This window comes from Adiantum capillus-veneris, chromosome 26 (assembly GCF_014529385.1).
Source record: "Adiantum capillus-veneris isolate H3 chromosome 26, ASM1452938v2, whole genome shotgun sequence".
NCBI lineage: Eukaryota > Viridiplantae > Streptophyta > Polypodiopsida > Polypodiales > Pteridaceae > Adiantum > Adiantum capillus-veneris.
This window is the reverse complement of record NC_140956.1, coordinates 105,351,435-105,423,523: the sequence shown is the minus strand read 5'-3', so window position 1 is coordinate 105,423,523 and position 72,089 is coordinate 105,351,435. Positions and strand designations below refer to the sequence as shown.

Below are 72,089 nucleotides of genomic sequence, written 5' to 3'. Positions count from 1 at the left end.
TCGTGAATGTGCATGCCGCTCCAAATTAGTCTTTTCTAAACACTAGGGCCCATTACATTGAACATGATGCATTTTAGCAAAAACATATCCAAACCTGCATATCCATAACCATACTTGCCAATGCTTATGATATGCTCACGGCTCACGCGAGAAGAAACTTTTTCCACATGAAAACCATGCCAACCTATTTGGACCATAATAGTATGTGAAAATCCATCACATCTAGGTACCAAATGAGCTATTTTAGTAGCGGAACATAACTTTTCTACATGTATAAACAACCATCCTAAAGTTTCTTAACAATACTTGTAACCTTAACAAGTATTACTAAGTATCCAAAAAAGAAATTGGCCACTGAAATTGTTCCTAATACAATGTGCTCAAAATGATCTCGCAAACGGATTTGACCAGCACCTAGGGACTTTGTCATGACACATAATTCAAATAACGAGTGCCAATGATAGTCATAGAGACTCATATGCTCCACATTTGGAATGTGTCTCATATAAGAATGTGCAAAAAGATGACATCCATCAAGTACAAGAGGTACTTGTGTGTGCAGGTAATTGTAAACACTCAACGACATGAGTGAGAGGGACCCTCATTAACCTTGCTCCACATTGGCTAAACTGAACTCCAGCAGTACCTAGACCATGTTGCTCCCCTTGTGAAAACATGTACCAAACCAAACCCCTACATGTAGGTCCATAACTGTATAATGTAGAAATGTAATTTGGACACTACGGTCTATTATACTTTGCTCCTACATGACCTTTTCATGTCTCTGAAGAGCAAAATGGATGAAAACATAGAACCTTATACATCCTACTTGGGAAACTAAACAAAAACATATTCAAAAATGAAATAAAACCAAATCAGATGGAGGTTGAACATAGTGTTCTCTTACTCATAGCCCTATGAACTTGCCCAAATTTCCTACCTACAAAGGCCTAGGAACACTAATTGAAAGATTAGTGAAAATCAAGCAGTAGCGCACTTGTAACCCTAGGTGTTGCCTTCTTTGAAATCCAGACCCCTTGGTTAAAATTGAGAATGTCAAACCCCTTGGTTAGACTCTATAGGAAAAATGCTCAACCTATCAGCCAATGGTGACCAACGCAGTCTATCGTGTCTAATAATGATTGAAATCAACTTTGAAAGATAAATTTTTCCACTACTGCTTGGCAAATTGCAGCAGACATCTTTCCTTGAAAGAACAACTATGATGATATGAAACTGTGACTTTCAACAATGATGAAGTGATTGTATGTTAGTTGGGTCATACGCTAAAAATACCACTCCTAGAGATATAATAAGGTTAGAACTAAGAAACATCTCTTCTCAAGTTGGATTCTTATTCACAACTGAACTTAAAAAATAATCATATCTCTCCATCGGCAGAAGAAAGTGATTCCTAACATCCCAGACAAAGTAGTTAGACTATATTTTCTTGGTTTTTCAACAAGAGATTACCTATTGAGAGACTCCCTTAATCTATTCATGTCATCCCATGAATTATGTGCTTGATAACAAGGCCATGCCTACTTGCTACCCACAAAAAACATCATATGTATTGCTAGCACCTTGTATCTTGGATACATATTCCTGCTACGACAAATAAAAGAAACCTTTTGACTTGTCTCTAAATATACACATTCCAAGAATGTGATTGGCCTCATTGAGATCCTTCATATCAAAGCTATTGTGTAGGCTTTGTCTCAACATGTCCAATGCATGAACATTTCAGCCTGTAATCAATATATCATCCACATATAAAGCCAAGATAATCATATTGTCGTTTGATGCCCTCTCGGTGTATAAGCAATGATCAATCTGCCTCCGGTTGAACCCTTAAGATTGCATGAATGTATCAAATCTCTGATACCATTCTCAAGGTGCCCGTTTCAGCCCATATAAGCTACTTTTGAGTTTACATACCATCTTTCTCTTCCCTTTTGCAACAAAAGCTTTAGGCTGCTACATATAGATCTACTCATGCCAATCACCATGTAAAATTACGGGTTTTACATCCATCTATATGAGTTTCCAATCCCCTGATGCAGCCAAGCCCAAAACGATTCGCAAAGTAGTCATCTTCATTATGAGAGAAAAGATCTCATCAAAATCAATTCCCTGTTCTTGCTTGTACCCTTTGACAACCAACCGTGCCTTGTACTTTATCGAGGAACCACAAGTGACTTTCTTTCTGTAAACCCGTTTGCATGGAAAAACTTTCTGTGCTTTTGGCAAACACACCAAATCCCAAGTATCATTCTTCTTCAAAGATTCCATTTCAGAAAGCATGGCCCTATACCAGTTCTCAATCTCCAGACTAGTCGATGCTTCTCTCATGAATCCAGATAGTTCACCACAATTTGTCAATATGACATAATCAATACCAAGAAAACCTATCAGTTTCCTTGATGGTCTGGTTCACCTCCGAACCAAAGGCCCCATATTTCTAGCTTGTTGTCCATCTTGCAAATCTGTAGCTTGATGTCCTGTCATTTCAGACTAACCAAATTAAGACTGACCAACTGATTCAAATTGTCTGAAATCCGATTATCCTACATGCTATCCTGCATGTGAGTCTACTAATTTTGATTGTTCTGATTTGTGTTGGTCTGACTATGGACTACAATGGATAATTTCTAGTTGAGCATTTTCAACACCATTCCCTACACTTTTGGGAACATCATCAGCAATTTGTTGTTGATCAATGGGCATACACTGTTGTCCAAAAGGTACACTTCTTGGAAAATAACTCTCCCAACTTCTTCAGTATTTTGAGGTTGTTTGTGCATGCAATCCTCCCAGAAGATTACATCATAGTTGCAAAAAATTCTCCTCATTTTGGGATCCCATAATCTATACCCCATTTCACCATCGTCATCATACCCTAAGAATGCACACTTACAGGACTTTGACTCCAACTTGATGTGGTCTTCTTTATGGATGTGCACAAAATATTTTCAACTAAACACTCTTAAATGAGATTATGAAGTGTCTTGCATGACCATGATTCTTGGGAAACTCCCCACCCAAAACCTGTGTTGTGATCGACTAATCAAATGTATGACTATCATAGCAGCCTCTACCCAAAAACCATGGGCTAATGCAACATGAGATATCTTACAAAGTTTTTCTTGAATAGTCCGATTCATCCACACTGTAACACCATTCTGGGGTGGATTATGAGGTGCAATTAGCTCCCTCTTTATCCTTTTACTATCACAAAAGTCTTGAAAAGACTTTGACACATACTTACTCCCATTGTTAGAGTGCAAGCACTTTACCTTACTGCTGCTGACCTGATTTTTAGCAAGTGTCACAAATTTTTTGAACTTATCCATGGCATCATCCTTATGCTAGATCAAATATACCCACACCTTGCGGGTAGCATCATCCGCAAATGTAGCAAAATAATGCGTCCCTCTGGAGATATCCTTGACATCTGACATACAAAGAAATGTACCAATTCCAAGGGAGAATCTTTCAATGAAAGAGATTTATTGTGAGGAGTTTGAGCATGCTTGCCATAGATACAGTGACCACAAAGGTCAAAATTAGCATATCTCAAAGATGATAAACACCCCAAACAAGAAATCACCTTCATTCCAATTTGACTCATGCCACAAGGAAACACTTGGCTGCTCCATTATGGTGACTACATCTTCCCACACACTAGATACATAAAGTGGATACAAAGTGTCACTTTTAGGAACTCTAGCAATGATCCTAGATCCGTTGTTTATTTTCCACCTGCTATCCCCAAAGATAGTGTGATAGCCATCAACATCTAGCTACCCTGTGCTTATCAGGCTCTTCTTGAGCTCGAGTACATGCCTCACTTGGTGCAATGTAAAATTTGATCCATGTTGAAATTTCAGCTGCCCACTACCGATTCCTTCAATATCACATGCATGGTGTCCCCCAAATGAATAACACCCTGTCCGCTAGCATTGTAGCTAGAGAACCATTCCAAGGTGGTGTCACATTGTATAAAGCACCTGAATCCAAAATCTAGGTGTGCATGTCATCATCAAAATCAACAACCAAAGATTGTGCACTAAAAAAGAAGCAAAGAAAATATAATTTCCACTACCCACATGAGTGACTACATTGATATTCTCTATCTTAACTATGCTCTTCTTTTCAAGTTGACCATCCTTTTTGTCATGCTTGCTATCATATCATACTTTTTATCCTTTCCTTTATCTTTCTTCCACTTAAAGAAATCACACTTGAAGTGTCCTTTCTTGCAATAATGATGCCACTCAACATCTTTCCCACAAGATTTTTCTACTGCCTTTGTTTTCCAATTTCCCCTTTTTGTTGAGATCTACCTCTAGTATGCAATGCACTGGAGGACTTATTAGTATCTGCAATATTCTGTCTATTCAGCTCTTCCATTAGCAAAGATCTCTCCACATCAGAATACATCAACATAGCATTGGAGTTTCTCATGGATGTCTTGAATATCTCCCAAATTTTAGGTAAAGTGCAGAGTAGGAAAGTAGCTTTGAACTCATCATCAATGTTAAATTCAAATTCTTCAACGAGTAAACCATGCTAGCAACATTTTGATGAGCATACAACTCCTCAAGTCTAGTCCACATAGCATAGGCATAATTCAACTTATCTATGTTGAATAGAAAAGAGTCAGAAACTAAAAGCTCTATCATAGATTGTGCAAGCTCATCCACATCTTCCCAACCGATTGCTTTATGTCTACTGGTCATCGTACCCGCTTTGTCTTGATAGGCTTCATCTGTTTCTTCTGCATGAAAACATTGTAGCAATGTTTGTGTCATATAGAAAGATTGTGTGCACCCTCAAGCTTCTTGATGTGCAAAAGATGAATTTTGTCAATGTTGCTTGCCATGACTTCAGCCCAAAAAAGGAGATTGAAGCCTTAGTTGACAAAAATCTTAAACTTGGTCTACAACACTAATAGCCACTCACAAAGAAGCACAAGATTAGCTACACAGAGTGTTTCTGAGACAATCTCAAAAAATCTACAAAATTTAGATTATCCAACAATCTAATTCAGCTGCAGCAATCTAATTCGGCTTTAGTAATTCAGATTCAACTTTAGCAATTTGGATTTTGATCTTTTGCACTTTTGGAATAAGACTTATGAGCAATTCTAAATATTTCAAACATCAGGTTCAGCCAACATTGGAGAAGAGGTTATGGCACACTTTGGGAAACCCTTGTTGGAAATCTTTACTACTTACCTAACTCAAAAACTAAGTTACCAATCTTATAGATCTGAGAGCTCAAACTCATAAGCACCTTAGGCTTCTGCACTCTTTGCAGGTTTGCTGCTCCACCTGGAAGACCAAGATGACCTTGCTCTGAATCTCGCACACTGCTGCAGTGACAAAGACTACCTGCACACTTTGATGCTCGTGGGCTTCACCTCTTAGACATGTAAGTTACCACATGAGTTCAAATGAATGGGTTTTTTAAAGGGGGTTTTTAATTGATTATAGAGAAAGAAACTATAAGTTTTGGAAGAAAAAGGGTTCATTGTATTACCTTAAGCATGTAAGAAAAGGGTAGTTTTTAATACCCTTTAAATGCACATTATATGAATAGTTTCTTAAAGGTGCACCCCCAAGCTCTCATGTTGAACCAAACTCTACTGTCGAAACACAGCTTTGATGTTGATCCATACTCATCGCACCAGCTTCTTAAACCACAGCTTTGATACCATTTTGAAAGGATCGAGTGAAGCTCAAACTGCAGATTCAGACTTAGTAGTATGTTCAATCTGTAGATTCAGACTCAAAATTGTGTAGAATTCAAACACATCAATCTGATTTGTACTTCAAAATCAGACGTGGCAGGAAAGTGATGGAGATGCATGCACAGAAGATGAGCAGAAGTTAGAGGTGGAGAGGATAGCTTTGATACAACATTTGTGGATACAAAAGATTTTTACCTCTTTAGTTTTTTTTTTCTCATAGATATAGTGTAGGATTACACAACCACCCAATAAGGGTGCAAATATACAAAGACACATTAAGGGTATGGATGGGCACATGGCTCTTTATCCCAACAGACATAGCCCTAGGAATTCATCAATAGAGGGTCAATATTTTTGCTCCCTCTGAGATCTACAATGCCCCTCATTGCCTGTATTTTTACTATAGAAGGAAAGTGATTGATTGTATGATATTTCGTAATATAAGAAGAAATGCATGAGTGGTTCAGGGGACCAGTCATCAATCACCACTTATGGCACCAGATTTCAGAAGCGAACATGGGATGCTTGGTTCGGAAACACAAATTTTGAGATTGGGAAGATATGCGGGGGATGATATCCTTGAAGTTGGAGTGATCACACGGTCGCCACCAATTATTGAGTGGACAAAGTCACAAGAGTCCAGCCATACAAGGGCAAACCAAGAACTAGGGGAGAGTTTTCCACCCAAGACAAAAGTGCAGGGAAGGATCCCAAAGGCTCCTGAAAGGGTCATCCACCAATTGGTTGGAGTTCAAGAAGTCCACCAATATTTGAGGGCAAGGAGACAGTTGAGGTTTCAACCACCCCAATTTCACTTACCCCCATTACCACAAGTCACATTTAACCCATTGGGAGGTCAATCACTAGTAATGGCTCAACTCCCACCACACAACCCTAAAGTAGGGGCATCAAAATTCAGTGGAAAAGAATCCCAGGATGCTGACATCCATGTGGGCAGTTTGAGACTAGGTGGTCTGCATGTGGGTATGATGTGTTATATAATGATGCAATCAAGAAGGAACATTTTGCAACCCTAGTGCAAGGGAAAGCCATGACGTGGTTCATGCAGCATGGAGTTGCAACTTTTCCATATTATGAAGACCAGATTTTTGGCAACATTCAGGGTAGAAAAGACCCCTGAAGATGTTATGAAGAAGATCAAGAATATCAAACAAAAATATTTATCGGTGGAAGATTATGCATAACAGTTCAAAAACCTGATGAACAAATTGTAGGCAAATCAAAGACCATCCTAGGAGTAGTTGGTGATTATTTTTGTAGGATTTGAGGAAGAAACTTAAAAGTGATGTTACAAACCATGCACCTCTTACCTAATCACAAGACTTTGATAATTTGGTGGATGCAACAAAAATGAGAGATGAAAGAAGATATGGAGCAAGTGAGCAAAAGAAGAGTAAGAAGAAGAAATCCAAGAAAAATTCAGATTCAAAAGATGAAGATTCAAAATTTTGATTCAAATCAAGAGTCAGACATTGATGAGGATGAAGAAGATACATGGAGTGCAAAGAAAAAAAAAAGATCAAAGAAAAAGAAGGATGATAAGCCAAAGAAATAGAAGAATAAAGGGAAGAAGAGCAATGGTAAAGCAAATTTTGAAGAGACCTCCAACATCAACATACTGACTTTGGAAAGGCTAAAGGAGATCCAACCTTCACCATTTGCATGTCCCTCCAAACCACCATTTTACGACGTATGCTAGAGAGCCCGGCATGATTATGAAATTGTTATGTAATCCCAATTTTAGGGGAAGGAGACCAGAGCATATTCTTGCATTAATGGACTTAGGGAAAATTGTGGTGGCACCACAATCCTTCAGGGCCAGATTTTAAATATAGGTCCACCAAGGACATTTCAACAAGGGAATTGGCACAATGTGTAGAGATATCAACAACAAAATAATCTAATGCAACCATGTACTAACTGTGGGACTCTGGAACATAGGCAATGACTTCCATGTGAATTGTGGTGTAAACATAGGAATGATAGGGAAATTCCAATTTTTAATTATGCATTTGAAAACACATGAGGTAATGCTTACAATGATGGGAGGATGAAGGCACATGCTCAGGTATCCCTTGTAGTTGAGCAGCAGACAAATCAGTCACTAGAGGAAACTTGGACACAATCTGTCCATGCAGGAATGATAAAAGTAGGAAATGACACCCTACATTGGATGCAAACAGGATTCCCTTGCAACCAATTCTTGAGCCTTTTCAAAAGTGGGGTCTTGATTTTGTGGATCATGTCAAAACAATTGCAAAGTTTATAGGTAACAAGTATATTTTTGTGGAAACTAATTGTTGCATCAAATGGGTGGAAGCACAAGCAATGAGGGACAATAAAGTAGAAAGAGTGGAAAAGTGTTTGTACAAGAATATAGTGACAAGTTTTGGGTGTCATGTGGAGTTGGTCTCTAATCAGAGAGTCCAGTTTTCAGGCGAAGGGCCAAAGGGGTCTGAACAGCTTGATACGACTAGGAGCCAAGGCCCCGCGGGGAGGGGGTCACTGTGTATAAATTGTGTATATCACATGCGTCCAAGGACTATTTATAAAACTCCTTACTGTGGCCTCGTGATTTTGGGAGAAGAGGGCGTTGTCCTTTTATGTCTTGCATGTTTTTGCATGTTCATGCAATTGGGGAAAAAGGTGGAGTAGAGGACGGTCATGTGCAGGATCACTTAGGCAGGGAGAGAGCCAAAATTTGACGTGGTCAAAACCCTATGAGGGTGGGCTCCTTGGGTTTGTGGTGCCAAGGGGAGGCAATCAAACCTCCAACATGGCCAGAGGAGCAAGATCGCACGTTGGTATACTTGAAAATGTTCTTACAATCCCATGTCATTTACATATGGTATACTTTTTCTTTTCACACGGCCCTTTAAATCGTGTACAATTTCTCCTACCAATTGCATGATATGTGAACATTGTGAGCACAACACATAGCTATGAGCACAATAATTTCTTGAAATACTTATGTAAGACTAGGGAAAGCTAGACTTGGGATCCTCCTCCCAACCCACCATAATATAGGCCCTTGCCCTAGACAGATCCCTTGTCCACACCGTCTAGCCTGGCCCTCGAATTCCATGACCACTCTAGTCCTTAGGTTACAGGACCCTTGTCCTGACATTACTTCCCCCTTAAGGAAGAGTTTTCTTCCTCGAAAACAAAAGTAGTAATATCTTCTTAAGAATACTGATGTTTTCATTATTGACGTCCCATACGTGGGCCAGTTGTCTGTATGTCCGATAATTGATGCAGTGAGGAGGTTCAAATGAAACCAAGAGCAACATCTTGATTTTCAACATTGTTGTCCTTTTGCAACCACTTGTATTGAATTGGTAACTCAATTTGTAACTTACTTGAGTACTTGAAAGGAATAACCACAACTAAGAGGTACTGGAATAATGCAAGAAAACCTTGGCGTAACTTTCCATGCAGTTGTGAGCCAGATTTCCTACTCGCGTGAGTATCTTGAAAATTTCATAGCTACTGAGGGATAGAATAGGGAGTGTTCTCGTGTCAGAACTTTGAATAATTTGGAACACAAAGAACTACATATTCATCCCTAATGAAGGTTACTTGCCAACATACTTTGGTAGCACACCTGGTAAGTCCTTGACTTATGAAACTATTGAAACAATATCCAACCCCACCACAAGAGGTGTTCAAAGTTGAAAAAACCTTACCTAAGCAAATTCTAGAGTAGGGAGAATATCATTTATTCAAAAATGCGTTGTGCTAACGTATGCTCGTAGCAGCTCCTTTAGCAAAAGAAATACCTGTAAGGTGCCCATCTAACCCGAGATGAATAGCAACAGTAAGAGTGAGGTGCTTTCCCCAACCACTTACAGACAGTCTTCCAGGACTGTCGATAAACAAGGACTCAATTGTCGAGTGTCCAACCATATATTTGATATGGAGTGGAGAGAACCAACTTGGTTGAAAGTGGTTTGGAGTGGAGTAAGCATATAGAGTTTAAACTAGACAACTATAGACACCCATACGTAGCCGTTACCTTGTATGGTAGGGTGCAAACTCATAAATCTGCTTGAAAAGTTGCACTTGAAGTGTAAAAAATTGCACAAAAAAAAAAATCCATGAATTAGCATGCCGCTCCAAATAAATCAGTGTTAAACACTAGGGCCCATAACACTTAGTGTGCATGCATTTAACACAAATATATCCGAACCGCAATTTCATGATGAGACTTTCCACGATACGTACGTGAAAATCTTACAACAAAAGTTGGACCATAATAGAATGTGACAACCCGGTCACACTTAGGTACCAACCATGAGACATTCTCATGAACATAGCATACTTTGCTACATGTAGAAACAACCCTCCGTTAAGGTGGTTTCACAGCACTTGTAATCTGTACCTAGTACGCGACAATTTCTAGCCACTGAAATTGTTCCTGATACGGTGTGCTCCAAATGGTCTAATAAACGGATCGGCGACCAACATGTAGGGACTTTGTCGTGACACATCTTTAAAAATCGGGCGCCAGTGTCAGCCCCAAAGAGTCATATTCTCCACATGTGGAATATGTTCTCAAATAAGGATGTCAGGAGAAGTGACATCCTTCAAGTAATAGCTGTACTTGTGTGTGGAGGTAACTGCAAACACTCCACGACAAGAGCGAGAGGGACCCTCATTATCTTGCTCCACACTGGCTAAACCGAACTCCTTGAGTTCCTAGACCATGTTGTATCCCCTGTGACAACATGTGCCAAATTGCACCCTACAAGTAGGTTCGTATAATAACATAAGGCAGAAAGATAGATTGGACACTTGGCCCAAAATACTGTGTGCTGACATGCCCTTGGCATGGCGCTGTAACATTCAAGCATACTTATACGTCTTGAAAAACCAAGCAAAGCATACTAAAAATGGAATAACACCAAATCAATAGCTACGTACCTGGAGATTTGAACGTAATGTTCACTTACTCGTATTCAAGTGGAGAGGAGTATGTCCCCTACCTAAAAAAAACAAACAACATTGCACTGGGAACCCTGGGTGTTGCCTTTGTAATCCAAGTCCGGGGATTATAATCTATGTAGTCAAACCCCTTGGTAAGACTCTTTGTAGAAACTGCTCAACTAGAAGGTAACAGTCACCAACGTACTCAACCATGTAACGAATGATTGGAATAAACTAGAGAAGTTGAATTCGTCCGCTACTACATGCTATATTGCGGGCTTCTTTCCTTGAAAGTATAACGAGAATATATCAAAATGTGATCCTCAATGCCTATGGGGAGATGTAGCAATCACTGGCCGGTTTATACCAAAACAGTATGTCCATAGGCAATTTGTAGTGCTATAGAGGAAGCCGGATATCCACACAAGTGAAATGGCTAGCTCTTATGGACATCCATGCTATCTCAACCTATTGCTGCGTCTATACTCCGTGGTAGAGATCAGCTGATGGGATTTTAAGGTTTTCTAAAACTCAACTCGAGCACCGCACCGAAAACATGTAGTGCAAAATGATACTCTAAACATCCATAATGACAGGACTCTTCCTTGTCAATTTACGTCGATGTGTACTCCACTGGGTAGAGCTGTTCGATCTTGAGAACAATCATCCAAGGAATACCAACAATTGGGTCTTAACCCTAGATTTAACAATGTCTCTTAGCCAGCGTGTGTGGCTCATAGCCCTCATGGCAATTAGTGCTCAATTGTCGAACCGATGAAGACTAATGTGGATGGCATCTTGCCCAATTTCTAGCTAAGAGTCAGAGCAGCTTGGCTCAGGAGCAATCACTAGTGAAACATGTAGCAAAAGCTTCTTAGAAATTATGCAGTATTCTTCAAGAGAAATAAGAGGGAGAGAGAAGGAGAGCATGCTGGGATAAGGAACTTTCCATAAGTTACTACCGTATATGTTTTGTGCCCATGCTTGTGTGCATGTTATGAGTAGCGTGCAACTTATCCTATAAGCATGCAGTGATCTAGCTTCGAGAGATGTAACAAAAGTCACACCTTGCTGCCCTTATCGTGTAGGTAATCGTAACTGTACAAAAATGACTTAAATATGGCTTATCATTGGCCCTTGGTCCTGGCCCTTTTACTGACTTATCTGATATGTGGTTGTGACTATACCATTTTGACGTAATGATAGCACGTTGCCTTTGAATTAAGTCCAAGTTTTAGGTTCCTTTTAGTGGTGTTGTGTTTGGAGAGAAACCGAAACAATCCAAAATGATTCATAACTAATATTTTCCTTGACAGAGTGACTGTGTGAGAGCGTATTGTATACCACCTGGGTAACATGCCTGGCATACACAAGGGGAAGCCCGTGGCTACGATAAAAGTTAATACCAGAAATGCCTTGCACTGATTGGACTAGTAGTGATTCGATGAAATAAATTTAGAAACCGTGTTGTACATGAAATTGGTTAAGCATTTGGTGGTTCACAACAAATTATATTGTGACATGTATACCCTATTGCATAGATATTGTATGCATCTTATAATGTTGTCGGCGGATCGTATACGCCGAGATGATGAAACGGGTCGTACCAAAAATGATTATTTCAGAAAAGAAATTGGTGCATAACACTACCCAATGCCAAAAAAATGGACAATACTCTGAAAAGCCACATGCACGTATAAAGACATATAACTATTGTGCCCTGCACCAAAACTAGAGTTTATGTTTATAACTATTGTGCCTTGCACCAAAACTGGAGTTTATGTTTATAACTACTGTGCCTTGCACCAAAACAGGAGTTTATGTCGAATCGCCAACTAATACATCATGCTGATGTTGTCAGACATGTGGAGACTGCTTTTTTTGATGTGTTCCTAAGCAAATAAAGCATAATTTTTGACTTTTTGCACGTTGAAAGTCGGATTGTAATAGTCGCTTCCTGACCACGTTGGTCGTGACTAGATTTGTTCCTTCAACCAAATTATTTTGGACATGTTGGACCTCTTTGGTCATAACTGGTGGATTGACAACCCTTTGGGTTGCTGGCAAGGGGGAGGCTGATTCTGGTAGCATTTTGTAAATTAGTTGTGTGAGATTTTCCACTTGCGTAACCAATATTTGGACCCGTATCGCTAACTTGTGAAATCGGGCATCAAAAGTCTGCCAGTCCTGTTGAGTGACAAACTCTCGGGCATCAGGCAAGTTACTGTCATCTTCTAGAATATCAAACACGCTCTGAGGGGGAGGGGATAGAGATAGATCGCCTGGGTTTGCATCATCCATCCCTATTGCCACGAACGTACCCTCTGTGAGAGTAACCGGCCCCATGACATCCACAAGTGGAGCCGATTCCAAGTATTCAAAATCAAATATATGTTGATCATCAACTTCCGCATTCATGGCAAAAACTTGTTGTGCGAACAAAAGAGAAAACAATACCTCGGATTGCAGAAAGGCTCGCAGCCGTAGTATGCACCACACTAAGTAGATTCGTAATAAAAGATATAAAATTTCTGTCAAATCAAGTCATGCTTGAAGTGGGAAAAAATTGAACCCGAATCCCAAGACGTTCTTGGATCCGTGGTTGTCCAGTGAACCGGGTTTACACCAAAGTGGACTCTGACAAGCTGTCTGTCGTACCCTTTCCAAGTAGTAATGCTTGAAGATTTCGAAAGGGCACCAAAACTTGGCCACTTAAAAAAATCATCTTGTTGACGATGTGCTACAGGATTTACAAGAGGCGGCTTGCGATCCCTGGCCAAAACCTCCCGAGCCCAAGCCGTAGAGGATGTAGTCGAGAAGTCTGTGGGCACGTTCCCTTGTAGTAAAAGAAAAAATCCTTGCCCTAAGCTTGTGGGCGGCCCAATCTGGGAAGGCCAAAAAAACAAGAAGGCTGGCTATGGCGGCAGAGGCCGTGATGACGAGCAAGAGGGAGAGAGAGAAGTCGAACACTCTGCTGCTCCACAACTTCGGCATGTGTGACGTGTTTTTCTCAGCACCCCCGTGTGCACCTGTCGAGCCCAAGCACGCTCGTTTTTGCCTTCCTCACCTCTGCTCACTCCCCTCGATAGGGGCAGATCCCGCGGTGCAAGAGGGTTCGATGTTGCGTGCTAAGCGGCCATGCGCGCACAGCCAAGCTTCGTATTTTCCCTTGCTTGCATGAACACGCAAAAAAGGAGAAGTGGAGAGGACCACGCCCTGCCTGAAAAAACCTGAGGCTCTGATACCAATGTAAGACTAGGGAAAGCTAGACCTGGGATCCTCCTCCCAAACCCCCATAATATAGGCCCTTTCCCTAGACGGATCCCCTGTCCACACCGTCTAGCCTGGCCCTTGGCCGAAGTCCATGACCACCCTAGTCCTTAGGTTACAGGACCCTTGTCCTGATAACTTATGGTGAAGCAATTCTTCTAGGAGCACGTCTCCATATATATGTATATCCATTCAATACATAATCAGTTCACAATAATCACAGCTTGCGGAGTGTCAAAGTCCACAAAGTACATTGAAACACAAGCATGCCATAGGCTGCTCTAGCTTCTGATCGATGCTAGGGATGATCGTCACAAAAAATTGCTAAGAAGTACTTTAAATTTAAGTTTCAATTTTGAACTTATTCCATTTTGTTAGATTTTCAACAATGTCTATTTGACAAGCAAACATTGCTCCGATCAAGTAGAGTTTGGTAATTTGATATATTTAATTGTTAAGATTTAGGAGCTATCTCTTTCAATATTGGGTAATCTAAAGAATCTTAAATAACATGCACGATTGCTCAAGGCCAAATTCCTCTGGGAAAACTTGACAAGGTTGATTTTCTTCTGCATTGACATCTATTTGTTAGTAGGATCAGAAGCTGTTAGATATGAATATCCGCTTCATCCTATCTTTTTCATGTATTTATGCAAAGCAAGGCTTCAATTTAGGACATATTGCATAGAAGTTTCCAAAGTTTAGAATATGATATTAGCATAGCAACATGTCTACCTGAAGGTCGGTATGAACCAAGCCCCGAGAGCATTCAAGGTATATCCGCGACAACTCTAAATTTCTCGACATGCATTGCTAGGAGCCACATTCAAGAGCAGGAAATTGCTCTTAGAGGGGTGACAAGGTTAGACAATGTTAAGTTCTACTTGTATTTATATCTTTCAATTTTCATTTGAATAAGATTTCTTTGTTGTGCAAAGAAGGGTGCTTTGATAGACTTATTGTGAAGCAGGGCTTCTGTTCCATGGCACAATACTAACCACCACTGATTTAGGATCAAGGATAATTGGCACAAAATTTTGGTAATAAGAGGATGTAAGCTCTTAGTTATGGTTTGTAATGACCAGCTATGATGTATCCATGCCAGTACACATCATGCAAGGCACATATGGTATGCAGTCTCACATTGGGGAAACTGTCATTGAAACGAAGGGCTTATCACACTATTTTTCTGTTATTCATTCATGGCATGTCAGTATTATGGACTCAATATTCCAGTAAATCATAGTTTACGTTTCCACTATAACATCAGATACTCTATTTTAGAAAGAGTTGAGGCTGGTATCATTGCTTGTGATTTTTGTATATATGATTACAACGACGACCAATAACCCCTATCTAGCCAAGAGACATCAGCTCTCTCCATGGTCCTAAGAATTATGAAATTAAAACCCCTTCTGTAAGCATAAGCCCAAAAACTGTTGAACCTCTTTCGTTTAAAAAAAAATGTAACTAAACTTTAAATAAAATACCCTTATGTCATTTGTCCTTGCTATCTTACATATTTCTTATTGGATGCCCTAGGGCCAAAACCTTTCTTCTCCACAAAGCCTTGATCGTATGAGCTTGCTGCTTTTTGATCACACCAAGCTACTGATTTTCCCTCGCGCTATAGCCCAATAGTTGGCAACAACAACAGCCCCTTGCAGGCAACAGCCAATCACGATGGCTTCTTCAATAGCCTCTGATTAGAATTTGTCCCTTGAATACTCTCACCGGCGTGTCGTTCCACATGTCGTCAAGGTGAAGGCATAGGCAATTGCTTCTAGAGAAAGGCGTTCCCTTCTACGTGTCCATGAGATAGACGAAAGTGGAAAGATCGCACTCATGCAAAGTGGAAGACGACCTCCACATTAGAATGCTTAATAAAATTCGACCTCACAGCGGGCTACCATCTTCATGTTAATAAACAAATTTATTTTATTTTTGTAAACACTCTAAGAGGAAAAGTCTAAAACCTCCAGCATGCATTGCCGTGGTTTAACATAAGAAGGTAGAAAGAGAAAAGTTTGTGTGAGTGGTAATAGTAGCAACAATGCATGCGGTAGTGATTTATCACCAATAGGCACGATAATAGTCGTGGATATATATCTCCACGACTACTAGCACGACTATTACTATGTATGTTGCCACTATACAGCTTTTCAAAACTAAAGATGCTCATTTGGGCCACTCCCACATGAGCATATTTATTTTTGACCTACATAAAACATATCAAATATCAATTGTATTTTGGAAAGTGTACAAAAAAAAAATAAAAAATTTGAAATAACAAGTCATACATTACCTTTCTAAATTATTGAAGCACAAAAGAAAAATACTTGAAAAAGATTACAAATTGAGCCCAATTTTCAAATGAGTTTTATCTACAAATCATGAGGGATTTTTGTGTCACATTTGCACTTGTAAAAAAAGACTACAAAAAATTAACTATCTATCCTAGTACTCTTCCTCGTCCTCCTTGCCCACATCCACACGTACATAAATTTGATCGCTCTAACTCTACACCAACCAAAAATAAATTAGGTAGATCAATAACCCAAATTATCGATGAATACAATACTCATTGTCTACACTTATCGCTTGTAGAGATCCAACTGCTAGGTCGAATTTCTTGCAAGAGATATGATGGTTTTCCAACAACCATTGCCAGGTATCGGACTCCTTGTGGCCCTCTTGACACTTGACCATGTCGGTAGTACGACGATTCAAAGTGATATTTTCCTAGGTTGACAATAGCCAAAAAAGATTCATAAGCTAAAACATCTTCTAAATTGAACTTGCACAATTAAAAATTACTTACATATTTATCTTCCCAAACCGCTTACATATATTTATCTTCCCAAGCCGCTTTGCCTCCCAAACCATAGTACATAGGAGTTTGTATGGCATGAGATTCTCGTTGTTGACTGTGGAATGAACTCGTTGCACCTTTCTCAATGATTCCTTGCATTGCCCACTCCCACTCTGCATCCTCCATGTTGCCACCACAATAGCTCCTGTTTGGATTTGCGACGTGGTTGGCCGATGTGCACCGTACACTTGATTGCTTGTTCTTTAGAAATGTTTTGATATAGTCCTCCAACCACTGTGTTGAGAAACGCTCATTGGGGGAATTCAAAAATTGAGCATGCAATGCTTCCTTGACGTAGCGTGCATGATCGGGCAATTGGTTTTTAAATTTCATAAAACAATTCTTATATGTCAAGTGTATAAGAATCTATTGATGACACTAAAGTGACCTCCCTAAGCAATACCAAAGTTGATCTCGCCACCATACTTAACTCTATATATAGTAGTCTCATGCATGTCTTGCATGGGCACGTCAATGTCCTTGTCCTTTGATAAAACAATTCTTATATGTCAAGTGTATAAGAATCTATTGATGACACTAAAGTGACCTGCCTAAGCAATACCAAAGTTGATCTCGCCACCATACTTAACTCTATATATAGTAGTCTCATGCATGTCTTGCATGGGCACATCAATGTCCTCGTCCTTTGCACGGCATGCTCCAAAACAGGTGTTTACGTCCCCCCTCCACCACCAAAACAAGCGTCCCAATAGGAGACCCCGTCGCTCCGCCTCTCATGGCGCTTACTACCCTTCGGCACACTCATGCTTGCAAAAAACTAGCTACATATAAACCTAAATCCATTTCTTGAACTTACCGCCTCAAGACTCGGGTCCACTGGAGGTGAGGTCCATCTTGGATAGGGACTGTCACCCACCTACAACATGAACCAACCAAAGGAAAAATGAGAGGGATGCTCCTCACCAAATGGTCTCTCGTCTGACTTCTACAAGAGATTAGTTGGTAAGTATTAGGACCTAGTCTCTCTCTAATCTCCCTATACCTAATCTACACACCCTCTACATGTCTACACCCACTCTTTATCACCACTCAATCCTTACCTAATCTACACACCTCTACATGTCTACATCCAATCTTTCTCACCACATAATCCTTACCTAATTTATATGTCCCTATCGACACCTTAATGTTACTAATCTACACACCTCTACTTTTCACCTAATATGAGTATATGGAGAGGATGTAGATAGAGAGTGCCTATTCTACACCTAGCCTACACACCTCTATTTCTCTACCTAATCAAGGTAGAAAGTGAGGATGTTCAAAGTGAGGTAGACTAGGTGTAGATTAGGTATAGAGAGAGAGGTAGATAGATTTTTATCCACTACATACACACACTCACATAGATCATATGTATCTACATGCATACACATATACTATTAGACCAAAGTAGGGGCTAGTAGTGCCAATAGTCTAGTGGCACCTCTTCAGATATCATCACAATCTCAATCATGGTAAAACCAAAGGTACATTTTGGTAATCTATACATGAGTGGACCAAGGACCGCAACACCACAATTAAAAAGGACCTATAACCAAGAGGAATCATTCAACCATTGGGTGCTATGCTTCCTTGCTTAGTGCCTACATACATGTATATAAACACACGTATATACATATATACATATATACATACATATATATCTACACATATATACATGCATATACACACACATAAATACATGCATACATATCTTCTCTATAATTTTCTCATCCATCCTATATTTCTATCCCTATCTTTCCATCTCTCTCCCTCTCTCTCTCTCCCCCTCCTCTCTTTCCTCTATTCTCTCTCTCTCTCTCTCTCTCTCTCTCTCTCTCTCTCTCTCTCTCTCTATCTCTCTCCCTCTATCTCTCTCTATACATACTCTATATCTATCTCTCTTTCTCTATCTCCCCCTCTATCCTTCTCTCTCTCTCTCTACATACTTTGTATCTAAATCTCTCCCTATCCCTCTCTCTGTCTCTATCTCTCCCTCTCTTTCCCTCTACTCTCTATATCTCTTTATTGATTTAGGAGCCATGGGTTTAGATTTAAATGAAGCCACTTGTAGTGATCTTTTGGAAGATGATTCATAAAAAAAATTTATATTTTATTCTATGAAAATTTTTTGTTGCGCTCATTCATCGCTCTCTCTCTCTCTCTCTCTCTCTCTCTCTCTCTCTCTAATTTTTTCAAGCATGCTAATTTATGTTAATCAAATGGGATTCATTAATTTAGTGATAAAATATCTCTCATTTTTTGGTACAATTATTTATGAAAAATAACAAATGCTTTGTAACGTTTTAAGAAAATAGAAAGAAATACTCAAATTTTCTTTTTTTGGCTCCAATATATTGAGTGATAATGCTAGAGGAAATAATGGCATAACCTCTCTCCCTTTCTCACTTTTTTTTTGTTGTTCTAAAGATCAGTTATGGGTGCAAGTGGAGCTAGCGTTTTTTGTTTTGTGTTCTCACCTTCACATATTTTCTTTCATTGTTTTGAAGATCATTTATGGGTGCAAGTCACTACAAGAGGTTGTGTGCTCTTGTGACGCTGTTAGCGATGGAAATACATTGGGTTTTTATAACCCCCGTCGTCGCTAACAGCGTCGATACGAGAACGTCGCTATAACAGTTGCTATATAGCGACGCCTATAGCGACGATTATAGCGACGTTTGCATGCCATCTATAGCGACGCTGCAGAGCCTTATATAGCGACGTTCATAGCAACGCCCGAGAGGAAAACAATTTGGTGGCAGGGCATTCAACCCATCAACCATATTGAATGTTTCATTAATTGATTCACCTTTGAAAAAAAGTGCAAAGGTAGATATAGACCCAAAATAGTCACCCACAAGACAATATAACCATTAACTCCATCATCCATAGTACGTATTGTTTGCAAAATAAAGATACAGAACTGACAACCGTGAATTGATGAAAGTAAATCAATGACAATTGTACACATCATAGGCAAAATCACTTGATTGTTAAACTTTGCAAATGTAATAGTTACAACACCATTGTCATTATTGCAAAAATATACATGGTTTTCAAAAAGACGTATAAAAGTCGTCTCATGATACATAAGGTATGACAAAAAGAAACTAATTCTATCTAGTTATGGCTAGATTGATGTTGTCTAATCTGACGTCTCATCGCGTCCAAGCAGCATATCTGTCAGATTCTGCAAAAAAAAAAAACAATAAGACAACTTTTTGTAAGTATAAACATATAGCGAAGTTTATAAAACAAAACAACAAATAGAAAAGAGTAAACCCTAATACTAACCATGCCGCCCGAGAACTCAAAATGTCCATCAGGGCGTTTAAGCCCTTCCTGCCTGCATACTCGCGCTAATACAGTGTGGGATTATGTCCTGTCATCAACCAATGTCAAAACATACAAAGAATCCATTATGTTAGAATTTAAAAACCCATAAACCCTAAACTATCAAACATAAAGAGCAATGCGAAAACACTTAAAAAATCAACCTCAAATGATGCCCACCCGCCGCTCCCCAAGTGGTGCGAGCTCCCTGCCTCTACTCGCGCTCTGGCTGCCTCCTTTTGTTGCTTCCACTTGTCGGGATTCTCATGCGTTGCTTTCTTCGCATTCTTCCAATCTTCTTTGGCCAGCCAATCTGGTCTATTCCACCCATGCTTGATTGCTTTTTGCACTTCGAAACGCTTGTGCTTGCAATATTTGCGCATTTGAACCTTCATCACGTCTTCATTGAAGCGGTCATCCCGTGCTGGAACGGGAAACTCGACATGAAGCATGCTGATGACTCTATCTTTTAAATCATTCGGTACTTCACTCTAGGTGTTTAGTATGTAGTGTCTAAACACCTGAGAGCAAAGACCGCGCATGCGCGAAATCACCTTCTTGCCTTCATCATCCAAGATGATGCCACCGTTGAAGTCGACGGAATAAGGCAATCCGTCTCGCCACTAACGCGTGAACCTCGGTGTCCTGGCAGGGGTCTCTAGAGGCGTGTCGACGGGGGTACGGATGTCAGGTGTCTCCACTGGAGTCTGAGCCCCGAAGCGAGGAGTGTCACCACTGGAGTGACTCCTGGAGGAGTAGCTAGTGGTGTGTAGCCGCTAGGAATGGCAGTCAGTCGCGCAAAACCTGGTGTCGATGGCGATGTCGTGGCTGGTGTCGGGGCGGACAAAGAAGGGGAGGGTAAAGAGCCTCGTCGAACACGAGGCGATGTTGAAGCATCGACGGCGGCATCTCCACAACAACCACCACAGCCACCACTAGAGCGTCGGTGTCTAGACGAGTGTGAAGATCGTCTCGTCGACACCGAAGCTTCGGAGTGTGCTAAATGCTTCGAAACAGAGGGAGATGCGGATGGAGTAGGAACGCGCGATGGTGCGCCAGAGCGATGACGCTCCACGTACCACTGTCTCTACTGAGGTGACAAAGAAGAAAGAAACTCCTCATCATCCATACCTGCATTAAACACACGAACATTTAAACTTAATATTGAATGAATGGAGTAGAAAACATGGACAAGTACATAGATAGAGAGAGAGAGAGAGAGAGAGAGAGAGAGAGGAGGAGGGATTCCTGTGTAGAGAGTTTTCGTTGAATGAGGGTGAATTTGTAAAAGCACTGCGCTCCGGGTGCGATGGAGACTGAAGCTACAATCGCGAAGGAAGTCCGTATCTGCTCATAGATGTTACTTGCCCCACCACTTAATCTAGTTGATCGGGTGAAAGAGACGCTAAGAAGCAGTAGTAGTGCTTCTTAGCGTCTCTTTCACCACTAAATCTGGTTGATCGGCCGAAAGAGACGCTAAGTAAGCAGTAGTAGTGTTTCTTAGCGTCTCTTTCACCCGATCAATTAGATCTAGCGATGAGACGAGCTGCATCTATGAGCAGAGACAGATCACTCCCTTTGCGATTGCATCTTCAATCTCCATCGCACCCAGAGCGCAGTGCTCGTCATCCCTGCTTGTGAGAACATACCTAGAGCATACATACCTGGAGTGGACGCAAAGACCATTAAATACAATGATGCAATGACGCATATAAATAGAAATGGACAAAAATCCACGTGAACACAATATATATTATAAAACGGAGCAAAACTGTTCAAAACGTAGAATCGTACAAGAATCCCAACTATCTCTTTCTTTTTTGACGTAGAACTTGAAGGTGCTTGTAGCTTTGGAATGTTCAAAGGCTAGCAACAACAGAACGCGTTCTTCTTCTATTCAACCTGAGTGATGGAAGAGGCAAGTAGATAACTCAGAATTTTCAATCGAAAGAGAGAGAGAGAGAGAGAGAGAGAGAGAGAGAGAGAGAGAGAGAGAGAGAGAGAGAGAGAGAGAGAGCACACAATCAAATCTTGCAGTCGAAAAACCAGGTGGTGGAGCTGCATGTGGCCATGGATTGCCCAGGATGTGAGCGCAAAATCAAAAGAGCGTTATACAACATGGAAGGTACTTAGAGAGCTAGAGTTTTTACAAAACGGAGCAAAATTGTTCAAATACAATATTTATGGCTTTAAGAGATCTCTCTCTCATCCTCGCATAGCTCAGCATAACTTCCTATATCTATATAGAGCTCTCCGTTTAAACATATATCCTCCGTTTCATTTTGTAGATCCTCTGCATGCACCTCATAGAGAGTAGCATGCAAAATCGGTTGATTTTAGCCTCTAGATCTTCCGTCATCTTCTTCTCAACACCGAGATTGCACATGACAATCCCAAATATGCGTTCATCATCTATGGTTCGCCATAGCTTGTCCCGGGCTTTATCAAATCCATCTAGCCACTCTCCAATGTACACTAGGGACTCTGATACCAGCCAACCTTCTGCCATGCTACCCTCCGGACGTGCCTTTTGACGCACATATCCCTTGAGCGTTTTCATGAAACGTTCTAAAAAGAACATCCATCTGGAATGTACTATGCCAGTTATTTCCACCTCATCAACTATGTGAACAAGAAGATGCACTTGAATGGTTAGCATGATGGTAGTAGGAAAATGTTTCTCAAACATGCACACAACCTCCGCAGTGTTTAGTTTGGTGAATGGTATGAAGTCTACGTTGATCTCCTTTTGTGAGATCCATTGCACCAACTTCGCAAGTTTGTAGTTTGTGTTACGGACGTCAAGAGACAAACTGCAAACACGTGCAAAAATGATATTAAAGTCCACACACGAATTTGTTACACAATTCCCACTATGATATATTCCACTATGAACATACCTGACACATTTTATACTAGTCGTGTGACTTCAAACCGGTAAGCTTTCCTTCTTTAGTAAAACACGTTTGGAGCGAGTGCATTATGCCAGTGGGGGTCCGCAAAGATCAAATGGTCTCTTTTACATTGAGTTCTTGGGCTCCTGTGAAAATCCATGGTGCTTTAGGGAGTTTTATCGATCCATCGGATGCTGTTTGCGGCCAATATTGCTCCATACGATCCACATTTCTAAGGTCAACCCTGGCTCCCAAAGTATTTTTCTTGCCGGTCAGATGGTCCCATAGTAGATTACCCACATTCTTGAATATGTGCATTGGATCGAGCAAGTGATTGATCATGCGTCGGGTGCAGTATGGTAACTCGTACCATAGAGATAGTCTCTTCATCCCTGGGGACAATCCATCATCACACATCTCCTTCTGCTCTAACCATGCTTGTGCAAACATCCTCGGTGGCTCTCTTCCCAAAAAGCCATCGCGTAACACATGATTCTCTGGAAGAACCACTTGATGACTTTCGTAGATTTTCTTCTTCAATGAGGGCGCCCTATGTGCATTCAGTCTAGGTCCACATGTGACACATACTTTGTATCCGCTTGTTTGAAGCCCTGCATGTATACACATGATAATAGATCAGCTTGAGAAAAACCAAGATTTATAGTGTTTGAGTGAGGAGTGTAAATCACCTGAGCATTCTATTAGTCCGGGATAGTCATGCATGGTCCACATTAGAATGCCTCTGATCAAAGCACTTGCGAACACGTCTATTGGGTTGCAAGATGCTGCTTGTTGGCGAGTGTCAGAGTCCGACGAGTTATAATTGGAAACAACTCGATCTATAATAGATGGATCGAACTCGCCAAATTCGAGAACGTGCTGCAAAGAAACGCGTCTTGTCCGTCGCACGGCGTGCTTGCATTGATTACAAGGACATAAGATCCTCGTTGAGAGATAGGTGTTTCAGTTGGACGGCCCCACATCCTTGTCACTACTCATAATGAGGGTAAAAATCTTATAACCTGAACAACAAATTTAATCTTCTATTGACATTCTTCATCTTTTCTCTCTCTCTCTCTCTCTCTCTCTCTCTCTCTCTCTCTCTCTCTCTCTCTCTCTCTCTCTCTCTCTCTCTCTCTCTCTCTCTCTTTGCTCACACTGTAAACTACCTCACATTCTCTAGTCATGTCCAATCCCCGCACACCTCGGTCTAGAGGTGCACGGAGATCAAAACCACCGGGTTATAATCTCGTCTTTATTGGTCAATGCCTATATTTGTGGGTACAAGAAATCTACACACCCACGTCTAATGATAGTGCATGTAGTGGACAAAAGCCCTTTGCCTCTTCTCTAGCTGTAGCATTTCACAGCATCTTAACATCTTTTCACAGTAGATCTTTTCACCGTTCGTCTAACTCTAATTTTTTTACCATAATCTCGAAGGTAGACCCTAATATAAAAACTCAATCCAAAATCTTAGATTAAATCCAACCTAATTGAACATGTGGTGATTCTCTCCATTGAAGGGTAAAAGACATACCAATGGGGCTACTAGCTGTGTAGATGTGAATGGGCTTCACATATACAAATAATTCAATGCAAGAGTTTAATACTCTCACCTCTCCACCCCGTCGATCCATGACCCAGGTGATGGGACAAAATCCTCCTCGAAGCTGGCCCAGCCACCACTCCCCAGGTGATGGGATAATCCCGTCTTGATGTAAACTCTTGCTGCGTCACTTTGCTGCCACCACCTGTCTGGATTGGTCATCCTCTCCTCCCTGATACCCCTCCACTCCTCTCTTTCACGCCAGTCAAGTCTGGCATCTATGCATCTGACCTCCGATGCTTCATGTAGTCGCGCATGCATCTCCTCATCCAAGCATCGTCAAATGTATCAGGGAGGAGAGGACGACCAATCCAGACAGGTGGTGGCAGCAAAGTGACGCAACAAGAGTTTGCATCAAGACGGGATTATCCCCGATGCAGCGTCGCAATAAGATAATCCTTAGAGGCTTTATCCTGATCCCTCTAAGAGACCATGACAGACTACAGTGTGTCAAAAAACCTATTTACACAACTATTGTATGCGGCCCATCACTTGCTTCCCCTCAGGGGTCATAATGGTCTCATCGGACATACGATTGATGAGGTAGGTGTATCACTTTGGCATGTCCCTCCCGTGAACTATAGCAACCCTATCCGATGAATGCTCATCATCCAGGCCTCTAGGTGACCCCGACGCAGTGTTCGGGTCACACCTAAGCATCTCCAACGCAGTGGTCGGGACACCACTCTCAAACGCGTAGGCAGTATAATCCTTCGGTGTACTCCAAATAAACCTAAATCTAATCTAATCTAACTTAAATAAACCTAAATCTAATATAACGTAAATCTAAATCTAACCTTATCTTAAACGATAAAAAGAGGAAAATGGTATAACCTTTCTATCACCCAAGTGTGGTAGATTGGTTATGCCATTTCCCTCTTCAATGGTAAATAACGTAAATAAACAAAAATCTAATCTAATATAACGTAAATCTAAATCTAACGTAAATAAACCTAAATCTAATCAAACGTAAATCTAACTAAAAATAAAGCTAAATCTAATCTAATTTAACTTCAATAAACCTAAATCTAATCTAACGTAAGTCTACATCTAACCTAATCTTTAACGTCTTTTGGAATAGTTTCCTACGACGTTAAAACTCTCTTCTTCTCATGTGTGTGTGGGTGTGTGTGTGCCAATAAAAATGGAAAAATGGTATAACCTTTCTATCACCCAAGTGTGGTAGATTGGTTATGCCATTTCCCTCTTGAATAACAGGTCTTGAGTTCAACTCCTCGTCGACTAGATCTTTAAGGTCTCTTGAATCAGTGTCCTACGACGTTAAATTAAACTCTCTTCTTCTTGGGTGTGTGTGTGGGTGTGTGTGCACACCAATAAAAGGAGAAAAATGGTATCACTTTTCTATCACCCAAGTGTGATAAATTGGTTATGCCATTTCCCTCATGAATAACAGGTCTTGAGTTGTAACATGTAATGGCCTAAAAACTTGTGTGTAGCGGAAATTAGCATGAACATAGTGGGCATTTCATTAGAATAGATTCCTAATGAGAATTACAAGAGTGCTTGGGTAGAGAGAGCAACAAAAAGCATAACACCTAGTTAGATAGCATCAACAATACTTTCAAAAGAGAGAGAAATTAAGCTATTGACAGCAGTTGAGGACCGGATTTGCATGGAGCCGGTCCGGTCTCCCCTCCAAAAGGCTTTTGGAGCCGGTCCCCCCTCCAAAAGGCTTTGTATTATGGTTTCTTCCATCAAGAGAGACATTGTACAATACAATTCTTTGTATTCCTTCAAGACTAGCTAGTGCAATGTATTATGGTCCCCCCTCCAAAACGCTTTGTATTATGGTTTCTCCCATCAAGAGAGACATTGTACAATACAATTATTTGTGTTCCTTAAAGACTAGCTAGTGCAATGAAGATGAAAGCTTCATGCACTAAGAAAAACACTTAGCAAACACAACTTTAATTATCCCCGTGCTCATACCCAAGACCTCACACACCTTTGAAGATGGTGAGAGCTAGCAGGGTATGAGAGTAGATTGAGAGGAAGCAGTATCTTACGAGAAAGATGTACATATCCTCACATAATCACTCATATTAGCATAGCTTTAGCTTAGTAATTAGTTTGATAGAGGAGATGAGCATGCATTGAAGCTTGGCTCTTGGTTGGATTTGCATCCACAAGCCAAGAGTGTGTCGATGTAGGCTTCTATCTCACAAGCTTGGAGTAGGTGATGAGCTCTCCATTAAAGCTTTGGAAGAGATAGTCTTCTCTTTCTTCACACATGAGATTGTGTGAGTGTGTGTGTGATAATGCCTTGCAAAAATCAGCCCCCTCTCTCTCTTGGGCGAGCCCTCTTGCTATTTGCTCTTGCAGGCTCCCCATTGGACCTCCCCAAGTCAAGCCAATGGCTATTAAGCAGCATAAGTGATAGCCTTCTGACATGTGTTCCCCTTTCCCCTTTTGTGAGAGCTTAATCAATTAAAATTAATTGATTTAAATGAATTAAATCCCCATTGGACCTTTTCCCATTCTAACCAATAGGAATTAAGTAGCCCATTGGGCTGCTCAATTCCTATTGGACCCCTTCACGGGCTGTCCAATAATCATCCAGGAGACTTAATTTTCATTGGTTCTTTTTATTAAGTGTTTTAAAATTAATTAGGCTAAATTTACTCTAGCCTAATTCTCATTGGTCCACTTCAAGGGTCATCCAATAGGAATTGGGTACACCTTGTGGGCATCTGGCCTAGGGAGCTGACATGTGTCCCTCATTCCCTTTGTGTAAAGGGAGCTTGTGTGTGTGTGTGACTTTCTCTCTCATCCCCTACTCCCAAGGCTCGCCCCCTCCTATGTAGGGATTTGAAAAGACTTTTTGGTCACACACAAAGCATCCAATTTCCCTAGGATTGACCTTTGGACACAACCTTTGAATTTTGGAACCTTAGCATTTTGGAAGTCTTAATGGGCTGAACCTTAGGGTCTTTTTAGCCCATTGCTGCACATGGATCTTTTGCAGATGGCCCCCCTTTGGATCCCTATTTTCCCTCCTTTGGATCCCTACTGTGGCCGGTCTGCTAGCTTAACCAATAGTCTAGGTTTTTCTCCCCTGGCACTTCCCCACATTAAATGATCAGTTTAATATGAGAAAATCATTTAGGAGAATTAGATATTGATTATTATGACATTACATCTCTCTTGAAATCATAGTCGTCCTCGACTATGGTGTAGAGAAGATAAAGCATATTCCTGAGTCCTTTTCTTAGCGGGTAGAGGATCCCTATGTTACCCTACGACATCATTCCACAATGGATGACTAGTCCATTTGGCACTTGAGAGCCTGAAGCTGCCGTAAGCATGTCTGCACATTAGTCCTATCAGTCTTCCATAGTAGAGTGACAAGCTCTACTTGGTGTTTGGGAGACGTCGTCTCCGCAAACTTGATCTAAGCATGCATACTACTTCTTTTTGTGCACAATAAAGAAAAAGAGAGTCTTATAAGACAAAAAACTTTGTTCATTTTTAACATTTTGTACATTTGCTTACTCTTGGGAAGCATTGTAAGCATTGACAAGGTTTAGGTTATCCTTTAATTGTATGCCTTGCATCCATCTAGCATCTTCAAAAGGATAATTCTTAAACTTAATAAGATATCGTCGGATAGTCTTACCGCCTCTTAATACCTTGTCTTCATGTCGAAGAATGGACTCGGGCTGCAGCACCTCCTCTTGGTCCTCGATCTCCGGTGGGTCTTCAATAGTTGGTTCTTGAGGTGGCTCTCCTTTGTAAGGATTTAATAGGCTCACATGGAAAGCATTGTGTATGAGCCAATGATTGGGCAACTTGAGTTGATAGTCCATCTCATTGATTGGCCTAAGAATCTGGAAGGGACCATAGTACCTTTTTGCTAGTTTAGCATAGTACTTTTGGTGGCCCGTAGGATTCTTGCCCGTCGTGTGCCTTAATCGAGCCTTGGGAAACTTTAACAAGACCCAATCGTTTTCTTTAAAGGCTTGGGCTCTTCTGTGCTTGTCAGCAGCAGCCTTTTGCCTTTGCGGTGAGATAGAGATAGCATCCTTAATCTTTTGAAAAGATTCTTCTAGGTCTCGGCTATACTCATCTGCAGTGAAGATCTTCTTCCCATGTACCTTAAGTAGCAAGGGACTTTTTGATCTTCCCTCAATTACCTCGAAAGGTGCTTTTCCTGTGGAAGTATGTACAATGTTATTGTAAGCATACTCCACTAAGGGTAAGTACTTCTCCCATTGGGATCTTTGATCTACTTTCGTTACATAGGCTTTTAGTAGATCGAGAATTGTTAGGTTAGCTATTTCACTTTGGCCATCCGTTTGTGGATGATAGGCCGAAGAGAAGTTTAGCCTTGTTCCTAAATTCTCAAAGAGACCCTTCCAGAAATTACTGGTCATTCTAGGATCTCTATCCGACACTATAGACATTGGCAAGCCATGGTACTTGAAAATTTGTGAAATGAAGAGGGTTGCCATTTGATGGGCCTTGATAGTCTTTTTGACAGGTATAAAATGAGCTTGTTTACTGAACCTGTCTACTATCGTCCATATTCTCGTATTCCCATGGATAGACTTAGGCAATCCAAAGATAAAATCCATGGATATGCTCTCCCATGGTGAATTAGGAATTGGCAAGGGTTGAAGCAATCCAAGTTGCTTCCCTCTATCAAATTTTGTCTTTTGGCAAACCACACATTTAGAAACATACTCTTGTATGTTCACTTTCATGGTAGGCCAATAGAAATATGTTTCAATTCCCTTTAAGGTAGACTGAATCCCTCTATGCTCCGCATACGGTGGAGCATGAGATTCATACATTACATTCTCACGTAGTGAGTTAGTAACGCATAGTCTATTGCCATAGAGAAGATAACCATCTTGTAAAGTAAATGGTTCTTCTTTCTTCCCAAATGCAAGGGCTGAAATCACATCTCTAAACTCGGGATCAATAGCGTACTCATCTATCATTGAAGATAGATCATTGTGAGTTGCTATGGAAACCGCATTCACTCTCGGCCGTCTTGAGAGTGCATCAGCTACTTGATAATGCTTGCCAGCAATGTGAGCAATATGAAAATGAAATTGCAAAAGGAAATTTGCCCACCTCATTTGTTTGTCGGAGAGCTTGGTCTGCGTCATGAAGTACTTAAGACTTTGGTGATCCGTTCGCAGAATGAAAGGAGTCCCCAATAAATAGTGCTTCCATGAGTCTAAGGCATGTAGAACTGCAAGGAGTTCCTTTTCGTATATTCCTAGAGCTTGCTCAACAGGGTCGATCCTTCGACTCTCATAGCCTATGGTGTGCCCTTCTTAGAGTAAAACAGCTCCAAGGCAATCATCGCAATCATCACATTGGACCTCAAATGGTTTTGAGAGATCCGATAGTGTAAGCACAGGTTGAGAGATAAGCTTTTCAAAAGCATTGTTCTCCTTAGCAGACCATGTATACCTAATGCTTTTCTTTGTTAGGTCATGTAATGGTCCGGCAATTTGTGAGAACTTTTCTATGAAGCGTCTATAGTATGCACACATACCTATAAAGCTTCTTAGTTCATGAAGATTCCTTGGTTTAGGCCATCCTTTTATTACCTCTAACTTTGATGGATCCATTTGGATGCCATCTTGAGAGATAATATGACCTAAATACTGAACTCTTGCAAGAAATTTTCACTTTTCTTTCGATTAACATAAAGTTTATTCTCTCTCAAAACTTGAAATATTACCTAGAGGTGTTGCTTGTGTTCGTCTAATGAATTAGAGTAGATGATAATATCATCAAAGAACACTCCAATGAAGGTTCGATGAGGCCAGAACAGCTTCTCCATCAAGCAATTGAATGTGGCTGGTGCATTGGTCAAGCCAAAAGGCATGACAATGTCTTCGTAAATACCAAATGTGGTGCGAAATGCGGTCTTCACAATGTCTTGATCAACTATCCTTATTTGATGATAGCCACTTTTTAGGTCAATCCTACTAAAGTAGGTCGATCCTTGTAGCTTATCAAATAGGTCTTCTACCCGTGGAACGGGAAACCTATTATTGATAGTGATCCTATTTAGTGCTCTATAGTCGACACACATACGATATGTGCCGTCTTTCTTTTGCACTAATAGCACAGGTGAGAAAAATGGAGATGAGCTAGGCCTAACCATGCCCTTCTCAACTAATTCATGCACTTGCCGCATAATCTCCTCTTGTTGAGCTTGAGAAACTCTATAAGGAGGTTTGTTAGGCGGTGAACTTCCTGGAAGAAGTTCAATTGCATGGTCATCATTACCTCGTTTAGGAGGTAGCTCACAAGGGATGTCGTCAATAAAAACATCTTGAAACCCCTTGAGAAAATTGGATGACTCTAATTCCTTTTGGTTGCTTTTATTTTCTCTTGTTAAAGCATTTGGTTCATTTTGAGAATCTTTAACAAAAATCATGTACACGGAAATAGAGCTCTTTATTGACTTGTTGAAAGCTGGTGTATGTACAATGGGGATAGTGTTACCCATTTCCTTTGAATCTATATACATGTCTTTTTCCCTGAACTTAAAGGAGATTCTCCTTTCAGGAAATTTAACATCGGCAGCCAGGCGGACATGAAGCCTCAATTTCCCGATTAAGGGAGTGACTGAAGCTTCTTGCCCCTTGAAGGCACTGTCTACGGGTAGGACATCTCCCATCTCGTAGGATTGTATGCCTAGCTTGGTGGCCAACTCTATAGATATAAAATTGTGAGTAGAACCAGGGTCAAAGAGAATAAAAGCATCATGTTCTCTTACCTTTCCCCAAGCATGGCATAGAGGAGATCCTTTGTGATGAGTTTGGTGAGTCTCCTCCTCTTGGATTTCAACCAAGGAAGCTCTAGGAGGATCTTGGCGGTTGTTCTTTTGGGGACAAGCGCGGTACGCATGCCCTTGTTCGCCGCACTTGAAACACCGGTTATCCTTGCTATAACGCTCAAGCTCTTCAGGAGAGAGTTTGTTCTTACCTTTGTAAACTCCCTTCTCTTTAGCTTTGTTGGAGTTTCCCTTAGGAGACTTTTGGACATTGTCCTTCCCCTTAGGCTCATTGGAACCCTTGTTTTCCGGGGGCTTATTATTTCTTTTAGCCCCCGTTTGGAAATTGATTCGTGAGGCCACCATAGTATGGTGTATTACCGCCGATATGGTACGTGGCCTTTGGGAGTTGACATACTCAGCCATTTCTTCGGTTAAGCCCGCACAAAATTGTTGCTTTTGCTCTTCAAAAATCCAACTTTTTAAAGACAGTGGCTTTGAGTTGTAGGTCCCAAAACTTGTCTACATATTTGTGGATGGATTCATTGGGAGAGAGCTTTAAGCTTCGCCATTCGGTGAGTACTTTGTCTTTGGCATCGGTGGCCAAAAACTGCTTCATAATGGAAGCTCTTAATGCTTTCCATGTTCGTGGAGCTTCACCGTTGGCTCGTAGGCTAGACCACCATTGCCTGGCGGACTTTTGAAAGTGCATAGCTACATGGCGTAGCTTAGAGGACTCCGTGAAGCCCTCATCTCCAAACACCGCATCAAATTGCTGGATAAAGGCCAAGACTTTGTCCGTAGCACCAAAGGTGCCATCATAGGTAAGGAAAGAGATGCTCTTCCCTCCCTCTTTGAACTTCTTCAGCTTGGATGGCCTCTTCCATCCGGCATAGGATTTCCTATGGCCTCTTCTTTTTTATGGTTCAAAGGTTGCACCATCACTTTCTTCACAAGGTGAAGAATTTGAAGAAGGTGGAGAAGAGGGTGACCTCTTTCTCACCTTTTTCTTGTCTTGATCTTCGTCGTCTTTACCATCACTTTCATAAGAGGAAGAGGATGAAGAAGATGGAGAAGAGGGTGTCCTCTTTCTCGCCTTTTTCTTCTCTTGCTTTTTATCATCCCTCTTTGAATTATGGCGTGGAGAAGAGTGTGATGGTCTTCTCCGCTTTGGTGGTGATGGAGAGCGTTTAGCCCGCCGTCTTCGTGAAGCCATCTCCGCCGAGGTGGCGGGAGACTCACTTATTTCTCGTTCCTTCGGTGGAGGCTCTTGAGTTCTCCTTTGGGAAAGAGATGCATCATCAAGAAGTAAATTCTTGAGCCCTTCGTATGGATTCTCTTCTTCTTCCCGAATCGGAGAGAGACCTCTTTTGGGAGACTCACAAGGAGGCTTCCTAGGTGTTCTCTCGTCATGGTGATGAGCTTGGAGAATCCCGTGTGCACGGAGCTGCCGTTGCACTTCACTTTGGAGAGATGGATTGCCCATGGCTTGTTGAAGCCTAGAAACAAGATAGTTAACAAGCATTGAAGCATCATTAGTAGCTTGCTCATGAGCAAAATCAAAGTTATCAACATTAATTTCACTCTCTTTACTATTGTCAGCCATTCTAACAATTTTTAGGTGTACTTTGGCACTTCAAGCCCTAGTTGCTACTCCTCTTTACCCCTTTAGAAAAAGCACTCAAGCTACTGTACCCGCGGCTCGAATACCATTAATTGCAAGGAATAGAAGAGAGGGTCTTTCGACACCAAAACAGCACCGGCTCCTGTCAAGCTTCTAATATCTCAATAGTGGTTAAGCCGTAGGCTAAGCCATAGGCAAGCCCCGTAGGACTCCACTATTAAGACCATAGCTCTCGACAGTGATGCCCCGTTAACTGCACAAAGGCAGGCGCACTGCAAGGCTGAAAAATCCCTATTCTACTTACTCACAGGCAATTAATAATACCAACCATTTATAGCTAGCTTGAGGACCACCCTTCTTGAGCAAGAAAAGAGAAACCTTGTGCTCTGATACCAATGTAACATTCAATGGCCTAAAAACTTGTGTGTAGCGGAAATTAGCATGAACATAGTGGGCATTTCATTAGAATAGATTCCTAATGAGAATTACAAGAGTGCTTGGGTGGAGAGAGCAACAAAAATCATAACACCTAGTTAGATAGCATCAACAATACTTTCAAAAGAGAGAGAAATTAAGCTATTGACAAAATTTGAGGACCGGATTTGCATGGAGCCGGTCCCCCCCTCCAAAAGGCTTTGTATTATGGTTTCTCCCATCAAGAGAGACATTGTACAATACAATTCTTTGTGTTCCTTCAAGACTAGCTAGTGCAATGAAGATGAAAGCTTCATGCACTAAGCAAAACACTTAGCAAACACAAATTTAATTATCCCCGTTCTCAGACCCAAGACCTCACACACCTTCGAAGATGGTGCGAGCTAGCAGGGTATGAGAGTAGATTGAGAGGAAGCAATATCTTACAAGAAAGATGTACATCTCCTCACATAATCACTCATATTAGCATAGCTTTAGCTTAGTAATTAGTTTGATAGAGGAGATGAGCATGCATTGAAGCTTGGCTCTTGGTTGGATTTGCATCCACAAGCCAAGAGTGTGTCGATGTAGGCTTCTATCTCACAAGCTTGGAGTAGGTGATGAGCTCTCCATTAAAGCTTTGGAAGAGATAGTCTTCTCTTTCTTCACACAAGTGTGGTATAACCTTTCTATCACCCAAGTGTGGTAGATTGGTTATGCCATTTCCCTCTTGAATAACAGGTCTTGAGTTCAACTCCTCGTCGACTAGATCTTTAAGGTCTCTTGAATCAGTGTCCTACGACGTTAAATTAAACTCTCTTCTTCTTGGGTGTGTGTGTGGGTGTGTGTGCACACCAATAAAAGGAGAAAAATGGTATCACTTTTCTATCACCCAAGTGTGATAAATTGGTTATGCCATTTCCCTCATGAATAACAGGTCTTGAGTTGTAACATGTAATGGCCTAAAAACTTGTGTGTAGCGGAAATTAGCATGAACATAGTGGGCATTTCATTAGAATAGATTCCTAATGAGAATTACAAGAGTGCTTGGGTAGAGAGAGCAACAAAAAGCATAACACCTAGTTAGATAGCATCAACAATACTTTCAAAAGAGAGAGAAATTAAGCTATTGACAGCAGTTGAGGACCGGATTTGCATGGAGCCGGTCCGGTCTCCCCTCCAAAAGGCTTTTGGAGCCGGTCCCCCCTCCAAAAGGCTTTGTATTATGGTTTCTTCCATCAAGAGAGACATTGTACAATACAATTCTTTGTATTCCTTCAAGACTAGCTAGTGCAATGTATTATGGTCCCCCCTCCAAAACGCTTTGTATTATGGTTTCTCCCATCAAGAGAGACATTGTACAATACAATTATTTGTGTTCCTTAAAGACTAGCTAGTGCAATGAAGATGAAAGCTTCATGCACTAAGAAAAACACTTAGCAAACACAACTTTAATTATCCCCGTGCTCATACCCAAGACCTCACACACCTTTGAAGATGGTGAGAGCTAGCAGGGTATGAGAGTAGATTGAGAGGAAGCAGTATCTTACGAGAAAGATGTACATATCCTCACATAATCACTCATATTAGCATAGCTTTAGCTTAGTAATTAGTTTGATAGAGGAGATGAGCATGCATTGAAGCTTGGCTCTTGGTTGGATTTGCATCCACAAGCCAAGAGTGTGTCGATGTAGGCTTCTATCTCACAAGCTTGGAGTAGGTGATGAGCTCTCCATTAAAGCTTTGGAAGAGATAGTCTTCTCTTTCTTCACACATGAGATTGTGTGAGTGTGTGTTTGATAATGCCTTGCAAAAATCATCCCCCTCTCTCTCTTGGGCGAGCCCTCTTGCTATTTGCTCTTGCAGGCTCCCCATTGGACCTCCCCAAGTCAAGCCAATGGCTATTAAGCAGCATAAGTGATAGCCTTCTTGTAATGGAATTTGCCTATTCAATTTGAGAATAGCGGAATTTAATGAGAGTACTTTCAAGAAATGATTTTGTGAGCATAGCGGGTAGACATAATTGAAGATAGCAACATAATCATAGCAATTAGTTAACTTGTCATAGACAATACTTTTGCAAGAGAGAGAGTTTAGAGAACATGACAACAATTGAGGACCGGATTTATGTGGAGCCGGTCCCCCCTCCAATAGGCATTTGTATTATGATTTCTCCCTTAAAGAGAGACTTGTTACAATACAGTCTTTGTGTTCCTTGTGACCTAGGTGATGCCATGAAGATGGAAGGCTTCATGCACCACAAACATAACATAAACTTGATGAAAGCTTTAACTATCCCAAGCCTCAGTCCCAAGACCTCAAACACCTTCGAAGGTGGAGAGAGCTAGCAGGGAATGAGGGTAGGGAAGAGGAAGAAGAAACATTTCGTAGGAGAAAGAATTAGTTCCTCACTTATCATACTCTTGTTGCTAGCATACATAATAGCATAGTAATGAAGAAGAAGGAGATGGCAAGCTTAAGCATTGAAGCATGGCTCTTGGTTGGATTTGCACTCCATAGCCAAGAGTGTTGGTGTAGGCTCTCAACCTCTACTTGCTTGGAGAGGGAGCTCTTGCACTTTGCATATCACACAATGAGAGTGCTTGTGAGTGTGTGTGGGTGAGTATACCCCCTAGGCACCCCCCTAGCTTGCTTGGGTTGACCCCCCCTTGTAGCTCATGCCTGAAGCTCATTGGACCCCTCCAGGCCTAGCCAATCACAAGCAGGAGCCATTACAAGCAACATGGGTAGCCTTGGGACAAGTGTCCCCCTTTCCCCTTTGAGAGAGAGGACTTGATAAATGTTAAAACAATTAGATAATTCATGTAATTTATCATTGGACCCCTTTGAAGCCTAGCCAATAGGCTTCAAGCAACACATGAAGGTAACATGGGTAGGGGCCTGACATGTGTCCTTGCTGCCTCTTCAAGTTGGGCTTCCCTTGTGTGTGTGAGTGGGTGTTCTCTCTCTAGCCCCTAGGAAAACGGCTCGCCCCCCCTCTTGTAGGAATGCTTTTGACTTTTAGGTGATCAAGCACCTTACTCACCAAGCATGACAAAGCACTTGAACTAGGGGGTGTTCCCACAAGCATCTCAGGCAAGCTTCTCAAGGCACCTCAAGTACTTTAATCATGCAGCAAGTCAAGCACCTCAAGCATGGAGCCAGTCAAGCACCTCAAGCATCTTAATCAAGCACCTCAAGCATGAAAAACAGCTCAAGCATGACAAGCACCTCAAGCAGGACAAGCACCTCGAGCTTGGGCCGGGTTCCCACCTCGGGTTCCCACCTCAAGCTCAGCCCTAGCTTACTTAAGGTCAAAGGATTTTTACACACATTTATTGGAGGTCTTCAATGAAGCTAACCCGAAGGTCTTATGCTCCATTGGTTGTCCTTGCTCTTTGATAGACCATCTCCCTTTTGGGCCCCTTTACCATTGGCCCCGTGTTGAGATAGATCTATAAGCACATACCTATATCTTAACACTTGTTCCCGTTTATTCTCCCACATTAAGTGATCAATTTAATATGAGAAAATCATTTGGGTTAGTTAGATATTAGATTTTATGACATTACCTCTCTCTTGAAATCATAGTCGTCCTCGACTATGAGGTAGAAGAGATAAAGTCTTAGTCATTAGTCAATCGTACTTAGCGGGTAAAGGATCCCTTTTTACCCTACGACATCTTTCCAAGATGGATGACTAATCCATTTGGTGCTTGGGAGACATAGCTGCCGCAAGCGTGTCTGCTCTTTAGTCCATTTCATTCTCCCAAAGTAGAGTGACAAATTCTACTTGGTGTTTGAGAGACGTCGTCATCACAAACATGATTCTAAGCATGCATACTAGTTAAATTTGTGCACAATTAAAAAGAGGACTTAGTCATATAAGACAAAAACATGAGTTATTTAAAAGAAATTTGTACATTTGCTTACTCTAATGTAGCATTGTAAGCATTGACAAGGTTCATACTATCCTTAAGTTGTACTCCTTGCATCCATTTAGCATCTTCAAAAGGATAATTTTTGAACTTAATAAGATACCGTCGGATAATCTTACCATGTCGTAGTACCTTGTCTTCATGCCGAAGGATAGCTTCGGGTTGTAGCACCTCTTCTTGGTCTTCAACTTCGGGAGGATCTTCAATAATTGGTTCAATTGGTGGCTCTCCTTTGTAGGGCTTAAGTAAGCTTACATGAAAGGCATTGTGTATAAGCCAATGGTTGGGCAACTTGAGTTGATAAGCCGTCTCATTGATAGGCTTCAAGATTTGGAAAGGACCATAGTATCTTTTTGCTAGTTTAGCATAATACTTTTGATGGCCCGTAGGATTTTTGCCCGTCGTTTGCCTTAATCGAGCCTTAGGAAACTTGAGTAAGACCCAATCATTTTCTTTGAACATTAAGGCTCTTCTGTGCTTATCAGCAACAGCTTTTTGCCTTTGTTGAGAGATGGCTATAGCCTCCCTAATCTTTTGAAAAGATTCTTGTAGGTCACGGCTATACTCATCGGCGGCGAAGATCTTCCCATGTACTTTCAGTAGCAAGGGACTTTTAGGTCTTCCTTCTATGATCTCGAAAGGCGCTTTGCCCGTAGAAGTATGTACAGTATTATTGTAGGCATACTCTACTAGCGGTAAATACTTTTCCCATTGTGAGCGTTGATCTACTTCGGTAACAGAAGTCTTGAGTAGATCGAGTATCGTAAGATTGGCTATCTCACTTTGGCCATCCGTTTGTGGGTGATAGGCCGAAGAGAAATTCAATCTTGTTCCTAGATTTTCAAAGAGACCTTTCCAGAAATTACTGGTCATTCTAGGATCTCTATCTGACACGATGGATGTGGGTAATCCATGGTGTTTGAAAATCTGAGATATGAAGAGAGTTGCCATTTGATGTGCCTTAATAGTCTTTTTGACAGGAATAAAATGTGCTTGCTTGCTAAACCTGTCGACTATTGTCCATATTCCTGTATTCCCATGGATAGACTTGGGTAATCCAAAGATGAAATCCATGGATATACTCTCCCATGGTGAATTTGGAATAGGCAATGGCTGGAGTAATCCAGGTTGCTTCCCTCTATCATACTTGGTCTTTTGGCATACTACACATTTTGAAACATACTCTTGTATGTCCACTTTCATGGTAGGCCAATAGAAATACGTCTCTACTCCTCGGAGAGTAGGTTGAATACCTCTATGCCCTGCATATGGGGGAGAATGGGATTCATACATAACCTTTTCACGAAGGGAATGGGTAACACATAGCCTATTGCCGTGGAGAAGATAACCATCCTGCAAGGTGAATGGTTCCTCTTTCTTCCCCAAAGCAAGGGCTGACATTATGTCTCTAAAGTCAGGGTCAGTAGCATACTCATCTATCATAGAGGATAGATCATTGTGAGTAGCTATAGACACCGCATTAACTTTTGGTCGTCGTGAAAGTGCATCGGCAACTTGATTGTGCTTACCAGCTATGTGAGCAATATGGAAATTAAATTGCGAAAGAAAATTTGCCCACCTCATTTGTTTGTCGGAAAGCTTGGTTTGCGTCATGAAATACTTGAGACTTTGGTGGTCGGTTCGTAGGATAAATGGAGTCCCCAATAGGTAGTGCTTCCATGTGTCTAGGGCATGTAGGACAGCTAAAAGCTCTTTCTCATAAATGCCCAAGACTCGTTCATCACCATTGAGCCTTCGGCTCTCATATGCTATGGCATGCCCTTCTTGAAGCAAAACCGCTCCAAGGCAATCACCACAAGCATCACATTGGACCTCAAATGGCTTTGAGAGATCCGGAAGCACGAGGACTGGTTGGGAAGTAAGCTTCTCTTTGAGTTTTTCAAAATAATTTTGCTCCTTAGCAGTCCATACAAACTTAACGTTCTTTTTGGTTAAGTCGTGTAGTGGTCCTGCTACTTCAGAGAATTTTGCTATGAAGCGTCTATAGTATGCACACATACCAATAAAGCTTCTTAGCTCATGTAGATTCCTTGGGTTAGGCCATGATTTTATTACCTCTAACTTTGATGGATCCATACGAATACCATCGTGAGAGATAATATGGCCTAAATATTGAATCTCTTGAAGGAAGAATTCACTTTTCTTTTGGTTGAGAAAAAGTTTGTTCTCCCTCAAGGCTTGAAAAATCACTTGGAGATGTTGCTTATGTTCCTCCAAAGACTTGGAGTAGATGATGATATCATCGAAGAACACTCCAGTGAATTTTCGATATGGTCTAAAAATTTTCTCCATCAAACGATTGAACGTAGCTGGTGCATTAGTCAAGCCAAAAGGCATGACTAGATATTCATAAAGACCAAATGTTGTGCGAAACGCGGTCTTTAAGATATCCTCATCCACTATCCTTATTTGATGATAGCCACTCTTAAGGTCAATCCTACTGAAGTAGGTAGAGCCTTGTAGCTTATCAAACAGATCTTCTACCCGAGGTGCGGGAAATCTGTTTTTGATAGTGATATGGTTTAGTGCTCGATAGTCCACACACATACGGTATGTACCATCTTTCTTTTGCACTAGAAGGACTGGAGAACAAAAGGGAGAGGAACTAGGCCTCACCATCCCTTTGTCTACCAGCTCTTGTACTTGCCTCATGATCTCCTCTTGTTGAGCTTGTGAGACTCGATAAGGAGGTTTGTTAGGCGGTGAGCTTCCTGGAAGGAGCTCAATACGATGGTCATCATCCCCTCATTTTGGAGGTAGGTCCATAGGGATATCATCGATGAACACATCTTGGAATCCTTTTAGAAAAGTAGACAAGTCTAACTCTTCTTGATTCCTATCATTTTCATTTGATGAAACATTATTAGCTTTTAGAGACTCTTTGACATAAATCATGTACGCAGAAACTGAGCTCTTCATTGATTTATCAAAAGAAAGAGGATTTACAAGTGGAATAGTGCGACCACGCTCACTAGCATCTATATACCTGTTCTTTCCCCTGTAGGTGAAGTAAATTCTCCTTTCAGGGAACTTCAAGTTGGCAGCCATGCGATCAAACCATGGTGCCCCTAGGATAACATCATGATGTTGGAGGGGAGAGATGAAGAAGTCTTCTTTGTCGACATAGCTTTGGACATGAAGCCTCAACTTCCCAATCAAGGGAGTAACGGAGGCTTGTTGTCCCTTGAAAGCTGCATCAGCTGTTACTATATCTCTCATCTCAAAAGCTTGAATGCCCAACTTGGTGTCCAACTCTATTGATATGAAGTTGAGAGTAGAGCCAGGTTCAAACAAGATGAAGGCATCATGCTCTCTTACCTTTCCCCAAGCATAGGAGAGTGATGATCCTTTGCAATGAGCATCCTCTTTTGGAGCTTCGATGGTGGAAGCCCTAGGAGTCTCATTGCGAGTATTCTTCTTGGGGCAAGAACGATAGCCATGTCCTTGCTCCCCACACTTGAAACACTTATGGTCCTTGCGAAAAGCTTCAAGCTCTTCAGGAGAGAGTTTGTTTTTTCCTTTGTAAACTCCCTTCTCCTTGGACCGATTGTTGTTGTTGTTGTTGTTGTTGGAAGTGCCTTGGGAATTATTTTGAGCATTGGATTTCCCCTTTGCATCATTTTTATCTTTGTTTTCCATGGGCTTGACATTACGTCTAGCCCCTTGATGGAAATTGATGCGTGAAGCAACCATGGTGTGGTGGATTACTTCGGTAATAGTACCGGGCCGTTGAGAGTTGATATATTCGGCCATCTCTTCAGGTAATCCCGCACAGAATTGCTGTCTTTGTTCAGCAAAGTCTATCTTTTGAAAGACAGTAGCTTTGAGATGTAAATCCCAAAACTTATCTACATACTTGTTGATAGACTCATGAGAGAGGAGCTTCAAGCCGCGCCATTCGGTAAGAACTTTATCTTTAGTATCGCTTGGAAGAAATTGCTTCATAATGGAAACTCGTAGAGTTTTCCATGTCTTTGGGGCTTCTCCATTGCCACGAAGGCTAGCCCACCATTGACGAGCTGATTTTTGGAAGTGCATAGCTACATGGCGTAGCTTGGAGGACTCTGTGAAGCCCTCGTCCCCAAAGGCCGCATCAAATTGCTGAATGAAGGCCAACACTTTGTCGGTAGCACCAAAGGTGCCATCGTAGGTGAGAAAAGAGATACTCTTTCCTCCCTCCTTGAACTTCTTTAGCTTTTGTGACCTTCGCCATGCAGGAAATGATTTGTGATGTCCTCCCCTCTTGTATTCTCTAGGAGAATAGCCATAACTTTCATCGGAAGAGAAGGAAGGTGAAGAAGAAGGAGAAGAGGGTGACCTCTTCCTAGCCCTTTTCTTCCTTTGTTTCCTCTCTTGCCGTTGAGAGTGATGAGGAGAAGGACTATGGGTTGCTCTTTTCCTCTTGGGAGGAGTAGGCGATCGTCTAGACCGCCTTCTTCGTGGAGCCACATCTTCAGAAGAACTTAGACTTTCATTGCTTTCTTTCTCTTTGGATTCCTCCTCTCGAATGGGAGAGAGTCTTCTTTTGGGGGTCTCTTCAAGAGGCCTCCTAAGCTCTCTCTCCTCTTGGAGAGGAAGGGAAATTCCATAGGCACGAAGTTGTTGAGTAACTTCGGCTTGCAAGGTAGGGTTGCCCATAGCTTGTTGCAACCTAGTCACAAGATAATTCACAAACATGGGAGCATCATCATTAGCACCTTCATGTGCAAAGTCAAAGCTATCAATGTTCATTCTACTCTCTTGATTATTGTCAGCCATGTTAACAAAATTTTATGTATGTACTTAGTGTATGCTTTGGCAATTCAAAACCTTAGTTGCCACTCCTCTTAGCCTTTGAAAATCGGCTCTTAAGTATCTACACCCACCGCTCAAAGTGGTTAATTATAGAGAGTAGAGGAGTAGGTCTAACATAGCAGAGTTGCCAAGGGCTAGCTCCTTTCGGACTTCTTATGGCTCAATAATGGTAAATCCGTAGGCAAGTCTAAAAATACTCCATTATTAAGTCCAAAGCTCCCGAGGTGTGCACCATCCCCCACATAGTGGGCTTAACAAAACCGGTATTAGATCCCAGTTCCACTTACTCTATTATAATTAACAACATCAACCATTTATAGGCTACTTAAGGACCTCTCTTCTTAAGCAAGAAAAGAGAAACCAAATGCTCTGATACCAATGTAATGGAATTTGCCTATTCAATTTGAGAATAGCGGAATTTAATGAGAGTACTTTCAAGAAATGATTTTGTGAGCATAGCGGGTAGACATAATTGAAGATAGCAACATAATCATAGCAATTAGTTAACTTGGCATAGACAATACTTTTGCAAGAGAGAGAGTTTAGAGAACATGACAACAATTGAGGACCGGATTTATGTGGAGCCGGTCCCCCCTCCAATAGGCATTTGTATTATGATTTCTCCCTTAAAGAGAGACTTGTTACAATACAGTCTTTGTGTTCCTTGTGACCTAGGTGATGCCATGAAGATGGAAGGCTTCATGCACCACAAACATAACATAAACTTGATGAAAGCTTTAACTATCCCAAGCCTCAGTCCCAAGACCTCAAACACCTTCGAAGGTGGAGAGAGCTAGCAGGGAATGAGGGTAGGGAAGAGGAAGAAGAAACATTTCGTAGGAGAAAGAATTAGTTCCTCACTTATCATACTCTTGTTGCTAGCATACATAATAGCATAGTAATGAAGAAGAAGGAGATGGCAAGCTTAAGCATTGAAGCATGGCTCTTGGTTGGATTTGCACTCCATAGCCAAGAGTGTTGGTGTAGGCTCTCAACCTCTACTTGCTTGGAGAGGGAGCTCTTGCACTTTGCATATCACACAATGAGAGTGCTTGTGAGTGTGTGTGGGTGAGTATACCCCCTAGGAACCCCCCTAGCTTGCTTGGGTCGACCCCCCCTTGTAGCTCATGCCTGAAGCTCATTGGACCCCTCCAAGCCTAGCCAATCACAAGCAGGAGCCATTACAAGCAACATGGGTAGCCTTGGGACAAGTGTCCCCCTTTCCCCTTTGAGAGAGAGGACTTGATAAATGTTAAAACAATTAGATAATTCATGTAATTTATCATTGGACCCCTTTGAAGCCTAGCCAATAGGCTTCAAGCAACACATGAAGGTAACATGGGTAGGGGCCTGACATGTGTCCTTGCTGCCTCTTCAAGTTGGGCTTCCCTTGTGTGTGTGAGTGGGTGTTCTCTCTCTAGTCCCTAGGAAAACGGCTCTCCCCCCCTCTTGTAGGAATGCTTTTGACTTTTAGGTGATCAAGCACCTTACTCACCAAGCATGACAAAGCACTTGAACTAGGGGGTGTTCCCACAAGCATCTCAGGCAAGCTTCTCAAGGCACCTCAAGTACTTTAATCATGCAGCAAGTCAAGCACCTCAAGCATGGAGCCAGTCAAGCACCTCAAGCATCTTAATCAAGCACCTCAAGCATGAAAAACACCTCAAGCATGAAAAACACCTCAAGCATGACAAGCACCTCAAGCAGGACAAGCACCTCGAGCTTGGGCCGGGTTTCCACCTCAAGCTCAGCCCTAGCTTACTTAAGGTCAAAGGATTTTTACACACATTTATTGGAGGTCTTCAATGAAGCTAACCCGAAGGTCTTATGCTCCATTGGTTGTCCTTGCTCTTTGATAGACCATCTCCCTTTTGGGCCCCTTTACCATTGGCCCCGTGTTGAGATAGATCTATAAGCACATACCTATATCTTAACACTTGTTCCCGTTTATTCTCCCACATTAAGTGATCAATTTAATATGAGAAAATCATTTGGGTTAGTTAGATATTAGATTTTATGACACTTCTGACATGTGTCCCCCTTTCCCCTTTTGTGAGATCTTAATCAATTAAATTGAATTGATTTAAATGAATTAAATCCCCATTGGACCTTTCCCCATTCTGACCAATAGGAATTAAGTAGCCCATTGGGCTGCTCAATTCCTATTGGACCCCTTCACGGGCTGTCCAATAATCATCCAAGAGACTTAATTTTCATTGGTTCTTTTTATTAAGTGTTTTAAAATTAATTAGGCTAAATTTACTCTAGCCTAATTCTCATTGGTCCACTTCAAGGGTCATCCAATAGGAATTGGGTACACCTTCTGGGAATCTGGCCTAGGGAGCTAACATGTGTCCCTCATTCCCTTTGTGTAAAGGGAGCTTGTGTGTGTGTGTGACTTTCTCTCTCATCCCCTACTCCCAAGGCTCGCCCCCTCCTATGTAGGGATTTGAAAAGACTTTTTGGTCACACACAAAGCATCCAATTTCCCTAGGATTGACCTTTGGACACAACCTTTGAATTTTGGAACCTTAGCATTTTGGAAGTCTTAATGGGCTGAACCTTAGGGTCTTTTTAGCCCATTGTTTCACACGGCTCTTTTGCAGATGGCCGCCCCTGTGGATCCCTATTTTCCCTCCTTTGGATCCCTACTGTGGCCGGTCTGCTAGCTTAACCAATATTCTAGCTTTTTCTCCCTTGGCACTTCCCCACATTAAATGATCAGTTTAATATGAGAAAATCATTTAGGAGAATTAGATATTGATTATTATGACATGAGTTCAACTCCTCCTCAACTAGATCTTTAAGGTCTCTTGGGATAGTTTCCTACGATATTAAGACTCTCTTCTTCTTCTTCTTCTCTCTCTCTCTCTCTCTCTCTCTCTCTCTCTCTCTCTCTCTCTCTCTCAATGTGTGTGTGCATTCTTTGTTTATGCATGTGTGTGTGCGTTTTTTGTTTATGCATGTGAGAGGGAGAGAGAAAGAGGGGAAGGGAACATGAGAGTGAGGAGAGGGAAGGAGCATACCGGGCTCTCCTTCCTCTCCTCGTGTGTGTGTGTGTGTGTGTGTGTGGAGAAGAAAGAGATAAAGAGAGAGAGAGAGCGCGCGTTACCTTCGCTTGCTTGAGCGTGCGCCAAAAACTCGGATCTGAGTTTTCGGACACTCTCGGTTATTTTTTTACCCCTGGCGGCGTCGCTATAGGCGTCGCTCTGAGCATCACTAAGTTACTTATAATTTAGCGACGTGCATAGCGACGCCTATAGCGACACCGTGGGTTTTCACATTTGAGCGTCGCACTGCGAGCGTCGCTAATATTAAGTACCTCTTGTAGTGAGTGGAGCTAGCATTTTGTGTTGTGCACAATGCGAGAGTGCTTCCGCCACGTAAGACTTCTTTGAAGAAGCGCTCCTTTATTGTGGCCCTTATTCAACACCTCTTCATGGTGACAAGAGAGCTCGTCGCCATCATTATGTAGAGCCTTTTAGAATATGTGTGACAAATACATAGATACAATTGCTCGAGTGAGATGCATGTGGTGTTTGGGCGAGGAGTATGAGCCTCTTCTGTTTTGTGTGCACAATATGTGTCTTAGTGACGGGCCAACATTAGTGACAAAGTGATCACACTCCTTGTGCAACCTTATTTATCCAAATAACCATCGTTTCATGTCCCAGTAGCATTTTTTGTCCATTTTTTTAAAAATAAAATCATGTTCTTTAAATTTTTTCACATGCAAAATAGAAAAAAGTAACCAAATTTGAATATTTTAGCGTCAAATGGAGTTTGGTGATATAGGCAGTAATAATCCCGATAATACCCACATTAATAATACTCAGTGCAAAAATTTGGCCTCTCATCTCCTTCTCTCTTCTTTGGCCGGTCCATTTTGGACTCTCTCTACAAAACGCGGTAAAGGATCGCATTAAACGTTTTCAAAGTTTCATAGTGGAACGGGGACCACCTACTAAGGCCATGTTCAGACTGTGCAGTAGAACGAGCTTTCCTTTGCTCTCAGCCAATCAAAAGGCATCGCCCTCTTTCCACAATTCACACTACTCAGTGGAAGTAGGTGACGGGAGAGCCACATCGTCAATGTAGAGAACCTCTTTTCCTCTTCCACCCCCCCTCTTAACACTCTTCCAACCCCCTCCCCATCGCTTTAATAGCCGCCATAATAGTCACGATAATACCCACAGTAATATTCAAAGTGCAAAAATTTGGCCTCTCGTTTCCTTCTCTCTTCTTTGGCCGGTCCATTTTGGACTCTCTCTACAAAACGCGGTAAAGGATCGCATTAAACATTTTCAAAGTTCCATAGTGGAACGGGGACCGCCTACTAAGGCCATGTTCAGACTGTGCAGTAGAACGAGCTTTCCTTGGCTCTCAGTCAATCAAAAGGCATCGCCCTCTTTCCACAATTCACACTACTCAGTGGAAGTAGGTGACGGGAGAGCCACGTCGTCAATGTAGAGAACCTCTTTTCCTCTTCCACCCCCCTCTTAACACTCTTCCAACCCCCTCCCCCCATCGCTTTCATCCTTGACACACCAAAATGCACCCAATGGAATTGCTCCATCATGTGTGGTCGATGCTCCGCAGAAGCTTTTTTTTCTCCACCCTAATGTGAACATTAGCATGGGGGAAGAAATAGCTTTTCACTGCCTTCTGCCTAGGCTAGAACAAGCTCCAGCTTCCACCCAAATCCGGCCTAAAGCTAAAAGAGCGCATTGTTTGATACACCCTCATGCTAGGCCTAAATTCTAATTGACCCGATTCTCCCTTACCGCAAGGGACGCTAGAAGAGAAGGACGTCACGTGTGGCAGAATCGAAGGACGAGCAGCGCGACGTCTCGGGGAGTTGGCCCTTGAACCCCTGAGGAGGTAGGGCAGGGCAACCGGGATCGCCGGTTAGCACCAAAGGCCTGGCAGAGTCTGGACCACGAGGAACCAATAGCAGCGTGACAACTGACTGGCTGTCCAAGGTGACCAGAGAAGATTGCCCGCTTGAGGCGAGGGCTGCCGCCTGCGTATCAACTGAGCTGGTGCTTTGCCTCTTCCGCTCGCCGCGTCTTCTCCGCCACCCCAAACACCGCCTCTCTCTCTCTCTCTCTCTCTCTCTCTCTCACACACACACACACACACACACACACACAAGCACACGCGTTATATTCAAATCATTGTTCTCTCTCTCTTTATAAATAGCTGGTCTCTCGGAATCGCCATGCAACGCGCAGCTCGCGTTCGCTGCACAGGTTCGCTGCGTGTATATATGCCGTACATGATTCTCCATTAACTCTCTCTCTCTCTCTCTCTCTCTCTCTCTCTCTCTCTGTGTGTCTGCTTCTCTGCTGCTGGCCATGGTGATCTCAGTGGAGAACCCCGTCCCTGCCCATGGCGGCCTCAACAACAGAAGGGCTCTCAACAATATGCATCAAACCCTCCTACCCCTTAGCAGAGCTGCGGATCAACTCATCAATGAGTTTGGGAAGGGCCTCTCACAGATCTCTGATACCAAGGTGATGGAAAGAGAGGAAGAGAATGGTGACAATGCACCCAACCAGCCTGCATCCACAGATGGAGATAAGCTGCATCAAAATGGAACCTCCATGGTGACCTTTGATAATGACGATGAAGATGAAGAAAATGATTATGATGATATTTTCTTTCCGGAGGACTATGTGTCTGGCTATGGTGTTGATCAAAGAGATGATGGCACTGCAGACAATTGGGTTAAAAGGCATCCGGAGCTTGTTAGGCTGACGGGAAGGCACCCATTCAACTGCGAAGCGCCCCTGCCTCGGCTGATGGCGCATGGCTTCATTACGCCGACGTCCTTGCACTATGTGAGGAATCATGGGTATGTTCCCAAAGCCAGCTTGGATGAATGGACCATTGAGTTATCAGGGCTGGTGAAGAGGCCGCAGGTGTTTAACATGTATCAGATTATGAATGAGTTCAAGCCAAGGCAGATTCCTGTGACCCTCGTATGTGCTGGAAATAGGAGGAAAGAGGAGAATATGGTGCAGCAGACAATTGGGTTCAATTGGGGAGCGGCTGGTGTCAGCACATCAATGTGGAAAGGCATACGCCTTTGTGACGTCCTCAAGCGATGCGGCATCTTTAGCAGGAAGAAAGGTGCCTTGTATGTTTGCTTTGAGGGACAAGAGACTCTCCCTGGAGGAGGGGGATCTTCATATGGCACTAGCATCTCTGTGGAGGTTGCCATGAATGAGGCCTCTGATTTGCTTATTGCTTACATGCAAAATGGAAAACTCCTTGAGCCAGATCATGGATTTCCTGTTCGAATGATTATTCCCGGACACATAGGAGGCCGCATGGTGAAATGGTTGCGGCGCATTATCGTGACAAGCAAGGAGTCTGATAATCATTACCACTACAAGGACAACAGAGTGCTTCCATCACATGTGGATGCTGAAACAGCAAATTCTGAAGGTGTGATTGCTTGTCATTTTTCTTTTCTGGCACTTTATCAGGTTGCGGGTAATTGCGCACTGTACGTAAGGAAAATTTAAGTGTATTTTGAGTAAATTCAATCTGTGTTGTTAACAGGATGGTGGTACAAGCCAGAGTACATCATCAATGAACTGAACATAAACTCTGCTATCTCTTCCCCTGCACATGAAGAAGTCATTCCGATCAATGTGAACACGCTGCAAGTACCGTACACCTTGAAGGGCTATGCATACTCAGGTATTTTCCTGATCATCGTGGTGCGATTTTTCTTTCTCCTTTTGGATTTTATGCTTATAATCATGAGTAGTTGGAACATGCTAAAATGCATTATTATGATGTGAAGGAGGCCTAACTTATTGTATGGTCAAATATGTGGGGTGTGTGTGTGTGTGTGTGTGTGTGTGTGTGTGTGTGTGTATAGGTGGTGGGAGAAAGGTGATCAGGGTCGAAGTTACCATTGATGATGGGCAGAGTTGGAGGCTTTGCCGCGTCTTTCATCCAGAAACGCCAACCAAGTACGGCAAGTATTGGTGCTGGTGTTTTTGGGAGCTTAATGTGGAAGTAATGGAGCTCATTCAAGCTAAGGAATTGGCAGTGAGGGCTTGGGACTCTTCGATGAATACCCAACCGCAGAAACTGACATGGAACGTTATGGTATGTCGCGAAGGCTGCTTTCTCTGATCTATTGCATCGTGTATCACTCTCTCTTCATTTTCTTTCACTACTAGACACTTTAAAAGGTTCCGACACTCGGTGCTCAACGCTTTTGGGTCACCAAGCAGTGTCGATAGAAGCGTTTATATTAGCATAATTACCCCATCTTCATAATCTGACACTCGGTGCCCGACGCTTTTGGGTCACCAAGCGGTATCGGTAGAAGCGCTTCTATTAGCATAATTACCCCTCCTACATAAGTTCGTCCAGGAGTAAATGTAGCAGGGAACACATTAATGCTAATCTGCAAAATGTATGTAGTCTATCATTCTACAAAATGGCGATTACTTCTTCAGATGCTTATAATAAGTTTTCTTGATGCAGGGCATGATGAACAACTGCTGGTTTAGAGTGAAGGTCAACCCTTGTAAGCCGAAACAAGGTGGTATAGGTCTAGCCTTTGAGCATCCCACCCAACCTGGTAACCAGTCTGGAGGATGGATGTCACCAAACAAAGTGATTGCATCTGAGCAGCAAACAAAGGCACCCACATTGTCGAAGAGCTTCTCAAGTCCAACACTCAACCGCTCAGTTCGTCAAATTACAAGCGCTGAATTGAGGCGGCACAACACAAGGGAGTCCCCCTGGATAGTGGTTCACAACAATGTATATGATTGTACAAAATTTCTAAAAGATCACCCTGGTGGGTCTGATAGTATATTGATCAATGCTGGAACCGACTGCACCGAGGAATTTGATGCCATACACTCGGCCAAGGCTAAGGCTATGCTTGAGGATTTCAAGATTGGGGAAATGGCTTCTTTCGGAGCCACCATTTCCTCTGCAGAGTCGACCCCCGACAATTCTATGCACGGCGGTAACTCGTCCTTCTTGGCTCTCCATGCTTTGTTCCCCATCAGTGAGTCTGCCCCCGCTAGGCCCGTGGCCCTTAACCCGAAGCAGAAGATTAGTTGCAAGCTAATTGGCAAGACATCTCTAAGCCATGATGTGAGGCTCTTCAGATTTGAGCTTCCAAGCCAGGAGCATATATTGGGGTTGCCTGTGGGAAAGCACATCTTCTTGTCTGCAAGCATCAATGGAAAGCTGTGCATGAGGGCGTACACGCCAACGAGCTCGGATGAAGAGGTGGGTTACTTTGAACTGCTGATCAAGGTGTACTTCAAGGGAGTGCATCCCAAGTTTCCAGATGGGGGCTTGATGTCTCAGCATTTGGACTCATTGGAAGTGGGGGTAGGGGCTGTGGATGTGAAGGGGCCATTGGGGCACATTGAATACATAGGGAGTGGGCAATACCATATCGAAGGGAAGCCCTGCTTTATGAGGAAATGTGCAATGCTAGCAGGAGGGACAGGCATTACCCCTATATACCAGCTCCTAAGGGCCATATTGAAGAACCCCGACGACCGAACGGAAGTGCATTTGGTCTTTGCGAACAGAACGGAAGAGGATATAATGTTGAGGGAGGAGCTAGATGCGTGGGCAGCAAAGCATGACAACTTCAAGGTGTGGTATGTAGTGGAAAAAGCTCCAGAGAATTGGAAGTATAGTGTTGGATTTATAACAGAGAGCATTTTGAGGGAACATCTACCAATGGGATCACCGGATGTAGCCACATTCATGTGCGGACCACCTCCGATGATTCAGTTTGCATGCTTGCCCAATCTTGACAAGATGGGTTACGACAAGAGCCGGTGCTATCAGTTCTGAGAATTTGGTGACAACTGCTGGACGATATATTGGAGCTGCCCAGATGCTTGGCTTGCAATTTGAAGAGCTCTAGCTTATATTAGAGTGTGTATGTGGCATACACTCATATATTGCAATTATAGCCATGTGTGTGTAATTATGTGGTGATATGATCTCTTACATTGTATGGATAAAAGACTGTGATAAGTTGTCGACACTATACAGTGCAAGGTGATTACTTCATTATTGTCAAGCATGTGAGGCGTGACCGCCTTGGTGCTTCGAATTAGTTATCCATTCTGATGATAATAATTATGGGGAGCAAGCAAGCTCCATTGTAAAAGAAATGAGTTGTATCAATCAGGTCAAATGCTGTAAATTAAGCTTTTGTTGTGGTGGTGCACAGTTTTCGTGAGAGAGTATTCCTATATATCAATGTGTAGTACTTTGCTCTCTCTCTCTCTCTCTCTCTCTCTCTCTCTCTCTCTCTCTCATATGGTGGGCACAGGGTGCTTCGTCTTCCCCGTTCGGTGAAAATGGACGATCCACATCAGCAAGACCCACCACGCCCCTATAGTGAGAGAAACGGGTTGTGAACGTTGCCACCGCAATGGAGCTCCCCCCCCCGCCCCCCCCCTCTTTCACCACCACTACAAGTTTTAGACATTTTATCACTTTGATAAAAAGATCCTTTTTCCACCCTTTTTTCCACCCTTTTTTCCACCCTAATGTGTTAAAAACCTAAGAAGTGTGAATTATTTTTCTCATTTCCTTTTTTTTTTTCCACTGGTTATTTTTTTAAACCATGCATCAATTTTTCTTATCCTCAAAGTGGGAATAAATCTCTTGCAAAATAAAGTACTGACATAAACAATAATCGAGCTCATAATTATTGTTATCTTTCTGCTATTCATATGAGAAAAAATTACTAACGTATAATATTTGTTGGTCCTATGAAATGTAAAAACCAAAACACAATATGAAAATAATTTGCACTCAAGACCTTGCACGTTCATGGTGTGAATTTTTTACAATCGAAGCTCTTAAAGATTGTACTGCAAAGCAGGTAAACATTAGCACCTCAAAAAATTTCATTCTACATCTTATAGTTCTGATGAAAATATTTTTCACTCATACATCTTGTAATGATAAATATTTCCACTCTTAACCGAGAGAATTATCAATCTTGAGTGTAAATTATTTCCACTTTTGACATCGAAAAATTTTCATTCTTAAGTTGTAATTTTTTACAAGCTAATTAATACATTGGATAGGTAGAAAACTAGTGGAAAAAATTAATACATTGGAACCTTGCCCTGATTATCTATGCAAAAGAGAGACATTAATTGTCACCGTCATTGAAAAAAATCGAATAGGGTAAATCTTTTTCACTTCACAATGACAAAAGGATCTTATTCTCACATATAATCTTTTTGTAGCGATATTATTCACACTTAAAAAGTGTACATGTTAGAAACATTCAACACCTCTAATTAATGTAGTTTCATAGCTATAAATTTATCTATCTTGTACGCATAACAGTATCGAAATTATGGAGATAACCTCAAATCAAACATCTTTTATGGATAGTTCTATAGTATGAAAAATGCTAATAGTGGCCAATCAATTAGCATACATCAAAACATTCAAGACCGCAACAAGAGCAATAATGCTTTGAAATAATATCGATTATAACTTGTCCCACAAAATCTTTTATAGCTTTATAATTCAGATATGCGCTTGCGCATTACATGCCAAACTAGCCAAAAATTTTGTCAAAATAGAGACAACATATATAACCAAGGTTCCATAGTGAACTTGATTTAAACAAGTTCAACTTCATCCTGACCCATATCTTTAGCATTAGTGTCTTTGAGCTTAATCTTGTTTTGCCCAATGGCCCAAGACACTAAAACATCCAATGCCTCTGAATCTTGGCATTCTTTCTTGAAATCAAATGATTCCTTCGGCGTAGTCCGTTGCAGCTCTTTTAAAAAGTCAGCTAGTCGCTTATACATGAGGTCTATGTTGTGCTCTCCCATCAGTTTCAAAGCTATCGCTTCTTTTGTTGTCTTCTTAAGTGCCTTATTCTGCAAAAGGTATGTCACACTCATGTAAGGACCTTCATAAAAAATCTTTTGAATTTGCAATGCAACGTGCTCATTTACAAGACCAAAGATGTTAGTAGCAATACATGAGGCGATAATGTGACGTTGTTATGAGAAGGATTCAAATTCCTCTTTTTTGAGTTGCAAACCTGCAATAAATAAAAAAATTCACAACCCTCAAAATGCTTGATTAGATCAGTATACCAAGAAAAGGGCTTGTACCAGGGTAGAGGTGTTCTCCTTGTATCTAGCAGGAACTTTGGAAACTCTTTTAGCTTTTCCATTTTCTCTTGCTTCATGCTACAAAGACCAATCCATCTCAAAATCATTACAAAATAGAGATTTAAAGTCTCTACCAAAGAGTTGACAATGAGCAGACCCTTGAAATGACGGCGGCATTGCTAGATGATTTCTTGTTTGTGAGATCCTTCAAAGCCTGCAAAAACAAGATTTTCTTGATCCCTTTCAAGGGAGACATCCTTTAATGACATCAAATCACCAGTCTCTAACCTTTTTCTTTGAGGGTATATTTTCTTTATCTTTGTTTCCACACTATAAGAAAACATATAGGTATCATTCAAACACCATAATAGATTTAAAAAAATCTTCACACTTTGAGTTTAAGACACTTACCACGATCTCATTTAAGCACATGACCTTTGGCTTCTTTTTTGATATGTTAATGAGTGGTGTAGCATCATCATTCTAAAATAAAATTGATATGAACATGCAAGTCACAAGATTTAGCTCAATAAGAGGAAAAACCAAAGAAGTTTACCCCTCCAGATATCTCCATATCACCTTTGTCATCAAGGTCTACCAATGCATGGTTAAACACCTATATTAACTATCATCTATAAGCAAAAAAGTAGGTCTCAACCCATGACGTAATCAATAATACAAAGAAGTCCTTACAAAATTCTTGATGATTGATATGCCATGGTCTTCACTTGTTTCCACCATATCAAACATCTTCCATGTTGACTACGCACCAACATCATTAAACATAGCCAATTTGAGGAATCGCATGTGATTAATTTTGTGGAAAAGATCACAATTTACCTCTCTAACTTCTTCGTTTGAATGATCCAAGTCAATAGGTAAATTTGCAGTTAGAGGAGAGTCATTCCCAAAATTCTATAAACACAAATATACAAAGTAGATAAATATTCCAAACAATTTCTTGAATACTTTAAAATTTGCTACAAAATCTCAATGTACAAAACCTTACAACTCTACTAAGCAAACCTGATCAATAACGTTGTCATGCCAAGAATCATTCTTGCCACAAGAGGATGGTAATTGGAATTTTGTGAAAGATCCATTGATAGGTAGCACTGTAACCTAGGGGAGTGGAAAAAAGAAATTGTAGAGGGAACAAGATTGCTAAATTAAATCAAAGTCTAAACAAAATAAAGGCTATACATTGACCTCCTTAGTTTTTTGTGAATGTCCCAACTTATACTCAGGAGATATGCTGCTCGATTGCATGTATGTGGATGACCCATTTGGAGTGTTACTAGCCTTGAAATGTAAAAATGTGGTCTTTAGGAACTTAGGTCTATGTAAGCAAAATTAAAATAAAACTGAGAAGAACCGAGTACCTCTATTGGTGCTTCATAGCACTCCTTCGCACCTTCGCCGGTGGTTGAGTGCACACTTGAGCGTTGTTGTGAAGAGAAGGAAGGGTTGTCCTCCTTGGAAGGCTGAAACTACCTTATTAATAGTCCCAAAAAAGAGAACTTAATTGAAATTCAAATCCAAAGAAAAGGTGAGACTTACAAGTAATTCCAAGGAGGATTTACTTTCAAGCATTTTTAAATACACAATAGGAACTTCTATGACTTGTCCCTAAACACAAGGCATTTTTTGTCAGTTTAAAGCTCTCATTTTTTGAAACAATTGTACATTGGATATCACATTCAAAAGAGATACTTACAACATGCAAACATGACACCTGCATAACGCTTCCAGGGATATAACATCCATGTGCATCTTGGTTGATAGATTCTATTTCCACCTTCCACTTTGCATAGGTATTTCCATCACAAGACTTTGAAAAGATTGTACCAATGGCAATCTCCTTGGTATCTCCATCTAAGAAAGGAATAAAGACATACTGTTGTTGCACACCTTGAGGAAACAAGCCATATCTACAATTGATGTTCTCATGTGAGAGGATTTGAGATGAGCCCATGATGGAGACCATCTCGTGAGATCCTGCAGGAACATAACACTCATCATCCATGGTTGCAACACTTTTAGGAGAGCTCACACTCCGTTGGTATCCCTTTTGATTATCCACAAGGCTTCTTGGTGCTTCCATACTATCTAAGCTATCTTGAGTTTGATTTTCTTTGTCCTCCAAATCAATGATTAGAGAACGATACCCCCTCCTCTTTTCACCAAAGAATGACATAGCTTTTAATCGCAAATAGCGTCTGTGCTGATTTAGCTTTTGAAAGATCACTTTCTCTGACATGTACTCACCATCTTTGTCCCCAGTGCCTCCAAAAGATATCAATGTCTTCCTTTTGCTCCGTATAAAGTCTTCGATCTGTTCTCTCATCTCCTTGTCTTTACTTAGGTCAGCATTTATGAATTTTTCTATAGTGAATATACCCAGACCATTCTCAGCCCATTTTCGGATATTCTCTAAATTTTTGTTATATCTGCTGTGTTCCCAACTATAATTCTTTCTAAGAAAGGACTTCTCTTGAGCATTCTTTGGGATCAAAGTTGGTGGGGGAGGCTGAGAGAGAGGCACTTGTTGCTTGGTTGGTGGCTTGCTTTGGATAAGAGCCTGTTCATCCTACAAATTTAATATTGAAGTAGACACCTTGTCATTATCATGGCCATGCTTCTCTTGCGATAAGGAAATCTTCGAGGTCGACAATTTCTCTTGTGCCCAACTATACAATGCAACTCGATGTCCGGGTATGTCCACTCCCAAAGCTTCCCATGAAGGCACAGACATATATAGAAGACTGCTTCCGTTGATGTTACTCTTGAGTATGGTGCGTGTGTATAGATCCGAACCTAAGTGGCCATTAACAAATTGAGTAACTTCCCTTGCATTCCAGCGAGTGATGCCTTCTAAGCACTCCTTCTCCATGTTTTGATGAAAGAGCACGAGATCTGTAAGAGAAAATTACCAATTAAGCACAATTGAAATAACTATGGGATCTCTCTCTCTCTCTCTCTCTCTCTCTCTCTCTCTCTCTCTCTCTCTCTCTCTCTCTCTCTCTCTCTCTCTCTCTCTCTCTCTCTCTCATTTTGTTACTTTGACTTTGTATCGGATCCACCACATTGTAACGCTCTGGTCTCATAGGTCACTTTGGGCTTTTGAAGACGTTAATATAACATTTCATTTCATTTTCATCTCTCTCTCTCTCTCTCTCCCTCCTCTCTCTCTCTCTCTCTCTCTCTCTCTCTCTCTCTCTCTCTCTCTCTCTCTCTCTCTCTCTCTCTCTCTCTCTCTCTCTCTCTCTCTCTCTCTCTCTCTCTCTCTCTTTCGAGAACATGATCATTGATATTGAATATTCCAAAACCAATACAACAGAGCATGGCTATCACAAACACAAAATTACAATTCTAAAATTTCTTAAATTATCTCATCCTTAATGCTGTGATCATTAGGACCGGGCAGCACCTACTCATCCTCCTGACTACGAAGCCTGGCAGAACCATTGGTAACTGCAATGTTGAGCTGAGTGGCTCGCTCCACAATTGATTTCCGCTTCAAAGTGGAAACATTGTGAGCAATCTCAGCACAAAACTTCCTGTTGTGCATCATAAGAAGGTCCAGCAAAAACTTCGTGAAACCATTGGGTAGCACATGCCTTGTCTTCTTCTTTGAGCCATACCCAATGTTAGGCATCAAAATGCACCCTTTGAATTTCCTCCTGACACGTGAATCAATACCCTTTGGTCTACGCCAGCTTGGCTTGACATAGATCTTGCGATCACTCTGGGCGCGCTTGAACTTCTTTACACACTTCTTCACAATCCTGGGCTTGACGAGGGGGGTCACCATGGCTGTCGCTGTTAGCGTTGTCGCCTCTCACACCTCCTCTCTCTTTGTTACTCTGACTTTGTATCAGATCTACCACCTTGTAACTTTCTGGTTTCATAGGTCACTATGGCCTTTTGAAGATGTTAATATAACATTTCATTTCTCTCTCTCTCTCTCTCTCTCTCTCTCTCTCTCTCTCTCTCTCTCTCTCTCTCTCTCTCTCTCTCTCTCTCTCTCTCTCTCTCTCTCTTGCGCCTATTGAAAATGTTAATATATCCTTTCATTTCATCTCTCTCTCTCTCTCTCTCTCTCTCTCTCTCTCTCTCTCTCTCTCTCTCTCTCTCTCTCTCTCTCTCTCGCGCGCCTATTGAAGATGTTAATATATCCTTTCATTTCATTTCTCTCTCTCTCTCTCTCTCTCTCTCTCTCTCTCTCTCTCTCTCTCTCTCTCTCTCTCTCTCTCTCTCTCTCTCTCTCTCTCTCTCTCTCTCTCTCTCTCTCTCTCTCTCTCTCTCTCTCTCTCTCTCTCTCTCCTCTCTCTAACACACCAAGCAGCCAGCGATGTTGCCTTACAATCGACGGATCCCTCCACCTGGCCCCTATTCCCTATGGTCATCAGCAATCCTGCCAGGAACACCCCAACTACCATCCTCGCTGAGGCTCTCCACTCCCCTCTCTCTCTAACACACACACACACACGAACGCCCACCTCTCTCTCTCTCTCTCTCTCTCTCTCTCTCTCTCTCTCTCTCTCTCTCTCTCTCTCTCTCTCTCTCTCTCTCTCTCTCTCTCTCTCTCTCTCTCTCTCTCTCTCTCTCTCTCTCTCTCTCTCTCTCTCTCTCTCTCTCTCTCTCATAGGTCACTATGGCCTGTTGAAGACGTTAATATAACATTTCATTTCACGTGTTGAGTTAGCTGGCTACGCACAGAAAAAACGAACATGGCGTGTACCCGTGATCGATGGCCACTGCGCTGCAAGGTCGATGGCCACTGCAGGATGACGACGTATAAGCAGAGGTTGCGCTCGCGAGAAGACCAGCTAATTGGAGCTGCAGTTCGCCAGGGCAGCCAGTTGAGAGTGAGAATTTTTTGAGCCCGCTGCAAATCTAATTGAACGTCCGTGTGATCATTACGCACGAGGGGAGTGAGGGACCCGCCAAAACGAGATTGCGTTTTTTTCTTTAGCAGTAGCGCCGGGCGCTACTGCTTTGTTTTTGAAGATTTTTAAAAACGGGTATCCCTTATACTGGCGCAGCTCGCTGCTTTTGAGCTTTTGAAGAGTTTTAAAAACTCAATAATTTAGTAACGATTAGGGTCGGGCTGCAGCTTCAGCGTGGCGTTTTAAAATCAGCGTGCGCGATCGAAGGTGCGCGATCGAAGGTGCGCAAAGTCCGGTGCTTTGATCTCCTGCACATAGAGGCAAGTTTGTCGACCCACCCTAAGCCTGGTAAGCGAAAAGAGAGAGAGAGAGAGAGAGAGAGAGAGAGAGAGAGAGAGAGAGAGAGAGAGAGAGAGAGAGAGAGAGAGAGCCATACGATTGGATGGTGATGGACCTCATGGCTCAACAATATGCAAACTATATGTGTCTAAATCATGGTGCAGTCAGTTCTACTTGGGTGACAGAAAGTCTTATGGTAGTGTTGGTCACATGTGGCAACTAGAGAGAGAGAGAGAGAGAGAGAGAGAGAGAGAGAGACAGAGACAGAGAGAGAGAGAGAGAGAGAAGATAGAAAGAGAGAGAGAGAGAGAGAGAGAGAGAGAGAGAGATGAAATGATATATTAGCGTCTTCAAGTGGCCAAAATGACCTATAAGACCAAACGGACACAAACTTGTGAATCTAATACGATGTCTCGGTACAAAAAGAGATGCTAAAAAATGAATTTGGGAGTGCTACTAGCTAGTATTTTGTGGGATCTGTGTGATCACTCATACAATGGGAGATAGATAGAGAGAGAGAGAGAGAGAGAGAGAGAGAGAGAGAGAGAGAGAGAGAGAGAGAGAGAGAGAGAGAGATGAAATGATATATTAGCGTCTGCAACTGGCCAAAATGACCTATGAGACCAAACGGACACAAACTTGTGAATCTAATACGATGTCGCGGTACAAAAAGAGATGCTAAAAGCTGAATTTGGGAGTGCTACTAGCTAGTATTTTGTGGGATCTTTGTGATCACTCATACAATGGAAGATAGAGAGAGAGAGAGAGAGAGAGAGAGAGAGAGAGAGAGAGAGAGAGAGAGAGAGAGAGAGAGAGAGAGAGAGAGAGAGAGAGAGAGAGAGAGATGAAATGATATATTAGCGTCTTCAAGTGGCCTAAATGACCTATGAGACTAAACCGACTCAAACTTGTGAATCAATACCATATCCGGGTACAAAAAGAGACGCTAAAAATGAATTTGGGAGAGCTATAAGTACTTTATGTTAAATTCTCATTGTTGAATATCTTGACTGAATACATTCAAAGTTCCGAAAGGGTCATGGAAGAGGGCTCGCAAGGTGTCGGAACTGATCTAGTCAAGGTTGTGAGAGGTGCGACCCAAGAGGGGTTGCAATCTTCCCAGCTAGTTGTCAAGGCGACGGGCAAATATGTTGAGCTCGACACAAAGTTCTTGGAGAATTGGATGGCCAAGCATGAGGTAATTCAACGTGAGGAAGCACTTCCTTGGGTTCCCTTATGCCGACTTCATGGTCACGAAGCTGTCCGTCTCACAAGGGGAAACAATATTGATGACCTGGCACATAAGTTTAGGCATCATGGTTACATGCCAACTCTTGCAGATTTTATTGTCTCGGAAAAAATGGCCAATGGCGACATAATTCGAGTAAGTGAGCAGGAAGAAAAAGAATGGGATGAGTCCTATTGGGGGGAGGTGAATCGGCAGTTTGATCGAGAGTTGCTTGCATCTCAATCATGGGCACATCTTGTTGGTCGAAAGTTGGTGGTATGGGATGGAAATCATCGTTTGAAGGCTTGGACAAGAGAAGTCAATTCAGGTGAGAAATTATTTTGTTACCTCAATATGTATGTGTCCTATTTACTATAATTTATTAATGTGGTGAATTAATCTTGTGAAGCTTGCCATGATGATGCCTCAAAGTTTGTACGTGTTAAGTGTACAATCACTGCCTTCTCGGAAGATGAAGAATGCTCTATGCTGTTTGCATTGGATTGTCTTAATAGGTGAGAAAGGTACCTTGGGATGTATTTTGAGTTATAGAGGAAAATCATATCATAAAACCCTAATATGTATGGAATTGTTTTGCTAGTTTGACACAAACACATATCAAGAGGACGCTTGCAAGCGAGATCCACTTGATAAGAAGGCTTGCCCTTGGAAATGAAAATAGCTGGAAGAAATATTTTGATGAAGAGGCACTACAGGAGGTAGAGGCAGAATTTTCTGAAGACAAGAGGGGGCATCCCTGGATTTGGTCGACTATACCACTTGGCCTCCTCATGCAGCTTATCTACTCTGTATGGCCATTCATAACCTTCTTTGTTTGTTTCTTTTAGTTCATGTTATGCTCAACCTTACATGCTCAACTTTGATGTAGAGTGAATTCAAATTGGAGCTCTCAAAGAGATTAGAAGAGGTGGTTGTCCCCAAAGATGACCCGGCGTATAAAGCATTGTACAAGCAAACCATCCGCGAGGTGGAACAACATTTCAAAGGGAAGAAAGGATTCAAGCTTGTGGCAGTGGCAAACCCAGCCCTTGGGGAGGAGTGGGTTAATAAGATTTACGATCTAGATTGGGAGAGCGATCACAACGTAACTTTGGACAAACTGCTTACAGTGACCCGAACACCGCTTCCTCCAGAAAGGTAGTCTCAAGTATTTTTGTTTAATATGTTCCTTTGGCATGCATATCACTGATTTGTATGACTTTTCAAGTGCAGAAAAGTTTTTGTTTTAGATCGCATTCTAAACAAGGATATTGGAAGAGCATGGGGCTTCGAAGGGGGCGACAAAGACTGGCGCTCATATATTGCATGCTACTCTTATTGGGAGTGCATAGTGGAGAGAGCAATTGATTTAATAAGAGAGGCTGACGAGGTTTCATACATCTCGTGGAGTTCAATAATAAGAGATTTTTTTGATAAGTGTCAAAAGGTCCATCTTCGCTATTCATTTAAACATCTTCCAAAGCTTACACCGGGGATCCAAAGAGAGAACATGCCTTTCCTAGAGCAAACCGCAAGACGGTTTGCCTATAGGAAATCTCTTTGTTTTATTTTTAGATCTAGATAATGTATGTATCAATGGCTTTTTTCCAACTTTTATTGGTGATCCAAGTCTTTCTATAGGTGGTTCGCGGAATTATTGAGAAACAGTCAAATCCAAGGAATTCCGCCAAGCGTTGAAGAGTGGAAGGTTGTTTCATCTCTGGGATATAAATCATTGTACCCACGTTCATGGCTCGATGCAAATAGGACTCTTCCTAAGGATCTCTATGAGGTGCCATGGTTCTTAGAGTATTTGGAAGGTGAATATCCAGCCGAGGAGACAGAAATACATACACGTGAGTTCAATGCATTTCAATAAAATATATTAGATGAGCTTAGTAGTCACTACTTATGTTTTTTTTGCATGGTTTGGAAACAGGCCTTATGTGCAAGCCAATAGTAGTTGCAACGAGCACTTCAAAGAAAGATACAACAACAAATACAAAGGAAAGTGGTAGTGGTAGTGGCAAGGATATAAGGAGCCCTCACGGCACTCCAAAGAAAGACACAGTGACAAACACAAGGGAAAGGAGAAGTGGAAAGGACACAAGGAGCCCTCACGAAAAGATTGACAAGAGTGGAAAGGATACAATAAAGTCTCCTGGCAAGCTAGGTACCAGAGGTGGTAAGGGTACTCTTAAAGAGGTAGTGCAAAGTCCAGATCGCAAGGGTAAGGGTACCAATGAGAAGAAAAGAGGTAATAACTTGGAAGGAAAGCATAGAAAAACAAAGAAAACACCACCACAAAAAAAGTTGAAGGGCAACACTACGCGAACACAAAGGGAAAATGAAGATGAGGATGCACCGGAGGCTTTTGTGCCATTTCATCTCCTTGTACATGCTGATATATTGCATATTGCAATTGATACATTTAATGGCCCTGAAGACTCAGATGCAGTAATGATACGACGGTTTATAGAGAAACTTCAAGCCCAAGGTGGATTCTATGAGGATGCACTTGTCTCTCTTGTATGGGCAGATCTTCCATCTGGCTTGTACCCATTTGAAGAGGAGGATGAACTGCCAGCTTGGAATGAATGGGATTCAGAAAAGCTAAAGGCGTAAGTTACCATTGCATCAGAGTTCTTGAGCCATGATGGTTTCTTTGTTACTACTAGTGGTATTGAGCATCAATTTGAAATTGTGTCACGTGTGATGGGGCAATCCAAACTTCAGTATGTACATAGTATGTTCTTGGAAACTACAACCCAATGCAAAAGGATCGCTCATGGGAAAGTAGAAGAGGTAAGTCAAAACCACTTGAGGATTATGGTTGTAGAGTTTTTATAGGTTAAGCTCTAATAATTTACTCTCTTAATGCTACCTTGTAGGTTTCCACTTTAGTGATTACATTCTTTGCCCATCCAAATTGTACACGTGAATTAAATTGGGAGCAAGCATTACAAAAAGTCATGAAGGGATCTTTCGACAATAAGTCTGATACATTTGTGGAGCTACCAACAGGGAAGCTAAACCCGACACTAGATGAAGACGGCAATGCCTTGCGTGGTGCAGCTGAGAGACACACAAACTTTTGTGGTTTCCTAGTTTCGCTCTGCACTCAAGAAGGGGAAATCATAATAGATTGTTTTGCTGGGGTTGGAAATATGGCCAAAGTGTGTGAGGTCTTAGACCAGTATTGTGTGAGTATTGAGATTGATGAGAGGTGCCATGAACATTGCCTCTCTCAGATAGGCGATCTGTTAGAGGTTTAGATGGCATGAGACATCAACTTCATTGACTTTATAAGACAAATATGATTGTTTTTTGCTCATTCATTTTGTATGTGAGTATGTATCTTTGAATTGTGATTGATGGACACAACCTTTTTCTATTCAATTTCAATTTGTATATTTGAAGAGTGGTTGAATACATTTTGTTTCCATTTTTTTTAATCAACCTACCAAGCAAAGTGAGCAAATTGTGTATGTTTATGTGATGTAGGACTAATGGAGCCATGTGTTGAGGATAGCGATCAAGTATTGGCATGTTCATCCTCAGAGAGAGGTTCCCTTTTGCGGGGTGAGCTTGAGAGCTGGGTGTTGAGCCTACAATCCAATCTGGATAGTTTTCATTCACCTTTGCTTGCACAAGATGTAATATTGAGAATGATATTCCCCCCAAATAGAAAGGGAAAGGGAAAACGGTCTATGAAAAAAAGGCAGAATAGGTCACTCTTAGAAATTGTCATGGATAAAGACTTTCCAGGAGTAGACAGCACCTTACCACAAACTATTACGCAGGTGTTTGCTCGATATAAAGAGAAGGGGCTTTTAAAAACTGCACAGTGGCGACTTTGTATAGGCAAGGATGAAAAACAACACAAGCCCACTCTTTTCCCCCCGGATGCAGAGGATATATACGTGGGGAATGTTTTACCATGTACATGTTCTCCGTCCTCTTCAAGGAATAAGCACAAGAGAAATTGTGAGACATGATGTGGACGTTGTGATGTCTGTGGCAAGGAGCGAAAAAACATGGTGCGATTTGAGTACATCTCGTTTATCGAGCAATTGCGTCTTCTATGTCAGTGCGAGGAGTTTTGTCATGATTTTCTTACAATGTGGCGGGCAAGAAGTAATTGGCAAGCGGACAATTCAACCTCTACCAATGTTATCAACGATTACTGGGATGGGGAAAAAATAAGAATGTGCAAAGACTTTTGGAACCCACAGAAAGAGTGGGAGATTCCAGCTAAGTGCCCCAATAGTTTTTGTGCCATGTATTATCGGACTTTTCCAACCGCCTTGCGTAGTCCGGAGCTAAACAACAATTGGAATGAGATTACCAAGGAATATGAGTTCTTATGCTCACATTGTGCAACAAATATCAAATTTCCAAGAAGAATGGTCAAGGTGAGACAATATTGCAATCAATTTGAATAGTCTTCATCTTAGCAATGTTTATCATGCCCATAACTTTCATGTTTTTTTAGGGGGATCCTCGAAATTTTGCACTCATGTGCCATTGGGATGGCTTTCAAACGGCTTCAACCAAGCCGAAAGATAGTGGGGTTGTTGAAGTGGTGGTCCTCAACGGTGGCAAAAACTCAATTATTGGACCTTTGCCAGTGCTATTTTTGCCACTCAGCTTATTGAAGTTAGAAAAGAAACATGGCAATATTCTTCCATACCTTTTAGAGCCTTTAATATGTGAACTTGAGTCGGCTTTTGTTGATGGGTTCTCCATCAATTTTAACTATCCACCAACGGCCATATTTGACAACTCTTTGGACATAGCGTATCGTTCTTGCATTCTAAGGGCAATTCTCATGTCATGGACAGGCGATCACCCAGCCCAGTGTAAACTAGGATGTTTGAAGGATGGGGGCAAGAACGGGTGTAGACGGGATAAGCCTCCCATGAAGCAAATCACTCAAGGGGTATGCATTCCAAAGTACGTATACACAAAGAATAAATATATTGCTCGCTACCCACCAGAAAAGAGGACTGCAACAGAGATGTTTGAAGCTATAAGACTTTCAAGACAAAAACAAACGAAGGAGGAGTATAACGCTACTCTATCCAATGCAGGACTAACAGGAGAATCACCACTCTGGAGGTTGTACCATCTCTATGGCTTTGATATTAGTTTGGATCTTGTGTATGATGTGATGCACATTCTTGCACTGAACATTTTCAAGAAGTATACTAAACAGCTATTTTTAAAGGCTAGCAATGGCATGAAAACATCCATCACTCATGCAATATATGAAGTTACTGCTGCAATTCCCCGAACACTTCGCAAAAGTGGACGATGGCCGTTGCATGCTACTAGACACCACGGAAATTTTATTGCAGAAGAGCATCAAAAGTTTATTCAATGGTGTTTACCACACATTTTAAATAATGTTCCAGACATTGAGAAGACATTGAGAGATGTGGGAATGATTTTGGTTGACGTAGCTCATATCTTCTACAACTACACACGTACTCATGGTTGGACTTTGGATACCATCAATGCTACCCGAAAACTACTTTCAGCATGGAGAATTATTATGGATGAAGAGGGAGGAGAGACTGTTTCTCCTCTAGAGCACGTGGCAGGTGTGTATGTTTCTATTCACCACAAATATAATAAGCACTCCTTATATAACATGGAGACCTAAAATAACGTCAATCTTTGTATATAGGTTCTGGAGAGTTGTTTGATGACATAATACGCCATAGTAGCCATGATGGACTTTGGTGCTACCAGTTTGAGAGAAACGTGTTGGGAATTGTAGAGATTCCAACCAATAACAGGTTCAATGAGTTAACGTACACTCATTATCACACTCGAGCGCTTTTATCAAGAACCTTGCAACAGTTGGAGATTGAGAAGGATGGATTGTCACCTTCAGAGAGGATACTCTCATGCATACATGAGACTCTTTTATTGCCGCAAGGTTTTTCAAAGGCTAGCATGGAGCTAGGAACTTGTGAAAGATGGCATCTGTTGTGCTTAGCAATTGCATCCTCTGAAGGTCAAGCAACACAGTTGTACAAGAATGCTCAAAGGCTTGGCCCATGTCATTGCTTGAGCATGATTCAGAGAAAGGGAATCGCTCTACATGGTTTGAAAGCAACAAAAAGGGCTCTTGAAGGTTGGGAGATCATTTCTTTGAAGAGTTATTGGGGCCAACAATATATTCATCTAGAGGGATTTTCCTACTCAAAAGTATACATATGCGGCGAGCGATATGAAGCAAAAGACAATGTGGTGATCACTTTAGGCAGAAATACTAATTTAGAACATCAAAATAAAGCAAGGGGTGTATGCAAGATCACGGGTTTCTTGTCACATGAGCATAACAGAGGCATTGAGTTGTTCTTGATTGGGGAGTTTATAAATGGAGGCAATGGAATAGATGCTCTTCAACTTGATAAGGTCACTAGGATGAGAGTGATCAGTGATGTGGATTTTTCTCGCAAAAAGAAGTGTCTTTTACCAACATACACCATACTACACAAGTGCTTCTTTCTACCCTTGCGCAATACCCAGAACAAGGTGATATATGAAATGAGCGACACCATTTTTCGAACTTGGTTGCTACAACCTGGCAAGGTTGGATGTGCACGGCCATGGGTGGAAATAGGAGATGTAGTATTGGTTGTAAGCAGCTCCTCCATGTCTACTCCATCTTTCAAGGTTGCTGTCGTGTTCAATATAAATACAAAACAAAAAGCAGTCGAGCTAGGGTTTTTGAGGAGGGATCCAACCACGGATTATTGGAATGTTCAAGGAGAAAACAAGTGGCAAGATTTGGAAACATGTTTGGAGGTGCTTCATGAATGGTCTCCAATTCAAAATGCCAATGATGCAAATGTCATGCCTACTTGTTTTAAGAGAGGAATAAGAAATTCTTGATAGGGTCACTCATTGGAGTGCTCACTTTTTCAACCTTTAAAGACTTTGTCACTTTAGAAACCTCAGTTCATCGGGTGATTTTGTAGATAGCAAGTGGATACTCATTTTGGTGAAAGCGGCCCACGGTTTTCCTGACTTGTATTTCATGTGTTATGGTTATAATGGGGAGCCATTTCTTGAAGCATAAAATTGAGTAGCCATACTTATTGCTTTGGTGTCACATGAGCCTTTTGATTGTAATATAGCACCATTCCCTCTTCCCCCCCCCCCCCCCCCCCCCCCCCCCCCCCCCCCCCCCCCCCCCCCCCTCCTCTCTCTCTCTCTCTCTCTCTCTCTCTCTCTCGTCTCATAGGTCATTATGGACCTTTGAAGACGTTAATATAACATTTCATTTCATGAGATTTCGCCAACGACCGATGCTAGATCTCCTGTGATTCAGCTATCCCAACAAGCCGCCCATTATTCTGCTTAGTTTTTTGTCTGACTCACATCAACCAACTTAGGACCCCATAGTATATATCTTTGTTTTGTACTGTTGTTAGGTTATTTTATTTTGTTACTCTGACTTTGTATCAGATCCACCACTTTGTAACTTTCAGGTCTCATAGGTCATTGTGGCCTTTTGAAGACGTTAATATAACATTTCATTTCATTTCATTTCTCTCTCTCTCTCTCTCTCTCTCTCTCTCTCTCTCTCTCTCTCTCTCTCTCTCTCTCGTAATTGGAGAGACAAACAAAGGAAGAGATCTGTGCTCACCTAAAATTAGAAAAGCTTTGAAGCTACGAAAAGTGGACAAAGAAGAGATATATATGTCATTATTTCTTGTGGTAATTATTTAGAATTAAAAAACACAAGCCATGAAAAATAGACGTGCAAGACTTGAATTTGGTGTTTAATTTAAGCCCTAAACATTATTATCTCTCTACATTGCCCACACGTATGGTGGACAACCACCCCAACAACGTCGCACCCTATGGTGGGCACAGTAGGTCATGTTGAAGCTCTCTACCACATCATCAAGCAATGTGAAGACGACTTAAATCATATCGAAATACGCTCTATTCACAGGTTGAGGTAGAAGCCCTTTTGACATGGTGTCGAGAGATCTGTGCATGTGTCAAGCCCTTCCCAAAGCTACTAGATGGTGGTGGAGCATAGCATGAGAAGCACATATGCACAGCCATTGGTATAAAGAGAGGCGTCATTCCACGGAGAAACCACAGTGGAAGCACCAGCAGCCACCTTAAACATCCACCTTGGAAGGAGAAAAAAATCATGCTCTTGACCTCCAGTTATTTGGGTGCTGGTATGTTTGTAGGTTGTATTTACACACGAACCTCAGTAAAAAAGATAGATGGTGAGAAAAATAGCTATTGTGAAAGATAGTTGCTTATAATTATTTAAGTGGGACTCACATAAGAGTGACAAATTTTTGCATATGAAAATATTTGATGAAAATATATGAAGGTTATGAATGTGTGAAAAAAATTCACACTGTTTATATTTGTATTAAAAAATTATCCTTGAAATGCTACTAGAAGGTAAGAAAATATACTCATTGCAAAAAAAACACATGGACTTGCTTAACGTGTAAATATTTACACATAAAAAAGTTACAAAATTTACATAGAAATTCTTTTTTCATTGCTATAAAAAAGCATATGTAATTTTTTCAGTGTAAAAAAGAAGATGTATAAAATTTTCATGTGTAAAAACTACAATATTTACATTGGAATGGCAGTTTTTTGAGTCTAAAAAATGTTATTCACACTCTAGAGTGAGAAAAGTGATATTCACACTCAATTTTCATAGGTGTAAAAGTGTCTAAAACTTGTAGTGCAGATTCAGCGAACGTTCATAGCGCTCACATGGCGGGAAGTAATCTGCATGCGTTGTAGACCTGCAAAAGCTGCATCAGCTTATGTGGAGCTCGCTGATTCCCCGTCTGCCCTGAGCTTTGAAGGTCAGCAATACGTCATCTGCAGCTCTGCATGAACGACCGTCGCAAGCAACAGTCGGTCTAAGCACGTTCATAGTGCCAACAGTCACACATGTGAGCGTTACATCTACATCTCTCTCTCTCTCTCTCTCTCTCTCTCTCTCTCTCTCTCTCTCTCTCTCTCTCTCTCTCTCTGCGCGCACGAGCGCAGGAATTGAACCCACCGCCGCATGTTCTAAAAGCCACGCATCGCGAGTTCAAAAACCATCAAGTCATCAACTCAGTTCTTTTTTTTTCGTATGCATGTCAAAGGTGTATATATTGTCTCAAAAGGGTGTTGGCCTGGTGGTTAAGGTGAGGGGGGGTTTAAGCACACCCACTATGGTTCGACCCTAGAGACATGTGGGTGTGGGTGAGTGGGCACAATCTCGTAAAACTAGTTGGCCACAAAAAAAAAAAGTGTGTATATAATTGTTAAGGTTTATGTACATGTGTAAACCTTGTCACTTAGTGGCACAGGCAAGCTAATGATGGCAAAGAGAATTCAAGCTAATGATGGCAAAGCAATTCTCTTGCTATTTAGTATAATCAACTATTAAACGTAGTTGGTTAACTATATTAAAATTTGTTCTCCTATTTATTCAAATAGGGGCATTGAGTACAAATCATCGACCGGAATCCAACGGCAAACATATAAACTGATTGACAAGGGAGCCACTCTGACATCAAGAACTGAGTTAAACCAGGAGCCACTCCTTTCCAAAAGCAAGATGGAACTACTAAGATTCTTTCAAGCATCAATCATGAATCGTTTCTGAGAGGCTCTCAAACGATTCATGCTCAAGAGCGTCGAATTGGCAAGACGCAAGGAATGGTATGCTTGGTGGAAGCATATGAAAGCCGTTCTAGGGGGGAGCAGAAAAGGAGGGCCCGCTCAACCCCTAAGAGACCAGAACGGCGAGCTGCAGGCGGACGAAGAGAAGATCCGAGACATTTGGAAGGATCATGCTTCTCGCGTCTTCGCCGATCCCTCCGGGCACAGCAAGGACCCAGAACACTGCCATAACCATGCTGTGCGACTTTGGCCTAGAATAGAGGGCATCAATGACTCTATTAGGTGGACTGAAGTTCGGGAGGTATGTCGCAAGATCAAGCGACATAAAGCAGCTGGAATAGATGGCATTCCCCCTGAATTTTTCAAGATCCTTATGCAAGATAAGGGAACTAGATCGGATCGATTTAAACCAAATACAGACATGGGAAGAGCAATCTTCAAACTGCTATGTACTTGGTTTGATTCAGGGAAGTTGCCGGAGGCATCATCTACCTCGGTAGTGGTGTATATCCCGAAGAAGGGTGATCTTTCTAATCCAGACAACTACAGAGGGATATCTCTTATTCCAATCTCTCTGAAGCTCTTGACCTCACTCGTGATCAATAGGATCTCAGTGAAACTTGAGGAAAGAAACTTCTTCTTGCGTGGTCAAGCCGGATTTCGGACTCAGGAGGAGTGTGTGGCACAAGTGATTGCCTTGAAGGAGATTGTGCTCAGACGGAAGGTTGTTAAAAAACCGACGTATGCGGCATATATTGACTTTGAAAAGGCGTACGATACAGTGCCACACGAGGCGCTCTTTTTAAAGATGGAGGCCATAGGGATTGGAGGTCGTTGCTTGAATTTCTTTCGAGCCTTGTACCAATCTTCCAAGGTCAGAGTGCGGGTGGGAGCGAAGTTGGGTGAGGAGGTCCAAATCGCCCGTGGCGTGCGTCAAGGGTGTCCCGCGTCGCCTACTCTCTTTAATATATTCATTAATGACATCCTGGATGAGAGTGCGACTGACCTTGGGGTGGCTATTCCAGGCCTACTCCTGAAGATCCAGGGCCTGCTTTTTGCAGATGATTTAGTTTTATTTGCGGAGTCTAAGGAGGAGTTGCGGGCTAGTTTAGATAGATTGCATAGTTGGGCGGAGAAGTGGGGGATGAAGTTCGGCATAAAGAAATGCCAGGCGACCGTGTTCAACGGGGACCTTGAGGAACTTATTGCCTTCAAGCCTCACATCGGACCTGAGGAGATTCAGGTAGCGTCGGAGTATAGGTACTTGGGCATATTAATAGGCAGCGAAGTTTCGATCGATACTATCCTTAAAGATAGGATTGAAAGTGCACGTAAGTCTTTGTATGCCCATAAACATCTTCTGTGCTCTAAGAAAATTCCGATGTGGAGGTTGGCCTTTCTCAAGGCGTGCGTCTTCCCAGTGGCGACTTATGGAGCGGAGATTATGGGTTCACATGACATGAGGAAGTTGAACCCATTAGAGACGCTTATAGCAACTGGAATGAGGTGGGTAGTCGGTAAGGCCGCGAAGTCGAGTTCTATGGCAGCAGCAACTCTTCACCAGGAGTTAGGGCTCCCCCCCGTACCAGCTTACTGTGCAGGACAGAGGGTACGAGCTTTTACCAAATACGCAGGTCTAAAGACTTGGATTGCAGATTTGGTTAACAATATACCAGACTGGAACCAATTCAAGAAGTGGACTTGGTGTAAAAGGACAAAGTTTTGGGGGGAGAGGTATATCAACGGCGCTTCTGTTGAAACCGCAAGACAGGAGAGCTGGAAGCTTTGGGAACACTCACATCAATGTGTCTCCCTTGATCCTTATATCGAGAGGAAGTATGAGGACACGCGTGGATACCTCTTTAGGCAGAGCATTGGGAAGAACCCCGGTGGGATGGAGGAGAAAGTCTTGTTACTAGCAAGAGTGGATGGCTTAATGCTTAAGGATAAGATTGAACGGGCACAGTCGAGGACTTGCCCGTTGTGCGGAATGGAAGAAGGTTCAAGGTCACTTACGCACCTGTTGGTATAGTGCCCTGAACTGGACAATCTCAGAAGATCAATACGACCCTATTTGGAACATGCTAGACGGCTGTTAACAATCCTAGCGGTGAAGATACCGAAGTGTTACTCCTGGGAGGGGAGATTAGCGGAAAGCGATTGCGAGGTTGGGTTGTCCCTCGTGGGGCCCATAATGGTCGTCGTGGACCGCAGCTGAGGAGTGCCTATGCGGATAACGTTGCAGCATTCCTCTGCACGGCCGTACTGCGATACTACAAATCTCTGGCCCATGAGGGTGTTTGAAGCTCGTAGGGCTTGTAGTTATTGCGTATGGTGCGGTCTCGCCTAACATGGTCCTGGGGCTTTCCGAGCGGGCCTTGGTGACCATGGTTGGCCGGATCGCGATGCCTCCTTTGAGCCGACGCCCACTTTGGGTATGGCAGTCCTACCGGACATCCGCTGGACGGAAGCCTTTTTCTACCAGGCAAAAATCCTGGAGTACCTGGGCAGGATTCAGCACGGTCTGTGAGGGTATGTCCCTCTC

General features: G+C 41.9%; 2 protein-coding genes and 1 pseudogene across 2 annotated transcripts; 2 read left to right on the top strand and 1 right to left on the bottom strand.

Annotated features, from left to right (window-relative positions):
- Positions 1-47,433: 47,433 nt before the first annotated feature.
- LOC147423944 (nitrate reductase [NADH] 1-like) lies at positions 47,434-51,472 on the top strand. Its single transcript, XM_086502299.1, has 4 exons — positions 47,434-48,689; positions 48,807-48,947; positions 49,132-49,364; positions 49,749-51,472. Exons 1-4 carry the CDS (start codon positions 47,594-47,596, stop codon positions 51,090-51,092), a joined length of 2,814 nt encoding a protein of 937 aa, XP_086358425.1. The 5' UTR covers positions 47,434-47,593; the 3' UTR covers positions 51,093-51,472.
- Positions 51,473-56,812: 5,340 nt separating this feature from the next.
- LOC147423943 (large ribosomal subunit protein eL32z pseudogene) lies at positions 56,813-57,229 on the bottom strand (annotated as a pseudogene).
- An 8,715-nt stretch (positions 57,230-65,944) lies between these two features.
- Positions 65,945-66,769, top strand: LOC147423942 (uncharacterized). The gene has a single exon (XM_086501531.1). The coding sequence runs from the start codon at positions 65,945-65,947 to the stop codon at positions 66,767-66,769; it is 825 nt and encodes a 274-aa protein (XP_086357657.1).
- The last annotated feature ends 5,320 nt before the right edge of the window (positions 66,770-72,089 follow it).

Excerpts from the sequence above, each read along its gene's own strand:
- LOC147423944 (XM_086502299.1), top strand. The coding sequence starts at position 47,594 with ATGGTGATCTCAGTGGAGAACCCCGTCCCTGCCCATGGCGGCCTCAAC. Across the intron at positions 48,690-48,806 it reads TGAAACAGCAAATTCTGAAG|GATGGTGGTACAAGCCAGAG; the intron begins GTGTGATTGCTT and ends TGTTGTTAACAG. Across the intron at positions 49,365-49,748 it reads AACTGACATGGAACGTTATG|GGCATGATGAACAACTGCTG; the intron begins GTATGTCGCGAA and ends TTCTTGATGCAG.
- LOC147423942 (XM_086501531.1), top strand. The coding sequence starts at position 65,945 with ATGATTCAGAGAAAGGGAATCGCTCTACATGGTTTGAAAGCAACAAAA.